Source organism: Gastrolobium bilobum, unplaced genomic scaffold (assembly GCF_033153095.1).
Source record: "Gastrolobium bilobum isolate Gb01-03AN ecotype WA unplaced genomic scaffold, APGP_CSIRO_Gbil_v1 utg10387, whole genome shotgun sequence".
NCBI lineage: Eukaryota > Viridiplantae > Streptophyta > Magnoliopsida > Fabales > Fabaceae > Gastrolobium > Gastrolobium bilobum.
This window is the reverse complement of record NW_026895296.1, coordinates 18,515-90,603: the sequence shown is the minus strand read 5'-3', so window position 1 is coordinate 90,603 and position 72,089 is coordinate 18,515. Positions and strand designations below refer to the sequence as shown.

At 37.8% G+C, this 72,089-nt stretch overlaps 1 protein-coding gene and 1 long non-coding RNA gene across 3 annotated transcripts; both read left to right on the top strand.

Moving 5' to 3' along the window:
- The first annotated feature begins 18,091 nt into the window (after positions 1-18,091).
- LOC133304933 (myb family transcription factor IPN2-like) lies at positions 18,092-20,266 on the top strand. 2 transcript variants are annotated; one of them, XM_061505024.1, is made up of 6 exons: positions 18,092-18,431; positions 18,554-18,630; positions 18,772-18,832; positions 18,962-19,016; positions 19,235-19,277; positions 19,377-20,266. In XM_061505024.1, exons 1-6 carry the CDS (start codon positions 18,254-18,256, stop codon positions 20,031-20,033), a joined length of 1,071 nt encoding a protein of 356 aa, XP_061361008.1. In that variant the 5' UTR covers positions 18,092-18,253; the 3' UTR covers positions 20,034-20,266. The 2 variants fall into 2 exon arrangements, with proteins under 2 accessions (XP_061361008.1, XP_061361002.1); XM_061505018.1 differs by having other exon boundaries at positions 18,772-18,841.
- A 37,864-nt stretch (positions 20,267-58,130) lies between these two features.
- LOC133304982 (uncharacterized) lies at positions 58,131-61,729 on the top strand. The gene is made up of 3 exons (XR_009750701.1): positions 58,131-58,410; positions 59,153-59,296; positions 61,412-61,729. It is a non-coding gene; the product is annotated as an uncharacterized LOC133304982 (long non-coding RNA).
- The last annotated feature ends 10,360 nt before the right edge of the window (positions 61,730-72,089 follow it).

Genomic DNA, 72,089 nt, shown 5'->3' with positions numbered 1-72,089 from the left:
TTATGAAACTACATAATTTTCTAAGATTTATCATATTTTTCTTATATTTTTCTGAGCACCTTTCCGGTACGCGCTTTTCAAAGCCAGTACCGGTTTCTAGCACCAGTTCTCATTATTTGGACTTGAAACTCGTTTTACAAGTCCTACATATTATTCTAGTAATTATCATGCACTTACTTTAATTTTCCGGGATACGTTTTCGGCACGCATTTATACCGACTAGCAGAACTGGTATCTGCACTTTTCTTCCGAAAAGCGACTTTCAGCATTCTCAATCACTTATTATGATTATTAAGCCTCATAAATAATTATTAGGTTCAATTATGGAATCATTTCCTATTTTCACATAATTAATTAATTAAATACCTTAATTAACGGTGCGGGTTCTTACAACAATCAAGAACAAGTATCCCCTTCCTCGGATTGATGATCTGTTGGATCAGCTCAAGGGTGCTTGCGTGTATTCCAAGATTGATCTCAGGTCCGGATACCATCAGATTCGGGTGAAGCCGGAGGATGTCCCTAAGACCGTTTTTCATTTGAGGTACGGTCATTTTGAGTATTTGGTGATTCCGTTTGGACTCACCAATGCACCTGCTGTGTTCATAGATTACATGAACCGGATTTCCCAGCCGTACCTGTATCAGTTTGTGATCGTCTTCATTGACGACATTTTGATTTACTCCAAGACGGAGGAGGAGCATGTGGAGCATTTGAGAATTATTCTGCAAGTGCTGAAGGAGAAGAAGCTGTATGCGAAGCCTTCCAAATGTGAGTTTTGGCTCAAGTCTGTGAAGTTCCTTGGGCATGTTATTTCTGCTGAAGGAGTTGCAGTGGATTCGAAGAAGATCGAGGCCGTACTGGATTGGGAGAGACCCAAGACAGTTACGGAAGTGAGGAGCTTTGTGGGTTTGGCAGGTTACTATCGGAGGTTCATCAAGGGTTTCTCCACGATGGTTCTCCCTTTGACTCGCCTTACTCTGAAGGAGACTCCATTTGTCTGGACTCACGAGTGTGAGGAATGCTTTCAGGAATTGAAGGAGAGACCGACTACTGCTCCTGTTTTGGTCCTTCCTGATCCTGCGCTCGAGATTGAGCTTTACACCAACGCCTCCGGGAAGGGGCTAGGTTGTGTGCTGATGTAGTTGGGCAAAGTGATTGCCTATGCTTCGAGGCAGTTGAAACCTCATGAGGAGAACTACCCTACTCATGACTTAGAGTTGGCTGCTATTGTGTTTGCTTTCAAGATTTGGAGGCATTATCTTTTTGGTTTGAGGTTTGTGGTGTTCAGTGACCACAAGAGATTGAAGTACCTGTTCGACCAGAAGGAGTTGAACATGAGGCAGAGGAGATGGATGGAGTTCATAAAGGACTACGACTTCGAGCTGAGGTATCATCCTGGCAAGGCCAATGTGGTAGCTGATGCTTTAAGTCGGAAATCCAGTAGCTCATCCAGTTTGTTACTTGGTAACTTTGATGTGGTTGAGAAGTTTCGAAACATGGCAGTGACCGCTCCGCGTAAGGGTGTACTTCTCGAGATGGAAGCAGCAGATGTCGTGAATGAGCTGTTAGAAAAGATCAAAGAGGCACAAGTTCAGAGAGAGTGTCTGGATTATGTGAAGAACCAAGACGGTGTGTCTTGGAATGACGATGGATTGCTTTTGTTTCAACAGAGAATTGTGGTTCCTTGAGGTCCGTTGACTGAAGAGGTTATGGCAGAGGGCCATAAGGGTCAATTTTCTATCCACCCTGGTGCTACTAAGATGTATCAAGACCTGAAGAAGAACTTCTGGTGGCCGGGCATGAAGAAAGATGTTGATGTCTTTGTGTCCAAGTGTTTGGTTTGCCAGAAGGTGAAGATTGAACATCAGAGACCGTTTGGTGAACTTCAACCTCTTGAAGTACCACAGTGGAAGTGGGAAGGTATTTCCATGGACTTCGCGGTGGGATTGCCGAAGACTCAGGCGGGTTGAGACTCTATTTGGGTCATTGTGGACAGACTGACGAGTCTGCCCATTTTCTTCCAGTGAAGGTGAGCTTCACTACAGAGCAGTTGGCCAAGCTTTATGTTCGCGAGATCGTGAGGCTTCACGGGGTTCCCGAGAGTATCATCAGTGATAGGGACCCTAAGTTCACAATCGGTTCTGGGAGGCGCTGCAGGAGGCTTTTGGTACGCAGTTGAGATTGAGTACCGCCTATCACCCTCAGACTGATGGACAGACTGAGAGGACCATCCAGACCTTGGAGGACATGTTGCGAGCTTGCACGTTGGAGCAGGGCTCGGGATGGGATATGTACCTTCCGTTGGTAGAGTTTTCGTACAACAACAACTTTCATGCTAGCCTGGGCATGGCGCCCTACGAAGCAATGTATGGTAGGAGGTGTCGGACTCCTACTTGTTGGTCTGAGGTTGGGGATAAGGAACTTTTTGGCTTGGACTTTGTCCAAGATACCACCCAGCAGATCCAGCTGATTCGTGAAAAGTTGAAGCAGGCGCAAAATCGCCAGAAGAGCTACTATGATGTCAAGCATCGTCCATTGGAGTTCAGTGAGGGTGAGCACGTGTTTGTGAGACTTTCACCTGTCACCGGTGTTGGTCGGGCACTCGGAGTGAGGAAGCTGAGCCCGTGATATATTGGGCCATACCAGATTCTTGGTAGAGTAGGACCTGTTGCCTACAGGCTTGCCTTGCCTCCGAACTTGGCTAACATCCACGACGTGTTTCACGTGTCTCATCTTCGAAAGTACATAGCAGATCGGTCGCACGTGGTGCAACCTGATGATGTGGAGGTTCGGGAGAACCTGAAAACTCCCGTCGGACCACTAAAGATTCTCGATCGTGGCGAGAAGCAGCTGAGGAGCAAGATCATTCCGATGGTCAAAGTGCAATGGACTGGAAGAACATCTGATGAGTGTACTTGGGAGCGTGAGGACGAGCTTCTCCGGAAGTACCCCGAGTTTCGAGCAGGTATGTTTTCTGATTTTGAGGACAAAATCCTAAAAAGTTAGGGTGAATGTAAGAACCTGCACCGTTAATTAAGGAAATTAAGTAATTAATTATGTTAAATTAAGAAATGATTCTATAATTGACCCTAATAATTATTAAGAGGCTTTAATAATTATGATAAGTGATTCAAAATGCTGAAAGTCGCTTTTCGGAAGAAAAGTGCAGATACCGGTTCTGCTAGTCGGTATAAATGCGTACCGAAAAAGTATCCCAGAAAATTATAATAAGTGCATGATAATTACTAGAATAATATATAGGACTTGTAAAATGTGTTTCAAGTCCAAATAATGAGAACTGGTGCCAGAAACTGATACTGGCTATGAAAAGCGCGTACCGGAAAGGTGCTCCGAAAAATATAATAAAAATATGATAATTCTTGTAAAATTGAGTAGGTTAAGAATTCCAATTTTGGGATTAAAATTCTAAGCATAGCAATTAAAGTTAATATTGCGTGTTCAATTGTTAAGTGGCTATATATACACTTACTAAAGGCACAATGCCCTAGAAAACTGCCTCTTCTTCGTGGGTTTTGGTGGCTGGTCTGATTGTGTCACTGTTTCATCCCTTTCTTCTCCATTTCTTGAGCTTTGAGGCTTTCTCTTCCTTGAAAGCTTCTCTTAAACACTTGTGTGAGGGAGAGTCACCTTTGGGAAGGGGTTTGTGGTGCTGTTTCTGAGTAAGGAGGTCAGCTTGAGGGAGTGTTGGGGGCTGACTTTGGGTTGGTGGAGTGAGTGAACCTTGTGCTTCATTTTTGAGATCCAAGGAGCCACCTTTGGTGAGGAAGAGCCTTGCTTGTCTTCCATTTTCGCACACCCTGACATGTTGGATGCTGGATATGCTTGCTGTTTTTATGCTTTTGCTTCATGTTATGATTTTGGATTATCTTGTTGAGACGCTATTGATTTGGTGAGCATGGGGATTGTCCATGCCACGTAGACTTGTTATATCTTGCTTTTATTAGAGTTGTATTAATGTATCAGGATATTGTCCGGATTACGTGATGTAATGCCGTGACTTAGATACTCACTTTATATGTTATATTAAGGTATTTCAGTAGATGTCTTATTGTAATTTACATTCAGGCGATATTTTATGAAATTGATTAAGTAATCAAGTTGGTAATTGATAATGACGTCATAATTGAAAAGAAAAAGAATATTCCGCATTTGTAATTAAGCGTAGCTTAATACGATGTAATGATAACACTACCGGATATATACGGGGTGTTACAATATGCGGGTCTGTCACCATCGTCATCTCCTTCTGAAGCACTAGCAAGTAGCATCCTTGGCCAGAAGACGTTCTTCTATTGCGATATTTTCATTATCGTCGTAGTCGTCATGCATAACCCAAGTAGGATCATTTTCATCTCCCTCATAAATGTTAGCAACTGGAGAAGCATGGGCAGCAGATGTTCATGATTCATTGAATATTCTCTTTAGTGACGAATTTTTTTTGAGATGAGGTATGGTTTAATTTTGCGGACAAAATTCTAAAAGGTGGGGTGAATATAACACCTCGCATTTCTAAGTTTAAATATTAAAATATTAAATGAAATTAAAGAGAAGGATTAGTGAAAATCCTGAAAGTAAGGTCAAAATACAAAGAAAGGGCAAAACGGTAATTAGCCAACACGCAACCCTAGGAAGATAAAAATTGAGTAGAAGGTCTCAGGTGGTAAAAATAACCCTGGAAATGGATTCAGAACAAAAAATTGAGTGGAAAGGCAAGTTTCTGAAAAATCAGTGAATAGTTTTTTTATCGGGTAAAAGTACCGCGATACGATTGCACGGTAAAACGTGTCGATTGAGTTTTGAGCTTTAGTTATTAAATATGAGTTATGAATGGTCTATAGAAATAGGAAATATGATTTATGATCAAATTTGATGGAAATAAGTTAGTTTGGGGAAGCGTGCCAACGACGCGCGCAACAGTTTAAAACAATGTTTTCTCCGAATAACCGAAAAACTCTGGATTCATCTGATCAAGTATAATTAAAAGACAATGGTTAAGGTTAAAAATTAGAGTTTCTAAATAGGTTGTGAATTTACAGACGTTTAGTGAAAGTTCGGATTAGTTTTAAATCGCGTGAGGTGGCAGTGGGACCCACCCCACTCAAATCCACTTAAGCCATATCATCTCCCCTCACTATTCATCATCATCTCTCTCTTCCCTCTCCCTTGAAGCCGCGCCAGCCCCCTTCCCTATTGTTCTTCACGCAAGTTTTGGTTCAAAACTTGTCTCCCTCCTAACTTCATCATTTCTCCACCAAAACAAGCAAAATTTGTGTTGAAATTTGTTGGAAACGGCCTCCCAAACACATTGTTACTAGTTTCAAGCCTTGAATCCAGCTGTATTTTGCAAAAATTCCTCCCCAAGGCCGCGGCTCACTTGCTCATATTTGTGATCTTGAAGCTTCTAAGTGCTCCAATGGTGGAGTATATTTAGGAAGAGCCTTGTGCCTTGCATTTGGGTGAGTTTTCTTGTATTTAAACAGTTGAATCATGTGAATTGATTTATGAACCCTAAAGAGGGCTTAGTTGATTGATGTGTTTAGAGAGCTCAATTGGAAGATGTTTGTACATGAATGTGTCTTAGAATAATGTGTATTAGCTATAAATGCAATAAAAATTATTGAGGAAAAATGTGGATTTTTAACTTAGAGAAATTTTAGGTTGTCATGACTTTGGATTTTGGAAATGTGTTAGGATTGGATTGGTGATGTTGGGTTTACTCTTTTACTAAAGCCCAAATGGGTTATTAGTATGAGAAGAGCCCAAGGAACCTAGAGCCCAATGAGTTAGGGTTTCTTGGAACCCATATAAATAGTACCTCTTAAGTCATCAGCCTCCTAAATCTAAGATTTTCTACAATTGGCATCAGAGCCTTGGCTGTACATTGGTATGTGAATCTAGTTTCACTATTCATGTAATTAGTTTTGCTTCTTGAAATGTGGCACCTAGGGTTCTAGGATTATGGTATGAATCTAGCATGTGTATTTTATAATTCATTTTCATAAAAGTTTAAATTTTAATCGGTAAAAATGCTTTAATCCATGGTTAGGGTCTCTCGTGTATTTCTCGATTTGTAACAAGGAGGCTAATCCCATATGATTAGGTTTCCTCCTTGCTGTTTTTGTTTATTTTTGGAATTTCTGTGTATTTTTTCAATATTTTGTAAAAGTTCAAGATCGAGAAATCGCGAGGAAGATGCGCAGTCAGCACTGTCGGAGACTTTTCGAGGACTTACCGATCTCGGAATGGGGCGATCTATATATGGTTGGAAAGAGGACGGAAAGACGAACGCAAAGGTGGGTGGATCGCCGCCATCGGAGCCTCCACGCTCCTCCACGCTCCTCCACGCGCCTCCACAAGCGGCGGCGAGTGGCCGCCACTCTCCGGCAAAGAATGGGAGAGTGAGGGAGCGTCCGACCACCTTTTTGGGTGGTTCCGGCGGCGGTGCACTCGTCTCTATCTGGCGGTCCTTTCCCTGGAGTTTCGGCCTGAGTTGAGTTCGGGTGACGGCGCGGCAGACCTGACGGCTAGGGTTCCTCTTTCGCGTCCTAGGGTTTCTCGCCAAAGGATTGGGTCTTTGGGCTTTTGGGCCCATGGAAACCCTAAAGGGGCTTGAGACAGATACTATGGGCTAGGCGAAAGTCGAATTCCAAAGTTGTATTATTTAATTTAATTTAATTTAATTTTCTTTAAAATAGGAAGGCCATGGATTAAAGTAATTATGATTTATTATTTAATGCTTTTATTGATTGGTATAAATTATATGATTGATAACATGCTTTATTGCGATAACATGCCATATAGAATAGGTGGTGCCATATTGTTGCATAACTTGTATGATTGCATGAGCATAATAGCTATTATGTCTTCAGCGACTAGTATGATAGTTATTATGGGATTATTTTGATTTTAAATCATCCTAAGAAATTAATTAATAATTATTATGATTTTTATTAAAAATCTAGATTAATAATTGAATTAATTAATTTTGGATAATTAACATCAAGACAAATAATCGTTATGGAAATTATTTTGATTTCAAATTATCCTCATAAATGATAATTATTATGATTGTTGCAATCTAGATTAATAATTAAGTCAGCTATTTGGATGATTTAAATCTAGAAAAATAATTAGAGAAAATTTCCTAAGAGAATTCTTTTATTTTGCGAGTAATTTGTGGGTTTTTCTGAAATGGTCATGGAATAACACACGCTGCATACAACATTCATGTATCATGATTGTTTGGAGCACACGCTGACGTAAAGTGACCGGATTTCAGGACCTTAATGCTTTCAAAATTATGTTAAGCTTAGTGCACGTTTATCGGCGCTCTTACTTATATAGTTTTTGAAATCGAACAAAGGATACTCTCAATTAAATAATTCTTGGAAATTAGAAAATGTTGCTTATGTTGAATGGAAGGAGATTTAAATTAAGAGATTAATTTAACCTTCAAGCGCATTATAGGACCATTAATAAAATAATCATGTGAAGTCCCATCGAATAAGCATGATTGGATTTTATTAGATTGGACTTAAATATCTATGGGAGGAGATTTAAATTAAGAAATTAATTTAACCTCCAGGCGCATTGTGGGCCTATCAATAAAATAATCATGTGAGGCCCCAACGGATAAGCATGATTGGATTTTATTGGGCCTTAATAATTTCAAAATTTTAATAAAGTATTGTACGGCCCATCGTCGATAATACTAAGTTATTAAAGATAATTTTGAAATTAAACAATGAATTCGACTGGGCTTATGAAAATTCTCAAACAAAAATGTTGAATGGGTGAAGGTTTTAAAAATTAATTAATTTTAAAACCTGCGGGCTCCATTTGTGGGTTTATTAGTGAAATGGTTATCGCTGAAGCCCCATCGGATAAGGATAATCAGATTTCACTAGATTAAATCTTAATAATTTCAAAATTTTAGTAAAGTATTGTACGGCCCATCGTCGGCAATGCTTAGACACTAAGGATAATTTTGAAATTAAACAATGGTTAATTACATTCAACTTTGGTAAAATTGTTAACCCTCCCATCGAGGCTCTGGCAATGGCACTGAAGGCCCAAATAACAATTTTGGTTTTTACAAGTGACTTGCCCATCGTAAGCCTTGTAAAGATAAACTGAAGGATTGTTAACAATAAACAAGAGTAGTTATGAGAATCTACTTGCACTTCGTTTGTTTATTGCATTATTTGTTTGTAATTGTGTGCTTTATATGTTTTTCAGAAAATATCTTAGAAATGATTTTGAGTCGAAAACCTCTAGATGGTACCAACTATGAATAAGTGAAAAGCAAATTTTTTGATATTGTTCTAAAACATGGAAGCTAAAATTTGTCCTGACAATGCGAGGGCCATAGCAACCTGCAGAGGATGCGTCTAAGGAAACTAAGATGCATTTCTCAGATTAGGAAATGGCAAATATGGTAGTTCGCTGCTATATTATTGTCAGTCTTTCCAAATACTTGCAGAAGCAAGTGTACATGATTAAGAGTGGAGTAGAAATGCTTCAGACTCTTAATGACATGTTTGCTGCGTCTAGCAGCTCTGCTAGACAGAATGCAGTCGGTGCAGGTTTTGCTAAGAGTCTTGTTAAATCCAAAGGGAAACCCAAGGGTCGTAACAAGAACAAAATGACTTGGCTATCAGTTGTCAAACCAGTTGCTATGAAGAAGCCGCAAGGCAAGTTCTTCAAGTGCAGACTAAAGGGACACTGAAAGAAAAATTGCCCAGAGGTGATGAAAAGAACCAGACATGGGCATATCAAGGCCTGATCAATGAATGAATTATTGATTCAGGAATCACTGATTATGTTTGTTACTCTTTGTAGTAGTTCAAACATGGCATACCTGTCAGCAATGGACATAGATATTTTAAGCTTGAAAATGGAAACTTGTGTCTGCATTTGCAGTAAGACAAGTTATTTATACGACTATGGTTTTGAGTGACTGTTTATTTGTTCCGGATTTCAAGAGGAATTCAATTTTTGTTAGTTGTTTTGGTTAAAACATGGTTTGACAATGCAATTGATTCCTCAGTTACATTTCGAAGTTCATCTTCGTCTTGTTTTGTTCTGGTACATTGTTTAAATAGTCTTTATTACCTATGTCCTATACCCTTTTTAAATTTGTTATGTTGAATGGAAAGGATGATGAACAAGAACGTTCACCAAAGAAATAAAAGTTTCAAATGAAACATAACTTTGGCCTTTGTGATTGAGTCACATTATCTCAAGTAGAGAATATGTTTTAGTTAAAAGAGAGACTGAAAGTTCAAGAATCTTTTAACTAACAGCTACATGTTAGTCTTATTTGGAAGGTAAAGTGGCCAAGCAATCCTACAAGGGCCAAAAAGGTTTGCGCAACTATTCAACTGGAACTGGTACATACTAATGTATGTGGACCAATTAGCGTTCAGACCAGAAGAGGTGATGAGTACTTCATTATATGAATGTTTACTCTGGATTTGGACAGATGAACCAAGTGCGCCATAAGTCTAAAGCTTTTGGAAATTCCAAGAGGTTTATTCTGAGGCAGAAAAGCATGTAGGTGTTCAAATCAAAAACACTTTGGTCTGACTAAAGTGTTGGCTACCTGTCTGGTAAGTTCAGGTCTTACCTGATTTAAGAGGGGATAGTTTTTGTAACTGTCAACTCTAAGAACGCGTTAGTTGAATGAAGTTGCAGTATGCAAAAATTAAACATTTCTAGACTTGGTGCAGATCATGTTCAGCTATTCATCTTTGTCAATGTTGTTCAAGGGAGATGCCTAAGAGAAGGAAATGTACCTTCTTAACTTGATTCTGTCAAAGTTTGTTGTAAAGACACCTAGAGAATTATGGAAAGGGTGCAAGCCTAGATCAAACCATATTCGGATTTAGGGTGCTACGGCACACGTCCTACAACAGCAGTCACATGAGATGGAATCTTGTATGGAAGAGTGCATATCTTTTGGCTACCCTAAGAGAACTAGGGATGATTTCTTATTTAGTCTTAAGGACAAGATAATCTAAGTGAACACTCACATGATTTTCTTAAAGGAGGACTAGATAAGAAATTATAAGCTCTTAAGTTAGGTTATTCTTGATGAGATTTATCTCAGATCAAGAATTTCCAGAATCTCTAGAAGCTTCATCCACTGTTCCCTTGATTGTTCAAGAGGGGATAGATATATCTCTAAGTGAACAAACAAGAGAACCATGATTGGAAATTCAACATGATAATATATAAGTGAAACTAGTAGAAATATTAGTATCACATGTAAAGGAACAATATCAAGGATAAGCGGATCCTCAAGAAATTGAAGATCCATCATTTGACCCACTCTTTGTTTTACTTATAAATACACAAGGTCTAGTGCAGTACATTCGTAGTGGGAGAGAACCTTGTTAACTCTCAAGTTGTTTCTTGTTGAGTGACATTGATCCTACTAGTTACGATAATGCACTAGAAGATGTTGTTGATCAAGTGTTGCTCAGGCTATGAACAATAAGATGAAATACTTGTATTTCAACTCCGTTCGGTCCTAGTAAAGACACCAAGAGGGGTAAAACCCACAAGGTGCATGTGGACATAAAAGGCAAAGAGAGGGTGGACAGAAAGGTGAAAACCTTCAAAGCTAGCTTGGAGGCATTTTTTGCCAGACGCCATGCTTGAGTCTATCCAGATTCTCTTAGTTGCTATAAGTCTCAATTATGAGATTTCATTTTGGGAGTTGGATGTCAGGATATCTACATACAACAACCAAAAGGGTTTATAGCAAATGAGTAGGAACACACGGTATGCAAGTTGTGAAAGTCTATTTCATAGACTTAAGCAAGCATCCAGGTCTTGAAACATCAGTTTTGATCAGGTTATCAAAATTTTGATTTTGAGAGAACCTTGATGAATGATGTGTATTTGTATGTAAAGGATACAACAGAAGACAGTAGCTTTTCTGGTACTTTATGTAGATGATATGCTCCTTATTAGAAACAATGTGGAGGTAATATCAAGCATAAAGAGTTGGCTAAGTTAGTGTTTTGGTATGGAAGTACTAGGGAAGCCAATTATATTCTTGGTATAAAACTCTTATGAGACCGGAAGAATAAGTTGTTGGCATCACCTCAGGCTACTTACATTGACAAAACCCAAAATTCAACATGAGAATTCTAAGAAAAGAATTATAATTCTCAGATGTGGAATTCATCTTCCTAAGGAGTGACCAAAGACTTCTAAGAAGGATGAATGCATGAGCAAGATATCTTATGCTTTGGCAAAGGTAGACTCACGCATATCATGTTGGGCGTTAAACCAGACATCTGTCACGTAGTGGGAGTAGTGAGATAGTACCATTTTGAACCTAGAGGAATACTATATTATTCTTAAGCATGTACTCAAGTATCTTTGGAGAACGAGAGATATTATATTATATTCTAGTGGGAGTCTTGAAAAGCTGAGTTTTCAAATATTCAGTTATTTCAAGTCGATATTGACTCAAGAAAATCAACCTCGAGCTATGAGTTTTTCACTAAACTCAGATAGCATTAGAGGTGGATCTTGCAGACCCAGTTACTAAGAGTTTGCCTGAACTTGTGTTCGAGAGGCATATTACTTCTTTGGGTCTTAGGAGGATCCCAGACTTGCATTAAGCAAGTGGGAGTTATTGGTTTTATTGTGCTCTTGGAATAAGACGATGAAACAATAAAATCATTTTCTGAATTTCATAAATAAGGTTTTATTTATTTATTTTGCGCACTATTTACAAACATAAAGGTTCGGATCAAATTGTGAAGTATATGATCATATGGATACGTTCATGGAGGACATGATCATAGGTTCTCACAATTGATGAATGGAGTCACAGCCGTTAAATAAAGTTGGGAACTTTATTCAGGCTGCAATATTTTATGAAATGATTTTGTCCGAATCATTGTAAAATATTGGTGTGAATTAACATTCACATTGAAAGGATCAAGGAGAGATTTGATTAAGGTTGTTTTTCTGTCATAAGGTATCAAATCTCTAGTTAACTATAATTATGTGATTGCTCTTAATCCTGAGTTTATTATAAATAGGTAATCAAATAGTTTTCATTCTTTGATTTACCAACGGGTGAGGTTCGATCTATTGACGGCCAATAACTCGGTATTTTGGGAGTGAGATTATTTGATTATCGGTATTTATGAGATAAACAACATGGAATTTGTAGGATATGTCCCCTTGATATGTTTCGGTACTTGGATATTAAAGACACTGGCCAGTGCATGTAATCCATTAAAGAAACTATTATAGTCAAGGGAATAAATAATTGATTGAGTTACAGAAAACTTGTCAATCAATTATAGACATTCTACAAAGGGGCGATGCATATTCATGTTATAAGTGTTGTTAATCTTGGAGTTCAAGTTCGGGCTTTTAGTGGAGTAGCACCGAATTAGATAATTATTCGTTGATTATCAGGAGCCTTGATTAATAACAGATGGTAGATCCCCAAGCTAGCTTGAGACAAGGGATGGGGTATTTTTCAGATAGATGATGACTTATGGGTTACATGATCTTGGGTTTTACGACTCAAGTTTGTATCCAAAAGAGCAAGTGGGGGATTGTTGGGTTTACTCTTTTACTAAAGCCCAAATGGGTTATTAGTATGAGAAGAGCCCAAGGAACCTAGAGCCCAATGAGTTAGGGTTTCTTGGAACCCATATAAGTAGTACCTCTTAAGTCATCAGCCTCCAAGGTCCTTTTTGTGAGAAAGAGGCAAGCTCAGAATCTAATCAGTGCCCACACACTTCCCCTTCCTCCTCGAGAGATAGTTTGGAAGATCTACCACAGTCCAGCTTCAAGGAGGTTGTTCGTGCTGCGGCGCTGAGGTGAGCTGTTCGTGAAGAGGAATCCTACAAGGGAAGATTCTACACGAGACCTGCGCACCGAGAGGTAATTGTGAAACAAGGATGATTCGGTAAGCATACCAATGTACTAGGTCCTAAACCGCTTCCGCATAAATCTAAGATTTTCTACAGGTGAGTTGTTGCGTGTTTGAATGTTGATATAATGAGATTGTATGAGGTGTAGAGTGATTAAAATTGAGTGAAAATCCTTTGGAATTACCTAGTTGACAATTCGGCCATGTAGGGAATTTTAGGGATTTGATGTTGTTGGCATGGATTGGTTGATGGATCATGTGTTAAATGGTATTTAGATGGGTTGTGTGGTGGTTTGAAGGTTGAAGGATCGATGAAAAATAATCGAGGGTGTTAAATATCATAAAGGATCCTAGAGTAAAATATTAGGCAAAACGTTGTTTAAAAGACGTAAAGTAAAAAACGACACTTGGTATGGCCTTTTGGCAACCTAAGGAGGTATAATAAAATGAGAAAGAAAATTTAGAAAAATAAAATGTGAAATAAGCCTAAGAAGGCCGAACCTACAAGGTGTAGGGGTGATTTTTGGTGTTTTTCGTATTTTGATCGAATTGCCGTGTACTGATGATTTGTATATGGTGTTGTAGGTTGCCGTACGTCGATTTGAACCCCGAACCATGAGTCGGTGGATTGCCCTTGGTCCTGGACCAAGTGGGATTAAGGTAAGTGATTGAATTATGCTTGTATAATTGTTAACTGACATGTATTCGTATGAGTTTTGAGTAATTGGAAATGCCCTCTGTGTAGGCATTCTGTTGAGTGACGAGCTCGGAGAGTATACTGCTGTGGAGCTAAGTGGAGGAACTTATTAAGGTAACCTCTTGGTACTGGGGCTTGTTCCCTTTGTGTGTTCCACCATACCCGTTGAGGGTGATGGTAGGAAGTGTATACGAGTAGTGTAGAATAACATGATCATGCATGTAATATGTATGTTGGTACGTAGGTACCGAGTCTCTGGCCAATAGACAGTTTTTGCCTTCGGGCGTTTCGGACTTCCACTGGATAGGTCTCCGAGAGGGAGTTCCAGTTGACCTAGGGTCGTGGTGTGTGATCCGGATAGGAGTAAACTAGGAAGTCTCGGGTGTATGCGGATGTGAAGGGTACCTTGGTTAGCTGTTCTTAGAACACGCCTTGGATGAGACCCGTAGGCTTATATGCCAAGCCATTAGGCAGGGCGTTGCGTGGTATTCGTAGCTACCATTCCAACTTCGTCGTATTTTGTATTCATATATTCCCCAATTTCTCTAAATCCCTTGCTTTATTCCGTTTTTAAAAGAGGTTATTGTTTATTATTTATATGTATCGAAGTGAACCATTGGGTGGAGTTTTCTCCAGAACCTCTGGGTTACTGAGATATATTCCTATATCTCACCCCGTCTTGGGGGCTTTATTTCAGGAGGTAGCAGTGGCACAGGAGCGGCGGGCAAGAGGCCCGTAGGATGAGTGTTGGAGAGCATTTCTACATTTTGCATTTTGATGGCCATTGGGCCTAGGATAGACTTAGGGCATGAACATCCCATATGTATGTAGGATGAGTTTCATGTCATATTTGTTCATGCTAGTTTGCCTAAGTCTAGGTACATGTTGTACGTGTTATTTTAAGCTTTATGTTTCAAGTTGTAATTTAAAGTTATGAATTTGTAAGATGTAATATGATGGAAGGGCTTTAGGCCTATTCTAGGATTATAATTATGTGTATGCTTAGAAGATGCATGTAAATGGACATTGGTGATTGAAATAAGTTAAGGATAAAATGAAGTGAGCAACATGATATGAATTGTGTAATAACTATAAACTGAGTTGGGTTGTAAGTGCCCCAAGGCATTGTTGGTCCTTGTGTGTGCCACCCATTGGTTATTAGGTACATTTGAGGTATTACTAATACCGTATTAGAAAGCATTTGCAAACTTTGGGATTTTGTAAAAACAAAGGAAACTCTGGCGAATTTTCTGTAGAATTGGCAGAATTTAGGCGAACTTCGAGAGAGCATATCTCCCTTCACAGAGGTCCGATAGGGACGTATCATATGCTATTTTGAAGGTTGTGATGTCCTCTAACTTGTGGTAAAATCTGAGAGAATTCTGGGTTGGGCACCGGCCTGGAGAAGGCAAAGAGTTCAGACTGCCCAATTGCTCACTGCACTTGTGGCAGATCTGGACCAGTTTTGGGAAATTAATTTATGCTTCGTTTCTTAGTCAAACTAAGTGTGTGATATATCAAATTGAAGCTTAAGGTGTCTAGTTTGTTGTATAAAAATTTGAGAGAAATTGGTAGAGTGGATTTTCTGCAGTAATTCGTGGAGTGAAGGATGTTTGGAGCTGTTTTTGGATTGGTTGGCAGTTTTGCTTGTCCAACTTCAAACGGCGATATCCGGAGCAAACGAGATCGAAATGACTCGTGTGATGGCTCATTGGAAAGGTATTTAAGTAAGAAAAAAAGATAGTTAAAGATGAAGGACTGGTTTTGTGCAGTGTGTCCGCACAAAAATAATAACCGAACCATGTTCGGAAGGGTAGAAAACGTAAAAGTGAGAATTATGCTAAGTGGGTTTATGGGAATCCCTTAGTGACTTGTAATAAGTAAAATAAGTTACAAAATTAGTTTAATTAAGTATTCCGCAAAGTGTTTACAGTTACGGTCACAACTTTTAATTATTACGTTTTTTATTGTTTTAAATGCTCGCGTAATAACGGAAAAAGTTTACTCGCATTTTTATAAAAGAATTGCTGTGATTGTAACTGCGCTTAATATCATAATTAATGTTAACAATCCCGGTGTACAACGGGCTGTTACAATTTCCTTATACGGTATGTTGCAAGACAGTGTTTCCTTGCATAATGCATACTTGTTGTATTCTCTGGCCAGTAAGATTTATTATTGCACACATTCATTGATATACATATTTTGACGCATATATGCTTTTATACTGCGATATTATGCCTGAAGTGAACCTGGGAGTGGAGGAGCCCTCCAAGGACCCCTAGTTGTTGAGATTATCATCGCATCCCGCGTTATGGGAATTACTATTTCAGGTACAGTAGCTGATGATGCTGAGGTATCACGCGGCAAGAGGCCAGAGGAGAGATATTATCTGACTTGATAGTCAGGATTATGACTGCTATTTCATTTTGTACATGACATCATGATGTTGTTATTCTTTTGAGATGTATATGTCATGTATTCTTTTAGAGAGCATAAGAAATGTCTATGCCATGTTGATAGTTTATCTATTTTGTTAGTTATGTTTGCATATATCTAGGTTACTTATTTAATTACATCTCTTTTGGTTAGTTGATGTAATCATGTAAGTAGCTCTATGGACATTGTTTTGAGACCTGTTATGTCTATGCCATGGATGGCTGGGTAATATAGTTTATGCCTAGATTATATTAAACTGTCAATCACGTTGAGATTATCATGGTGGGAATTATTTCAGTGGTCCAAAATATAGACAAAATGCTGCCTGTTTTATTTTGACCAAAAAAGCAATAAAAATTGTAATACATAAGGAAAAGGAAAAAGTTAATCAGTTAGCTTATGCATTTATTAAGTTTAAAATTTGGTGCGCTAAATATCATATTAATGCTAAATAATTGGCTGGAGATGAGGCGTTACACATAAATATCAATAATGTTATTTCTACACCTAAAAAATATATACTTACCACTTACATCTATTATATTCTGTTGACTCTTTCTTTTTTTCTTTTTCCTTAAAAAATCATAGGTGTAAGGAAGAGCGTAACATTTTAGGTATAGATGAAAATTCCCCTAATAGATATATAGTTGCTGCCTACTTGTTATTCAAATTTTCTTTGACATATTATTATTATTATTATTATTTTGGTATACTCTTTGACATATTATTATTTTACATTAAGGAGCAATTGGTAGCAGGAAAATGATGTGAATAGCAAATTCATATTTATGTATAGTGTAATCGAGTTAATATAATAGACAGGAGATTGTTTACCCAATACAAATATAGTATCAATCAAAAAATAGCAAATATCTGTTACCAAAAACAAAACCAAAAAAATTAAATATCAAGTTAATTCTATAGACAAAGAGATGCTACTAACTTAACGAGCCATGTGCATCTTAATGGTCTTTCAATCAAATCTTGTAATATGCCAATGTGCTCGTTGCCTTGGGCGCACTCATAAAATAAACAGAATTTTTCTATCAATTATATGATTCAAAACTTTTCCTTTGTAAGGACATCAAGCCAATGTTTTCTGTTATTGCCATTGTAGCTGATAGGCCGTTGGTGTGTTCTTACTAATAATTATGCTAAAAAGGGAGTCGTACCACGAAATGATCATGTATTGCAAGTACGATACATGTTTGTGGGGTATAATTCATACTTCGCATTTAGATGATGACTCATGTTTGTGGGGTCAGTAGAAAGCCAATTTGGGCCCATGAATAGGTACTGTTAAAGTTTTCTAAATCCTATTTATATTATCTTGTAAACCGAGTGACTTGTAACAAATAACAATGAGGTAAATATAATATAGATAAGCTGGACGTAACATACATTGAATGAATCAGGATAAATTATTGTATTGATTTTGTCTTCTATTTCTCTTTTTGTTTTTGATTTGTGTGTGTTGTGTGATTGTTCATTTCCAACAAACAGTTCAATATGTAAAAGATCATTCTAGGGTATCAAAAAGTGTAGTCCATATATATATTGTCCATCATGAACGTTACATGAGGGGTTTCACTGCATGATGCCCCAAAAATCTAAATACACCATACAAAATTCTATAAAGGATATCTCTACCTGGAATGTAATTAGTTAATTATTCAACATCAATTTAGTAAAAATTATGCTTAATTCTGCATGGTATGAATTACTTTTCATAAACATTAGTACGAATAGGTTGTTATTCACTTTTCTTTTTCTTTTTCTTCTTTGTGACATTTAAAAGTTTAACCATCGATCTATGTATGATTATCAAATTAGAACTAATTGGTTAGAACCAATGATTTAGTAATCAAGGTTGAAATGAGAGAGAGAGAGAGAGAGAGAGAGAGAGAGAGAGAGAGGGATGCCTTTGGGAAAAGGAAGGCTTGCATGTTAGAATAAGAATGCTTTATTTATTAAATCTCAATAATATTTTATACATTCTTTTTAAGTAAGGTTATAGCTCTTCTCCTTATTCTTTATGCCTGGTAGCTAAAGCCTTTCACAACCTCCATTTCCTCTTCAAAAACGCACCCTATTCTTCCTTCTTTGCATCGCATTTGTTCTTGAATCTCTTGGTATTCTTCTCAGCCTCTCATCAGAGAGAGAAAGAAGGGAAGAGAGAGATGGAAAGAATGTTCCCTACTAAGAAGCCTTCAACTATGAATTCTCATGACAGAACCATGTGTGTCCAAGGTGACTCAGGGCTTGTCCTCACCACAGACCCAAAACCACGCCTTCGTTGGACTGTTGAACTCCATGAACGCTTTGTTGATGCTGTTACTCAGCTTGGAGGGCCTGATAGTACTAATCTTCACCTTTTTGTTCTTTTCTTTGATTTGGTTTAAACTATGATATAATATTTATTTGCATCATCATCTTTTAGTTACTATTGTTCTCTCTCTTGTGTGTTCTATAATTTGCAGAGGCTACTCCTAAAACAATCATGAGGGTTATGGGTGTGAAGGGTCTTACCCTTTACCACCTCAAGAGCCACCTTCAGGTTTGAATACAAAACGATATTTCATACTTCTTTTGCTTTTCATTTAGCACCCTTTTGTTACACTATCTATTTCTCATGTTCTTTTCTTTTTCCCCTTTTTTCCTTTATGTTCTTTGATTTTTTCTTTGCAATATTTCATAGAAATTTAGGCTTGGAAAGCAGCCCCACAAGGAATTCAGTGAGCACAGTTCGATTAAGGATGGTATGAGAGGTGACTCTTCTTCCTAGGGTTCCTTAATTATTTTTCATTTTCTTTGAGCTTTTAGCTTTACACTTAATGTGGTTCTTCTGTATTGACTACATCTTTTTACCCTGGAATCTTTGGCTTCAGAACTGCAAAGAAATACTAGCTCCTCGTCTTCAATGATTGGCCGCAACATGAACGAGTATGCATCACTTGTGTCTTTTTTTTTTAGATGAAATTGAAGAGAATTTCGCACCCTCTAATATTCCTTTACTTTTTTTCTTTTGGTATAGAGAAGACAAATCCAAGTTTTTCTTTTGATTCTTTCTGGGGTGTTGGGGGATTCGGGTGTTCATTGTGGTGTATATGTGTGACACTGTATGTATACAACATTAACTCAAAAGTGGTTGGTGCAATTAGGATGCAAATGGAGGTGCAAAGAAGATTACATGAACAACTAGAGGTAATTAAAAACCACCAGAAATTAAAGTCCCTATAATTGCATCTATTAAGTCTTACACGGGCATGTTCAGCAAGGTTTTGAAGTGTATACATTTGGCAGGTTCAAAAACACCTTCAGCTGAGGATTGAGGCTCACGGAAAATACATGCAGAGTATATTGGAGAAGGCTTATCACACAATTGCAGGTGAAAACATGGCATCTTCTGCTTCCAACTCAAAGGTTATTGGAGCTCAAGGCATTCCTGAAATGGGGGTCATGAAAGAATTTGGTTCCCCTCTTAATTTCCCTTCTTTTCAAGATCTTAACATTTATGGTAGTGGTGACCAACTTGATCTTCAGCAGAACATGGAGAGGCCAACCCTTGATGGGTTTGTGCCATCTAATGAAAATCTTTTTCTTGGGAAGAAGAGGCCAAGCCTTTATAGTGGGAGTGGAAAGAGCCCTTTGATTTGGAATGATGATTTCAGGCTTCAAGATTTGGCAATGGCTAATTCGTCATGCATTAGTCCTCAAGATGATGATCCTTACAAAGGTGACCAGATTCAGATTGCACCATCAGCAATGGATAGAGGTGCTGAGAGTGATTCTATGTCTGAGATCTATGACACAAAGAAAGCACTCCAGGGAGAAACTCTTGGTGAGAAGAAATTTGATGTATCTATGAAGCTTGAAAGGCCATCACCAAGAAGAACGCCTCTTCAATCAGAAAGGATGTGTCCTATGATCAATACTGGTAGAAGCTCACAATTTGGTTGAAACTCATGCATGATTTGATTATGTAATCGACTTCATGTGAGACTCTTATTAGTAGTACAAGGTTTAGGATTTTGAATTTGGTCATAGAAATCAACAGTTCATACGAGGGTTATTTCCTCCCAAGTACCATTTGTTTATGGTATATAATGCCTTTGCATGGCAAATCAAAAGTTTAATTCTAATTTTATATATTAAAGCATGCGTGTTAATTGTACTTGAACGTGACCATTAATTCTCAGATTTTCTTACATCTAACATTATTGTACACCTTTCTTGGTTGATTTTATTTTGAATTTTGTTAACAGTTTCTGCTTATAAACGGTTGTTTGCATGTTATTAATATGATGGATGATCAAAATTGGAAGTAGGCAAACTTTTCTTCTTTATATCACATTGATAATTTTCTCTTTATATCTTTTTCTTGGGTCCACTTCTAAGTCCTTAGCTTGACATCGTGTATAGGGAAAATTCTCTGCGTCACTATTAAGCAGTTTCTAGCTCGAATCCAGTTCTGGCAGCAACTCAGTGAGTGGCCAATCATGCGCAACCTGTTACACTAAGCAATGAAATTTATGTTGGAAATTTAAGTTTTAGTGATAAAGTCTATCATACGGTAAAATTATTAAGCAAGAATATAAAAGAAGATTAACGACTCTGATTTGTAAGCATATGATACCATTGATCTTTTTGGATCTAACGGCTCTTAGATGAGGTGTTAAATTTTAAATTTGACACCGGTGTCAAAAGATTCTATCCTGTACAAACATATATATATATATATAAAAGCTCAATATCTAGAAATTTTGGGTTGAGATATTATTTTAAACTCATTTATGGTGGTGGATTATCCCTTTAAAGGAATGAGGTAGAAGGAAATAAAATAAAAATAAATATGTTATAGAGAAAACATGAGTAGTATTATAATTAAGTTCGTGATTACTATATTTTAAAAGGGTAACGCGGGTCTCAAGCTCCCGAAAGATTGAGCTCTTATAAGTTGAATTGACTTTTCAATTATGTATATTTATATAGTTGAGAGCTTGAGCTCTACTCAACCTAATTTGTTGGTGATGATGATATAACTTGTTTATTTTGACCCAAATAACAGCGATATCAATGGTTTAAGTTAAAGGGTACTAGTTAGTTATCTAGAGTTTGAAGACAAATCTCCCTGGAAAAATATTATAAAATCCATCATGTCTTTCTATTTTCTTTTCTATAAAAGAAACTAAGACAAAATTGTTCTCCAACCACGTATAAACGTAAAAGGTCAAAGAATATCAATTTTGAAGTGCTCAATCATTTTCAAGCCAAGTGGTACACTGCGATGATTCTTTCTCTTGAAGTTCCTAGGGAATGAGTTGAACCCGACAAGAAGTATCAATCTTTCACTCTTCCTTTTCTCTACTTTGCTGCTCTACATTTCTTTGGAATAAGATGATCAATAGACAAGAAAGCCGCATCTTATCACACAAGTATGAATATTGACACAACCTTGGTAAAATCACCCTTTAATTAGGAAATAAGGATACCTCCAATATGAACTTAACATATAACTTAATTAGTAGTTTTAACAATAAATCAAAATTCAGACACAAAAGCAGTTAGGACAGCTCAACTTCTCAGGTGATGAGACAAAGAAGAAATTATAGTAAAGATATGTTAACAAAAGAAGGAAAAAACAAGGGACAATCCTTTTACTGCTGTATTAAATAATTTGGAATAATCTTTTGGTACATTTTTTTTTTCGCGATGCATGAGAACCCTATAAGTAGGTTTGCCTTCAATGTGTGTGTATCTATAGATATTTATAAAAAACTCACACACAAACACAAGAGCACAAGCTTTCCTTCTGTGTCCATTTCTCTCCGCGTGTCTTTTGTTTGCTAATATTTGTACGAGAGATTAGATCCATGAAGCTTCTCTTTAAATTGCCAAGTATAAAAAAAAGGGTGGTGTCACAACCTTTATTGGTTACAGAGAAATTTTAAGCACGGCAAGTTGGCGAGAGAGAGAGAGAGAGAGAGAAAGGAAAAGCTAATAAAGCCTAAAAAAGCAAGTGAAGAATACATCAACGCACTTCCATGCTTGCGCGTATCAAGGAAGCTGCTATCTTTTTGCCCACAAAGTTAAGAGTCTTCAATTTAAAGCTGAGGATGATGCGTAAGCAAATGTACCTACGTGGGTTTTTATTATCACTATTTCATGCTGCTGATCTTCTCCTTATCCCCCCCTCCAACTCTTGGATTTTAATGGCGATTGATTTTTTATTTTACATTATATTTTTAACATGCCCCAATTATTAGAAGAAATGGAGTGACAAGAATTAAACTTTGGACAATTTGGACATAGAGGCTTTAATTGTTTAATAAATAAATTTGATTTAGTTTTTTGGTCTATTGAGCTTAGTATACATTTAGCCCAAGATCTAGAAATATCCAAGAGTTATCTAGCCCAAATTCTAGAATAATCAACTCAAGATGTCTCCATCAAAATATCTAGAAAATAGTTATATATCTAGAAACCACCATCATAAATATCTAGGCTAGGAGATTATAGAAAATTCTAGAGAATAATTCGTAGCCCTTAGATGAGAATTGTGTTGGCACAATCCTAGCCATTGGTTAAGGAGGTGCCACTAGTATAAATAGGTGTGTCCTCCATCATTTTGTAACAAGCCAAAAGAAGAAAAGAGTTGTGTAGTAATAAAAGTGTTCTCTTCCTCCATATCTTTCTATAACCTTTACTTTTCTCAAAAGTCCTCCTCCCAACAAAGTGGTATCAAGAGCCTTAAGATCCTTTCTAGAGAAATGGCAAGTAGCAACACGGTTCCTTTCCAAGTCCCTATGCTCACCAAGAGCAACTATGATAATTGGAGCATCAAGATGAAGGCCCTCCTTGGATCACAAGATGTGTGGGAAGTAGTGGAGAAAGGCTACGATGAGCCACAAGAAGGAGACACTATATGAGCTTGAAGGATTCAAGAAAGAGAGACAAGAAAGATCTCTATCTCATCTATCAAGGATTGGATGAAGATGTTTTTGAGAAGATTTCGGAGGCATCCACCGCAAAGGAAGCATGGGAGAAGCTACAAACCTCTTACAAGGGTGCTGAGCCAGTCAAGAAGGTACGTCTTCAAACTCTAAGAAGTGAGTTTGAAACTTTACACATGAAAGATGCCGAAAGTATCTCCGATTATTTTTCTATAGTCTTGACAGTGACTAATCAATTAAAAAGAAATGGTGAAAAGATAGATGATGTAAAAATTTTGGAGAAAATTTTGCGATCTTTAGATTCGAAATTCCATCATATTGTCACTGTCATAGAAGAAACAAAAGATTTGGAAGCTATGACAATAGAGCAACTCTTGGGCTCTTTACAAGTATATGAGGAGAAGCAAAAGAAGAAGCAAGGGGTTGGTGAATAATTACTCAAGACACAGCTCAACTTCAAAGAAAAGGAAGAAGACTTTGGCAACACAAGAGGACGAAGAGGATATCGTGGTCGAGGAAGAGGTTGTGGACGTGGAAGAGTAGGCTTCAACAACAACTATGCCAATGAAGATCGAAGAGAGAGCTCAACAAGAGGTCATGGAAGAGGTGGCTCGCAACCAAGACGTGACAAGTCTCAAATCAAGTGCTATATCTGTCAAAGGTTCGGCCATTATGCTTATGAATGTAGAACTCCTACAAGAAATATTGAGGATAAGGCAAACTATGTGGAGGAAAGGAGTCACGAAGATGGCCCTTTGTTGATGGTACGCAATGACAATGTAGGAGAACAAGATAATACATGGTATCTAGACTCGGGGGCAAGCAATCACATGTGTGGAAAAAGAAACATGTTCGTGGAACTTGACGAATCGGTGAATGGAAATGTCTCCTTTGGAGATGAATCAAAGACACCAGTGAAAGGCAAAGGTAAGATTCTTATCCGATTAAAAGACGGGAGGCATGAATTCATTTCTAATGTGTACTATGTGCCCAACATGAAGAATAATATTTTGAGTCTGGGGCAACTCTTAGAGAAAGGGTATGATGTTCACTTAAAAAATAATACTCTTTCTTTAAGAGATAATCAAAATAACTTGATTGCTAAGGTGCCTATGTCAAGAAATAGAATGTTTCTGTTGAACATTCAACATGACATTGCAAAGTGTCTCAAAGCGTGCTACAAGGATGCATCTTGGCTGTGGCATCTACGATTCGGACACCTCAACTTTGGTGGTCTTAAGTTGCTATACAAGAAGAAGATGGTGAGAGGATAGCCTTCCATCAGTCAACCTGATCAGCTATGTGAATGATGTTTACTTGGGAAGCAATGTCGAAAGAGCTTTCCAAAGGAGTCCTTGTCAAGATCCAACAAGCCGCTCAAGCTCATACATACAGATATTTATGGACCATTGAAGCCAAGCTCACTCGGTAAGAGTAATTACTTTGTTCTCTTTATAGACGTTTCTCAAGAAAGACATGGGTGTATTTCCTAAAGCAAAAATCAGAGGTGTTTGGAGTCTTCAAGAAGTTCAAGGCTAGTGTGGAGAAAGAAAGTGGATGTGAAATCAAATCCATGAGATCCGATAGAGGTGGAGAGTTCACTTCCAAAGAATTCCAAGAATTTTGTGATAATAATGGAATCCGACGACCTTTAACCGTTTCTAAAAGCCCACAACAAAATGGAATAGCTGAAAGGAAGAATAAAACCATTCTCAACATGGCAAGGAGTATGCTCAAGAGCAAGAAGATGCCAAAAGAATTTTGGGCTGAAGTCGTGGCAACTTCCGTCTATCTTTAAATCGTTCGTCAACAAGAAGTGTGTGGGGAAAGATGCCACAAGAAGCTTGGAGTGGAAGAAAGCCTGGGATCTCCCACCTGAGAGTGTTTGGAAGCATAGCCTATGCACATATTCATGATGAGAAGAGGTCCAAGCTTGATGACAAAAGTGAGAAGCTCATCTTCATCGGGTATGATTCTAACTCTAAAGGCTATAAACTTTACAATCCGAACAATGGAAAGACTATCATTAGTCGAGATGTGGAGTTCAACGAAGAAGAAGAATGGAATTGGAGTCTATGTCATGAAGAATACAACTTCTTTCCCTACTTTATGGAGGAAGAAGAGAATGTGCAACCAAGGATGGAATCAGAGGAAACTACTCCACCAACTTCACCAGCTGCAAGTCCTCAAGAACAACCATCATCATCTAGAAGTTCAAGTGAACGAGTACCACGCTTGAAGAGCCTGCAAGAAATTTATGAGGTAACGGAGAATCAAGATAATCTCACTCTATTTTGCCTCTTTGCTGATTGTGAGCAGTGAGTTTTCAAGAAGTTGTTCAAAGCAAGAAATGGAGAAATGCTATGGATGAAGAAATCAATGCGATTGAGAAGAACAAAACATGGGAGCTAGCCTCACTTCCAAAAGGGTACAAGGCGATTGGTGTGAAGTGGGTCTACAATGCTAAAAGGAATGCCAAGGGAGAAGTTGAAAGATACAAGGCGCGATTGGTGGCAAAAGGCTATAGTCAACGAGCAGGAATTGATTATGATGAGGTATTTGCTCCTGTTGAACGCTTAGAAACTATTAGACTAATTATTTCTTTGGCAGCTCAAAACAAGTGGAGCATACACCAAATGGATGTAAAGTCAGCATTTTTGAATGGAGTACTCTAAGAAGAAGTGTACATCGAGAAACCAGCAGGGTACGAAGTCAAAGGACATGAAGATAAGGTATTGAAGCTGAAGAAGACACTTTATGGGCTAAAACAAGCACCAAGAGCTTGGAATAGTCGAATAGACATGTACTTCCAAGAGAATGGTTTCATCAAATGCCCTTACGAGCATGCACTTTATGCCAAGCTCAAAGATGGAGATATTTTGATCGTGTGCTTGTACGTGGATGATCTAGTCTTCACCGGAAACAATCCAAGGATGTTTGAAGAGATTAAGAAAGTGATGAAGAAGGAGTTTGAGATGACTGACATTGGACAAATGGCATACTATCTCGGCATTGAAATCAAGCAGAAAGAAGAAGGTTTTTTCATCACTAAAGAAGGTTACGCAAGGGAGATACTGAAGAAAGTCAAGATGAGAAAATTGCTTGGAGTTACAAAATCAAGTTTAAGGGGGGTGTTGAATAAATAAACTTGATATAGTTTTTTGGTCCATTGGGCTTAGTATACATTTAGCCTAACATCTAGAAATATCCAAGAGTTATCTAGCCCAAATTCTAGAATAATCAACTCTAGATGTCTCCATCAAAATATCTAGAGAATAGTTGTATATAGAAACCACCATCATAAATATCTAGGCTAGGAGATTATAGAAAATTCTAGAGAATAATTTGTAGCCCTTAGATGAGAATTATGTTGGCACAATCCTAGCCATTGGTTAAGGAGGTGTCACTAGTATAAATAGGTGTGTCCTCCATCATTTTGTAACAAGCCAAAAAGAAAAAGAGTTGTGTAGTAATAAAAGTGTTCTCTTCCTCCATATCTTTCTATAACCTTTACTTTTCTCAAAAATCCTCCTCCCAACATTAATCTCATGTCAAGTAATCAACTCTCTCAAAAAATAAAGCTGTTAGGTGATGGCAGAGGAATGTTTTTGTATATATATATTGGAGATTTTTCTACTGATTTATCCATTAATTGATTAATTTGATCTAGCCAAATTGAATTACAAGGATGTTAAAACTCTTTCTAACCAGTTTTTAACCCAATTAGATATCCAGGATTCAAATTCGAAATCACTAATTATACTAGAATAATTTGTGCCACTTGATCCACTAACTTGGTGACAATTTTATGTTATATTTATAAGGCAAGCATCTAACGGTGGATATGCTACTCCAGGAACAACATACAAGAATCTCTCAAGTCTCAACTTTCTGACCATATTGATTCAGAAACATTTTATATGACTGACAGTGTTCTCTTTGTGAATCAACGTAAGGAACTAAGGAAGTTAAGTTGTCAAGCATGCACGTTCTTTCATACACATGCAAATGATTAGCAGTTCAAATAAAGCACTTCGTGTTCTGTTTACTATCATCTCACCGCTTCGGGTCCCACACGTAAAGAAATCCGTAGCTCTAACAAAGTAAAAGTACAGAAGCTTCTTTTGTCCCCACCCTCTCTTTTCCTTCCCCTTCGTATACAACAATGCTCTCCAAGAAAAAGAAATTAAAAAAATCAGCAATTCATTCTTTTATGCTTTATATTTTTGGGTTGAAAATTAACCAAAACAAAGATAAGGGAAAACATGCTACGCTCTGTGGTCTAAAATGAGTGTTGATGTTCTTTGGCAGTTGTCACTGAAAACATTGCTTACTTGTTGGCAAATTAGAAGACTCGATCCATTTATTAAATTAAAGGAGAAGTTTTAATTAATTATTATAAGTGCAACAAAAAATTGATAGAGGGCAAGGAAACCACTTTTGGTTAAGAAGGACTATAGATGTTTTGCATAGATTCTCTTTATAATTCAACTTAGGATTTGTTTCCCATTTTCTCCCCTCTGTTCTTTTGGTTAACTTGGCTTTTAAGTTGTCTCCAACTCCTAGTATGTAACACTCGGTCTGCAACTGATTTGTTAACATGTAATATGGTAATAAAAGAGCAGCATACTTATAATTTAAGCGAAAAACTTTACTTAAAATATCACCATTACCCTAGGTAACTTTATGACTTAACTTTTTCCTTTTATTTTTCTTTATATATTGCCATGCATATCGTATCTTTTACATTATAATATATTGTACAGGATTCCAAGTTATTATCCTGTGATCATAACTAATAGTCAATGACTATCCGAGTATGATAACAGCTGAAAACTGGACACCCCAGGGATAAAGCGTACCTGAACCTCAGAAAAGTCCAGTCCAACATAATATCCGATGATCAAACCAATGCACATAATATAGCAGAGTTTTTGGAATAATCTCCACCCATGAGTTCATTGAGCAAGAAATGTCAGATAACAGAGTATATCAGACATCATATAGCTTAGCACATACATACGACTTCCAAGGGTATAGCTCTCAAGGATAGTTTAGAATCTAATAAGATACCTTAAAAGAAAACCATATAGGCTCCTTAACTTTTCGAAGGCAAATCTAAGAGAAGATCAATTGGCTCCTTAACTCTTAGACATATCGGAGAGAAGACCATAAAGGCTCCTTAACCCTCAGACAACAAATACAAACTACTGGCCAGAGCTTCACAAATCATATATACATACATTTCATCTTATCAAATCACATCATCACATACATATCCTACATGAATGTAACTATACTAAGTATCTACATTCATCACAACACATACAACCAAAACTATCATCCAAATGGACCATGGTGGAAAAAACAAAGAGGAGAAAACTCCTAAACCGAAAGCCCACATCTTGAAGATTTCAAATCAATGCTTACTTAGAATCCATGGAAGCTAACCTCACACTTCCAAAGCTTGATCTCTTATCAAAACGTCTTGTTTCAAACCTGGTTTATCAACCAACAAAACCAATACCATATATAACACCTCGTATTTCTAAATGTATAATTATATGAGATAATGATGATTAAAAGGTAGGATTAGTGAAAATCCTGAAATTAGGGCTAAAATACGTAAAAACGGCAAAATGGTAATTTACCAAACATGTAACCTAGGCATGAAAAATTGAGTAGAAGGTCTCAAATGAAAAAATAATGCCGGAAATGGATTCAGAATGAAAAATCGAGTGGATAGGCAAGTTTCGGAAAATTTGATGAATAGTGATTTTACCGGTGTAAAATATCGCGGTACAATTGTACTGATAAGCGTGAAAATATGATCTGTATTTCTAGGAAGTCAAAATATGACGTTAACGGGAAAAATACGTAGGTTATGAGTTTGTGGGTTATATTGGGTGATTTAAGAAAGTTAATTAACGTGTGGGACCCACTTAAGTGATTTAAGTGAGTGGAAAGCCCAAAAGTGCCAAAATCTGATTTCTTCTCTCTCCTCCTTTCCTCACACAGCCCATGGCCTCCATCGTTGGAGGGGAAGTTTTGGTTCAAAACTTCAATCACTCAAAACTCAATCATATCTCACTCAAATCCAAAAGTGTAAAACATCAAAGTTGTTCCAAATCACCTTGTGAACATCTTTCCTTCCTTGAGTGAGCCACGAAATTGAGTGTACAAAGAGATCATTTCCCTACTTGTGGTGGCGATTTTGGAGATTTCGGTGGTGGTTGGTGGCGGTTTTGGACTCTTCAAGTGTTGAAACTTGTTCTTGGGTGGCCTAGGAGTCGATTGGTGGTAAGCTTTCTTTTCCAATCTTTGATTTTGAATTGGATTGAATTTTATGACCTAAAGCATGTGTATATGGATTGATGTAGTTAGAGGGCTCAAATTGAAAATGTGTATTAGATAAAAGTGGCTTAGAATGATGTGTTAGAGTGATTAAACTCATAAAAATTATTGGTGAAATTGTTGGATAATTTAGAAAATTTTGGGATGGGATTTCAATACTTTGTGAAATTGGTATGTTGTGTAATTGGGTAATTGAGTTGTGGAGTAATGGTATGAGTTAATAATAGAATTTTATGATATGTGTAAGTGTTGAATTGGATTGAAAACCTTGGAGCATGAGTCCATGGGTAATTCTACCTATTGTGGTCATGGATGGTTTGATGATGTAAAAATGGTATAATTGATGTTGTATGGTAGTAAATGGTGTTTAAATTTGATGGTAGTATATTGTGATATAATAGAATTGGAAGGGAAAATGTTGGATGTATGGGTAGGTAGTAATTTGACCTATAAGGGAATTTAAGGAAAATTGATGGGAAAAATGTGGTACAATTAATGGTGGATGTTTTGATGCATAGAATAGTGGATGGTGAGTTAGTTTGTTGACTAAAATGATTGAGGTAGTGAATTAAATGGAAGTGGGCCATTAGGCCTAGGTGATTATGTTTAAGTATTATTGTTGTGAATTGTATTGTTGATCGTTATTGGTTCCCTCTCACGGATTCAATAGAGGAGGAATAAGCTTGGAACTTACGTTGAGGAGCATTGTCTTCAGAGTTGAGGTAAACTCTTGGTACTTGGGTTTTATCCCTCGTGTGCCATATAACACCTCACAATTTTAAATCAATTAATTAAAATATTAAATGAGCAATCAAGTGATGAATTAGTGAAAATCCTATAGATTAGGCCAAAATACAAAGAAAGGGCAAAACGGTAATTAGCCAACACGCAACCCTAGGAAGATAAAAATTGAGTAGAAGGTCTCAGATGGTAAAAATAACCCTGGAAATGGGTTCAGAACGAAAAATTGAGTGGATGGGCAAGTTTCAGAAAAATCAGTGAATAGTGTTTTTCGCGGGTAAAAATATCGCGTTACGATTGCACCGTAAAACGTGCCAGTTGAATTTTGAGCTCTAGGTTTCAAATATGAGTTAAAAATGGTCTAATGAGTTAGGAAATATGATTTCTTATAATATTCGATGAAATTAAGACAGTTTGGGGAAGCGTGCCAATGGCGCGCATAATAGCTTAAAACAGTGTTTTCTCCGAACGAATGGAGGACTCTTAATTCATCTGATCAAGCCTAATTAAAGGGGAATAGTTAATGTTAAAAATTTGAGTTTCTAAATAGGTTGTGAATTTACGGACGTTTAGTGGAATCAGAGGAAAATTCGGATTAGTTTTAAATCGCGTGAAGTGGCGGTGGGACCCACCCCACTTAAGTGACTTAAGCCACATGTGCTTGGCACTATTCATGCATCACTTTCCTCCCTCTTCTTGCTCAAACCCGCAGCCACCATAGCCCTTCCCCTCCAAGATTTCATTTCACCATAACTTAGCCATTTCTTCACCAAATCCATTGATTCTTGTCTTGAAATTTGATGAAAATGGCCTTCTAAATCCATTGGTGGTACTCCCAAGCCTTGAAAGCCACTAGATTTTGAGAAAAACCCTCCCCAAAGCTGCGGCCCTTTCCTTTAGATTTGTGAAAATGGTGTTGATTGATGCTCCAATGGTGGAGTATGTTTAGGAGGAGCCTTGTGCCAAGCTTTTGGGTGAGTTTCCTTGTGTTCCAATGGTTTAATTTTGTGCTTGAATTTATGAACCCTAAAGAGGGCTTGTTGGATTGATGTGTTTAGAGAGCTCAATTGGAAAATGTTTGTACATGAATGTGTCTTAGAATGATGTGTAGTAGCCATAAATGCAATAAAAATTATTGATGAAAAATGTAAATTTTTAACTTAGAAAATTTTGAGGTTGTCATGACTTTGAGTTTTGAAAATGTGTTAGGATTGGATTGATGAGTTGTTGTATGATTGTATGTTGATATAATAGGATTGTATGAGGTGTGGAATGATTAAAGTTGTATGGAAATTCCTTGAATGCCATAGGGTAAAATTCGATTCTTTGAGGAAAGATTGAGGAATTGATGTTGAAAAATGATTTGGATGATGATTTGTGTAGTTATATGGTGCTTAGATGGGTTGTGTTGTGCTTGGAGAGTGTTTGAATCAATGGAAAAAAATGAATTGTGTTAGAGACCTAAATGAGCCCAGAATGAAATATTTCGCAAAACGATGCGTAAATGTCGAAAAACGGAAAAACGATGATTGAACTAGCCTCTAAACAACCTAAGGGAGTGTTATAAAATGAGAAAGAAAATTTAGAAAAATAAATCTCACATTTACACTACAATGGCCGAACCATCAAGGGAGGATTTTTGTGTTTTTGCGTTTTGATACTATTTGACGAGTACTGATGGATGTACGTTATTGTATAGGTTGCCGTACGTCGACCTGAATCCCGAATCTTGAATCAGTGAGTTGCCCTTGGTCCGGGACCAAGTGGATTGAGGTAAGAAATTGGTTCATTGCATGTGTAATTATAAATTAACATGTATGGGTTGAACTGAGAGTGATTGGGAATGTCCTCTGTGTAGGCATTCCGCTGTGTACCGAGTTTAGGGATAAGCTGCTGCGGAGCTTGTGGAAACACGAATTAAGGTAACCTCTTGGTACTGGGGCTTGTTCCCCTTTTCTGTTCCACCTTGCCAGTTGATGGCAACGGTAGGAAGTGTGTATGAATAGTATAGAACACATGAGCATGCATGCATTATTGCTATGGGTACTTAGGTACCGAGTCTCTGGCCAGTAGACAGTTTTATTAGCCTTCGGGCATTTTCGGACTTCCGCTGGATAGGTCTCCAGGAGGGAGTTCCAGTTGACTGCGGTCATGGTGTGTGATCCGGGTAGGAGCACACTAGGAATGTCTTTGGCGTTTTGGTTGGTTTGGGCATCATGGTTGTGGTTTCTGTGAACACACCTTGGATGATACCCATAGGCTTATATATGCCGAGGGCGTACGTGGAATTGGGGTTACCATCCCGTATCGTCGTATTTTGTTTTCTTTATATTCCCCATTCTCTAAATCCCTTGCTATATCCCGTTTTCAAAGTGGTTGTTGTATTCTATTGATATGCATCGAAGTGAACCATTGGGTGGAGTTTTCTCCAGAACCTCTTGGTTACTGAGATATATTCGTATATCTCACCCCGTCTCGGGGCATTTATTTCAGGAGGTAGCAGTGGAGCAGGAGCCTCGGGCAAGAGGCCCGCAGAGTGAGCGATGGAGCGTTTCTTATTTTGCATTTTGTTGGCCGTGTGGCCTAGGCTAGACTTAGGGCATGAACATGTCATTTGTATTTATTAGTAGCTTCATTAGCATCTTGTTCATGCCATTTTGCCTAAGTCTAGTAGTGATGTATTTGGTTATGTTGTCTTTTAAATTAAGTTGAAATTTTAGAAGAATGTAATTTGAAGTTTTAGTTTCAAGTTGTAATTTGTAAAGCCATATTGTAATAGTATTGATGCATGTCTAATTATGATGGAAGGGCCTTAGGCCTATTTTAGGTTATGATAATATGTATGATGGAAATATGCATGAAAAAGGTGTTAGTGATTGCAACTACTTAAGAATGATTAATATGGACTCTATGTTTAATAACTATAAACTGGATTGGGTTGTAAGTGCCCCAAGGCGTTGTTGGTCCTTGTGTGTGCCACCCATTGGATTATTACTGTATTATCATGTGTTTATTAGGTACATTTGAGGTTTAAATGATCTTTTACAAATTTGGGATTATTGGAAAAACAAAGGAAACTCTGGCGAATTTTCTGTAGAATTGGCAGATTTTAGGCAAACTTCGGGAGAGTATATCTCCCTCCATAGAGGTCCCCTAGGGACGTGCCATACGCAATTTTGAAGGTTGAGATGTCCTGTACCTTGTGTCAAAATGTGAGAAAATTCTGGGTTGATATTCGGCCTGAAAAAAATAGAGAAACGCGGACTGCTCATGTGCCCCTGCACCTGAGGCAGATTCTGGACCGGATTTGGGAAATTAATTCCCGCTTCGTTTCTCCGCCAAATTAAGCGTGTGATATATCAAAATGAAGTTTTAGATGTCTAGTTTGTAGGATAAAAATTTGAGAGCAAATGGTTGAGTAGATTGAGTGCAGTAATTCGAGCAATGTGAGTGGTTTGGAGCTGTTTTTGGGGTTGTTTGGGCTAATTGCTTATCCAACTTCAAACGGCGATAACCGGAGCAAATGAGCTCCGAATTGAGCGTATGATAGCTTTTTAAAAAATGGAATTAAGTAATACAAAAATATAATCTGAGAAGAAGGGTTAGTTGCGATCGGTTTGGTCGCAGAAAAATTTAGAGTGAAACATGTTCGAATTGGTAAAAATGTAAAGTTGGAAATTGGCTAAGTGAGTTTATGGGAACTCCTTAGTAACTTATAATAAATAACGTAAGTGATAAAAACAGTTTAAATAAGTCTTCCGCAAGAGTTTACGGTTACGGTCACAGCTTTTAATTATTACGCCTTTTTATGATTTAAATGCTCGCGTAATAGTCGGAAAAAATTTATTCTCGTTTTTTTTAAATGAACTGCTGTGATTGTAACTGCGCTTAATATCATAATTAATGTTAACAATACCGGTACGTAACGGGCTGTTACATGCCACCACATCTAGTGGAAGGTAGTGGTTGGATTGTGTGCTCTTTGACTTGTATGAAATATATGTTCATGCATTATTGCTTGATTTGTGTGACATGCTTGGAGCATGTTGTGTGACATGTCTGTGATCTCTGGCCAGTAGATGTGTGTGATTTGGACTTCCGCTGGAGATATCCCTTTGGGGGATTCCGGTCGAGTTTTGCCATGGGGCTGATTCTGGGAGCGGCACCAGGATGATCCAAACGTGAGACTTCCGCTGGATAGGGCTCATAAGGAGTTCCAGTTGGATTTTGCCATGGGGCCGTCTCATCCATGGGAGAGGCATCAGGAAGCTTCCCGGGAGTTATATGATGGGGTCTATGGGAGATGGTCTTGGTGTGCTGACAGCGTGAACCAGTAAATGATGGCATTTCTCGTGACATATTGAAGGATTGATAGACAGAGTGGTAATATTTTAAAAGTAATGGATATTCTACAACCACCAAGAGGAGAAATGAGCAAGGAAATTGGTGGGTTGCTCTACGGTTGAGCATAGGTTATGTAAGCCATAATAGGCAATGAAGTAGAATTGAAACATGATATAGGAACTATTAAGAGTTGTGAAATATGTACAAAATTCTGAGGAGAATATGAATTCATGTAATAGTGATTATGTTATAAACCATGCCAGAAGACTAATCAAAATGAAAGAGTAAACTATCTATTGGAAGAATAACCGAGGAAGTTATAATGAATTATACTTATATGTAATATGTTTATATCATACCACCACTACTATTACTATTGGGGGTAGCCCCATGTGAGTTTACAAAACACATTTTGCCGTTATATACAGATATGATACAGACACCAAATGGACTGGGTCCATGTGTGATCTGGAGTGTACTGGGTACACATTTTGTCGTTATATACGGATATATTATAAATATGAATTCCCTTATGTACTGGGTGCACGTTATACAACTTGATATTATTATCTCTGCGCGGCTTATGTGCCCGGAGAGTATGGTTATCTCTGTGCAGATTATGTTTCCGGAGACACTTCTTATCTCTGTGCAGATTATGTTCCCGGAGACTATTGTTATCCTCTATGAGGACTTGGAGACAAGGAACTATCCTGTATTGAGGTGACGGCTGGTATAGGTGAGATATCTTATGTTACTGCACAACTAAGATTGTGCCATGTGAAGAACGCAAAATGGGATGTCAAGTACTTTTAAGTGAACCATATATATCAAATTTGATATAAGATGTGAGGCATCATGAAGTTCACCAAGTATGGTGATAGGGATTTTGGTTTCACGTGATATTGTTGTTAGTATATGGGTGTCCTAGAGACAATCTTTTGATTAGATTAGGACATATACGTACCTTTTATATTGTTGCAAATAAATCATAAGCACTCTTTATCCTGTTTCATATTTTGTCTCGATATCATTGTTTATATATTATATGAGTAACTCGATAAACCCCTTGGAATAGAATAGGTATCTCTTGAGTATCTGTGATGAGATCACGATCATGAGGATTCAAGGATACCAGATGTTTATTCCAAATTTTATGTTCCTAGTCTAGAGACACTGAGAATGGGGATCAGTAATCTCGGGTAAAACTAGCACGGCTTATCTAGTTGTATTCAGATACAAGGTAAAGACATCATGAGCTACAGATATGGAGATGTCTTAGCTAAAGTCGTGGGTGGACCTATAAGGGTATAGTTCGCACTGAGCAGACCCACAAAGAGGCTCTATGAGGAAATCTCACAAATAGTATCATTAGAGCAGCTTCTTATTATTTGGGTATGTCTTTCCTTAGACCAGAAGTTTTCACCTAGACTGTGTTCTAGATGGCATGTTTTGATTGTATACCTCATCTGCCTGAAACATGGAGATTCATAGGTATACCTTTGGGCATGTCCTGAAAGAACACAAGCCTAGGGCGATAAGCTGAAGGAATTCGTCAAATCTCTGTGAGGGATTAGGTTATCTGTAAACCGGAGAAATCGGGATGACATTTACGAGACTCGGGAATCTATGCATAGTAAAAGAGATCATGAGATGATCTGCCTTTAGAGTCAGTAAATTGAAGATTCCCTATTTCAATTAAAGCTTACCCTAAACCGCAAGGGTTGATACATCTTCTCACCCTAGGTTTAATGGGAAGGTAACCGAGATGAAAGGAAATACATACGGTAACCAAATACATTTAATAGGATGATCATGTCACTAACCTAACTAGCTCTGGGGAAACAAAACATTGCTAGTGCTCTGTGTTGTCATTAAATGAGTTGTGGTCTTATTGAGCTCAAGCTCATTTATGTCAGTGGCTAAGTTGGGCCTAATGGGTCAGACACTAACACCTTATTGTCTTGACATTATAGCATTAGAGGTTTTGGACCTAATAATGGTTGTTAGCCCAAGAAGAAGTTTGGATGCCCACCTAAGAGGGAAAGGGGCGCATGGGCTTGGATGGTCCAAGATATTATTAATTAATTTAATTAGTTAAATTAATTATCTAATGTTTAAATTTAAAATTTAAATTTTGAATTTGAATTTTGAATTTAAATATTTGAATATTTAAATTAGAATGTTCAAATTTGAATTGGCTATGAAATGATGTTTCATAACAAAAGGATAAGATGAGACCTTGATAGTATCTTGTCAGGATCAAATCCCAAGTATCAAGAGGAGATCTTTGGACATCATCAAGGATGATTGGGGCGCTGATTTGGTGGTTTAATGATGGTCATTTAGTCAACAAATTAAGCTCCATTCAGATTTGGTTGGTTGTGGAAATATTTGATTTAGTTGATTCAATTTGAATTGCAAGTAATCAATATTTATGGAAGCTGAATGGGGCGCACCATATGGCTAACCATATAATGATTATTAGGTCAGATTTTTGACTAGGTGTAGACTTAGTTTTATGAGGATAGGATAGGAGTTTGTTGATTAGATTTAAATTGCAACAACTCCACTCTTTCCTCCACAAAAGGGGCACTCCGTGATCAGACTTTTGGTGAAAAATATGATTCAAAATTATTGCTCTTTCATCTCCTTAAATGCTTCCTTTTGGTCAAGTTCTCTTTAGTTTTTTTTTTTTGAAAAATAAAAGCCACTCTCTCCTACAATTCATGCGCCACTTTTTGTGAGTTTTCTTGCTGAAAATTCACTCATCTAAACACCTTGAAACCTAGCCTTCTTCCTTTCTATAAGGGACGCCTAGCTTTCCTCCTTTAGTGTTCGTTGGTGGCTTTGAAGAATAGTTCTTCCGTCTTGGCATAGGGTGGTGTGGATCAACATTAGAGGGCTTGTGTCTTCAAGCCTAACATTGATTGTCTTCGAGTTTTGAATTACAAACAAGGTAAAATTCTGTCCTAAAGAATGTATCTTGAATTGGTATGTGTAATTCCGCTTTGAAAAATTTTTGTTTTCATCCTCACATGCCGTCGGCCTTCAAGGCTCTTTCTTTCAAGTGGTATCAGATCCCGGTTGCTTTACCATCGACGGGTGATGGTACTTTGTTTGTAAAAATTTATTCTTCACGGTCAAAAGTTCTTTAAAGATGTCAAAGATTGATTCTTTGCATGTGGATATAAGATACAATGCTTTTAAAACGTTAAAGAATTGTCCTTTCATGAACTTGATTAATATGATTATGGTGTTCATATATCTACGTGTACTCATGGTTTTGTTTCTTTAAGATTCTTTGTGAAAGTTTTTAAAAGAAACATTTTTTTTGAAAAGGAATATGATTCGGCCAAAATGTGAATATTCAAATGCCTTGTTTTCTCCATGATTTAATATTTCAAAATGCATGAAAAGTTCATGGCATATCTTGACCACATGTATAAAATTAGGGTTCTTGATTTTGTTTGAATTGTTCATGAGCATAGCATAAAATTTTTGTGATAAAATTTCTAATACATAGGCATGTATGGTTCGGCCATATTAAAATTATGGTTGTATGTATGGTTTAATTTTTGTGTTCTTTGAGAAAGAATTGACAAAGATTTGAATTATGTATGAAGATGCATGATTCAACCATTTGGAGAAAATTAGGAGATTTTAAATTTTGATTCTTGTTTTGATATTTTAATTGTTAAATTATCAAAATATATGTGAGAATATATTTAATATAAAATTGTGTGCTTGCAAGTTGTTTAACTTTTCAGGTGCAAATTGGAAGGGGATGGTCATGGTGCCCGATTTTAAATTTCAAATTTTTTTCTTAATTTTAAATTAGAGGTGTAATTTTGCTCTATTTAAATTAGAGGTGTAAATTTGAATTTTAAATTTTTTTGTATTTTTCATTTGTCCCTCTAAAGATGTTTTGGAGTTTCTTTAATTATTTTGTAATTAGAGAATTAGGCTAGTGTCGTTTAGACGAGGAGCCGTGGCCTAAGGAGCAAAGGAGCAAGATGGAAGAATGCGCAAGAACCATGACCGTACCAAATAAAAATGTTTTATATGCTTGTATGTTTTAAAACGACTAGTATGCATGAGATAGTGTATCACAGATGTATGCTTTTATTACTTAAAACGACTAGTATGCATGAATTGGACAAATCACGTTTGTATGCTTTATTGTGCACGTCCAATTACGACTAGTGTAATCCGATAGATGTTTGACATAGGTTACGACTAGCATGATAATAATACATATGCGTTTGATGAGACTTAGTAAACCCTAAATAAAAGAAACCCTTAAAGGAATTTATTATTAAGCGCATGATTACCTCCCACCACCAATATTACTCAAACCTCCTCTAAATAGTGGTGCTCCACAACTCAATTGGGACCCACTGTTTCGTTAAGTAAGAGAAGTATTAGAAGTGTAAGACACTTAGGGTGCTGGTTAGTGCTTAACTGAGTGCATGAGTTGCAGGCTCAACCAGGCTTATGTGCTTAGGGTAATAGTGCTAGGTTGGTTGCATGAGATGCACCACTAAGTGACAAGGAGTTGTCAACCTAATATTAAGAGAATGTATGAGATACTGTTGATAAGGATCAACCCATCGTTTAATTTAATCTTGCGGTCTCAGACGAGGGTTAAAATAAATAATCGTACTCTTAAAATCCCACTAAGGTAAAATCTAAAAGTAGAATAACCCTAAGTCAGATTTTAAGGGTCATTGACTTGGATAAAATAGTGGGAGGGGCATATTATTTAAAGTCATTAATAATTTGTTCTTATTACATGACAATATATTAATTAATTTATCTTTACATCTTTTTCAGTTATTAGTATGACTAATCCACTGTCACTGTGCTCTATACTCGACACGAACAAACTGACCGGTTCAAACTTTATGGACTGGTATCGGAACTTGAGAATTGTTCTTAGGGCCGAAAAGATAGCTTATGTTCTAGATGTTGATTTACCTGTAGCTCCTAAGGAAGGGGAAGTTGGTTATGAAGGTTTCGATTTCGGATCTCATAAACAACACATGGATGACAATGTGATGGCAGTTTGCATTATGTTGGCATCCATGTCACCTGAACTGCAAAAGCAACATGAGTATATGGATGCTCCCTCTATTATCTTGCATCTCAAGGAGTTGTATGATATTAAAGGCAGGCATGAGAGGTATGAGGCCTCTAGAGAATTGTTCTCATGCAGGATGTCTGAGAGCATGTCTGTGAGAAGTCATGTTCTTAAGATGATCGGACTCATTGAGAGGCTAGGAAATCTAGGCTTCGTGATGGATGCCGAGCTAAGTAATGACTTAGTCCTCACCTCACTTTTACCTTCCTTCATTCAATTCATTATGAATTACAACATGCACGGGATGCTTGTGAGCTTGCTTGAATTGTTAAGTATGTTAACAACTACTGAAGTGTCTATCAAGAAGGATAAGACACAAGCTCTTCTGATTGGTGGGCCTAGTAAGGCCAAGGGTAAGGGCAAGGAGCCTGCAAAAGGCAACTCCCTCAAGCCTAAAGGAAAAGCCAAGAAGAAGAAAGGCAAAAGGAAGGGTAAGAATGCACCCAAGGACAAAAGCGATGCTGAGTGTTTCCATTGTGGCAAGAAAGGCCATTGGAAGAGGAATTGTCCAGACTACCCGAAGAGTGTGAAGGACAAGAAGCATGGTGATGCTTCTACCTCAGGTATTTACATGATTGAGATAAATTATTCTTGTGCTAATCCGACTTCATGGGTATTGAATACCGGTTGTGGTTCTCATATTTGCAATTCATTGCAGGTGCTTAGTGTAACAGCCCGTTGTACACCGGTATTGTTAACATTAAATATGATATTAAGCGCAGTTACAATCACAACAATTCATTTATAAAAATGCGAGTAAACTTTTTCAATTTATTACGCGAGCATTTAAAATAATAAAGAGCGTAATAATTAAAAGCTGTGACCGTAACTGTATACTCTTTACAGAATAATTATTTAGACTACTTTTATAACTTATTTTAGTTACTACAAGTCACTAAGGAGTTCCCATAAACTCACTTAGCTAATTTCTCAATTTTACGTTTTCTACATACCCGAACAAGGTTCGGTCTTTTTTTTTCAGCAGAAAAAATGCATTCTACAAGCCTCCCATCTTTTGACATGTTATTCTACACTCAATTACCTTTCTAGGAAGCTATCGCACGAGTTATTTCAATCTCGTTTGCTCCGGATATCGCCGTTTGAAGTTGGACAAGTGCAGGAACAAATGGCAAGTCTTCACTCTCTGCCTTCTCCAGCCCGAAGTTGGACATGTTATTTCAATCTCTTTTGACATGACTAAGAAACGAAGCAGGAATAAATTTTCCAAAACCGGTCCAGAACTGCCACAAGTGCAGTGAGCAAATGGCAAGTCTTCACTCTCTGCCTTCTCCAGCCCGACGTTCAACCCAGAATTCTATCAAATTTTACCATAAGATATAGGACATCTCAAGCTTCAAAATAGCGTATGGAACGTCCCTATCGGACCTCTGTGGAGGGAGATATGCTCTCCCGAAGTTCGCCTAAATTCTGCCAATTCTACAAAAAATTCGCCAGAGATTCCTTTGTTTTTACAAAAATCCCAAAGTTTGCAATTGCTTTCTAGTACCTCAAATGTACCTAATAACCAATGGGTGGCACGCACAAGGACCAACAATGCCTTGGGGAACTTACAACCCAACTCAGTTTATAGTTATTACACAATTCATACCATATTACTCACTTTATTAATCCTTGACTTATTTCAATCACCAATGTCCATTTACATGCATTTTCTAAACATACACAAAATCATAATCCTAAAATAGGCCTAAAGCCCTTCCATCATATTACATCAAGTATTCATTGTGCAAGTACAACATCTCAATTACATATTACAACTTACAAATTCTTAACTTTAAATTACAACTTGAAACATAAAGCTTAAAATGACATATACAACATGTACCTAGACTTAGGCAAAAATAGCACGAACAAATATGACATGAAACTCATCCTACATACATATGGGATGTTCATGCCCTAAGTCTATCCTAGGCCCCGTGGCCATCAAAATGTAAAAAGTAGAAATGCTCTCCAACACTCATCCTACGGGTCTCTTGCTCGCCGCTCCTGTGCCACTGCTACCTCCTAAAATAAAGCCCCCAAGACGGGGTGAGATATACGAATATATCTCAGTAACCCAGAGGTTCTGGAGAAAAATCCGTCCAATGGCTCACTTCGATGCATATAAATAATTTACAATAACATCTTGAAAACGGGATATAGCAAGGGATTTAGAGAAATTGAGGAATATAGGGATACAAAATACGACGAAGCTGGAATGGTAGCTACCAATACCACGCAATGCCCTGCCTAATGGCTCGGCATATAAGCCTACGGGTCTCATCCAAGGCGTGTTCCAAGAACATCCAACCAAGGTACCCCTCCCATCCACATACACCCGAGACTTCCTAGTGTGCTTCTATCCGGATCACACACCACGACCCTAGGTCAACTGGAACTCCCTCTCGGAGACCTATCCAGTGGAAGTCCGAAACGCCCGAAGGCAAAACTGTCTACTGGCCAGAGACTCGGTACATCTAGTGGACCTACTAACATACATAATAAATGCATGATCATGTTATTCTACATTGTTTACATACACTTCCTACCATCACCCTCAACGGGCATGGTGGAACACACAAGGGGATCAAGCCCCAGTACCAAGAGGTTACCTTAATAAGCCTCTTCACTTAACAACACAGCAGTATACTCTTCGACCTCGTTACTCAATAGAATGCCTACACAGAGGACATTCCCAATTACTCAAAACTCATACAAACACATGCCAATTAACAATTATACAAGCATGATTCAATCACTTACCTCAATACCACTTGGTCTAGGACCAAGGGCAACCACCGACTCACGGTTCGGGGTTCAATCTGTATTGTAGTTTCTTGCACAAAATCCGGCCCAAATCTCTCTTTATCACCTACCTCAGTCCAACAAGTAGGAGTACGATATCTCCGTCCATACAGTGCCTCATACGGTGCCATGCCCAGACAGGAGTGAAAACTGTTATTATAAGAAAATTCCACCAGTGATAAATACATGTCCCAAGTAGTGCCCTACTCCAATGTGCAAGCTCTCAGCATATCCTCAAGTGTATGTATGGTCCTCTCAGTCTGACCATCAGTCTGCGGGTGATACGCAGTGCTCAGCCGAAGCTGAGTGCCAAAAGCCTGCTGCAAGGCTCCCAAAAAACGAGAAGTAAATTTCGGGTCCTGATCACTAGCAATGCTAACCGGTATCCCATGGAGCCTTACAATCTCCTTTACATATAACTTTGCTAATTTCTCCGTAGAGAAGTCCACTCGCACTGGCAAAAAATGTGCAGACTTTGTAAGCCTATCCACTATAACCCCAATCGAATCATGACCAGCCTGAGTCCGAGGCAAACCAACAACGAAGTCTATAGGGATGCTCTCCCATTTCCACTCTGGTATATCCAACGGCTGAAGTAAACCAGCAGGTTTCTGATGTTCTATCTTGACTTTCTGACAAATTAAGCACCTTGACACATACTCAGCAACATCCTTCTTCATCCCAGGCCACCAGAACTTAGTCTTCAGATCTTGATACATTTTTGTGGCACCTGGTTGTACAACATACTGACTCTTATGGGCCTCATTCATTACCTCATCTGCTAACTCCTTGGGCACAACAATCCTGCCCTGATACACTATTAACCCATGTTCATTCAAAGATATTCCACTCTGCCCTTTCAAATACTTAACACTATCATTCTGTACCTGCGTTTCTTTAATTTTCTCAAGTAATTCATTCTCAACCCGTAAACATTCAAATTCATCCATCCTGCTACAAAGACATCTGTCAACTTCAAATCACGGAATTTTTCAATCATTTCATTATCCCACAACATCAGCTGAGACACACTAACAGACTTCCTACTCAAGGCATCTGCCACCACATTAGCTTTACTCGGATGGTATTTCAGCTCGAAATCATAATCCTTTTGAAATTCAACCCATCTCCACTGTCTCATGTTCAGCTCTTTCTGATCAAACAAGTATTTCAAGCTCTTGTGATCACTGAACACAACAAATTTCATCCCATACAGAAAATGCCTCCAAATTGTTAAGGCAAATACAATAGCAGCAAGCTTCAAATCGTGCGTCGGATAATTCTCTTCATGAGGCTTCAATTGTCTAGAAGCATAAGCAACTACTCTCCTCTCTTGGATCAACACACACCCCAAACCTTTCTTGGAAGCATCACAGTATAATTCAAATTCACCTTCCGGATCGGGGAGGGTCAACACAGGAGTAGTAGTCAATTTCTCTTTAAGATCTAGAAAACACCTCTCGCATTCCTGGGTCCACACACCATTGTGGAAAACCCCTCAATAAATCTTCGATAATATCCAGCAAGACCTAGAAAGCTCTGGACCTCAGTAACAGTCTTCGGTCGTTCCCAGTCAATTACCGCATCAATTTTATTCGGATCCACAGCAACACCCCTAGCAGAGATAACATGACCCAGAAATTGCACCTCCGATAACCAGAATTCACATTTAGACGGTTTCACATACAACTTTTTATCCTTTAAAATCTGCAACACAGTGCTCAAATATTCTGTATGCTCCTCCTCACTCTTAGAATAGATCAAAATGTTATCAATGAATACAATTACAAACTGGTCCAAATACGGTTTAAAGATGCAATTCATATAATCCATGAACATTGCCGGGGCATTAGTAAGCCCGAAAGGAATCACCTGATACTCGTAGTGTCCGTATCTAGAACGAAATGTCGTTTTAGGCCATCCTCCGGTTTAATCTGAATCTGATGGTATCCGGACCGGAGATCAATCTTAGAAAACACACAGGCACTCCTCAGCTGATCCAACAAGTCATCAATACGCGGCAATGGGTACCTGTTCTTAACTATAACCTTATTCAATTGTCGATAATCAGTACACAACCTCATGCTTCCATCCTTCTTTTTCACGAATATTACTGGTGCTCCCCACGGGGACACACTTGGTCTGATAAAATCCTTTATAGACAGCTCCTCAATATGTTTCTTCAACTCAGCCAACTCCAGCGGAGACATTCGGTATAGAGCCAAAGAAATAGGCCCCACACCAGGCAACAATTCAATCGAGAACTCAATCTCTCTCTCAGGTGGAAATTTCGGTATCTCATCAGGGAATACATCCAGAAACTCATTAACCACCGGAATAGTAGAAATCTTAATCTCTTTACCACCCACCAATCCATCCAAGAAAATATAACCCTGATCCCCAGACTTCAAGGCTTTAACAGCTTGACACACAGACAGAAAGGGAGACGGAGTAACCAAGGGCTTCTCGTGAGATAAAATCAACCTCTTACCGCAGTAATCAATCATCGCGCAGTTTTGAGATAACCAATCCATGCCCAATATCAAATTAACAGAGGCCAGAGGCAAGATAATCAAATCAATAGTGTAACCCCTGCCTTCGTAAATAAATCAAACCTCTTTACAAATAAAGGAGGAATCACTAACCTCTCCTGTAGCCATAGTAATACGCATAAGGGGAATCATCCGTGATACTTTTAACCCCAACCCCTTAGCAACATATTCTGCCACGAACGAATGCGTAGCTCCCGAATCAAACAACATAGACAAATCAATATTTGAGATAAAAATTATACCTTTAACCAGATTAGGTGCCTTCTCTGTTTGCTGCACATTTGTAGTATAAACACGCCCAACTGTAGGAGCAAATGGCAAGGCCTGCAGATTCGCAGCCTGCCCAGTATTACTGTAACAATTGTTGGCATAATGCCCAACCTTACCATATTTAAAACAAGCATTTGGAGCCACAGTACAAGGGCCTTGATGAAACCTCTTACACTTATCACATCGAGGATTAGAATTATTATTCTGATGGTAGCCACCTTTGTTATTATTACCTGGAGGACCAGATGTCCTCGAAGAACTAGACTTCGGATACCTGTTATAAACACTTTCAACCCGTTTGCACTGGGTCACTAACTCAGCAAAATTCCTCACGACAGTATTGGACATCCTCTTAGCAATTTTCTCATTCAAACCTCTCTGAAACTTAGCAGATAGAAACTCAGGAGTTGGCAGCACACCCCCATAATTTGCAAACTTCACTAACTCATTGAACTTCGCTACATAGGCATCAACAGTCATGGTACCCTGTACCAATTTCTCAAACTCACCCTGCTTCGCTTCCCGAACATCCTGGGGAAAATACTCCTCATGAAACAATAGCTCAAACAAAGCCCATGTCAGTTCTTCCCTCTGAATAGTAAAAAGGCAAGATGCATCGTACCACCACTCGTGGGCATCCCCCTCAAGAATGTAGACAGAATACAATAATCTCTGGGGATCCTGACACCCCATAACCTGGAATATTTTCTCCATGCCCATCAACCAGGTAGTCACAACCTTCGGGTCCCTTGACCCCTAAAATGCGGGTGGTTTATGCTTTCTGAAAGAAATGAGCCTCTGCTCATCAGTACCAACAAATACTTGCCCAGCAACCCCAGACGACTGAGCCACAGCAGAAGGATCCACAGAAGGCTCTGGGATATAAGTAGGATCAGTAGTATGGTGACTAGCCTCACCAGACTGACGACTAGCACCACTCCCCTCCTGATGAGGTGTAACAGATGGCGTACAGGTATGAGTCTTCGTAGCCGTATGTGGAGGAAAATCATCCCTCCTGTGCCGAGCCCTGTCTTCCTTCATCTCATTCATGAAGGCATGCATTATATCCTGATTATTTTTCATCAGGGTCTCGGTCATATTTCTATTTGCAGCAGTCTCTTCCTGCAGAGCGTTCAGAACTGCAGTAATACGATTTGGTGCTGCTAGACGCCCTGTACCTCGAGTTCCACGGTGACCTCGTGCCCTACTCATGATATCTATACATGTAACACAAAGGAATGAGCTGATCAGACCCACACTGAGGAATCACATATACATTAATCATAAATAGTTCACAGATAGCTATGCAACACAAAATACAGTAATACATTATCAGAGTTCCCTTACAAAACTGCTCTGATACCATAAAATGTAACAGCCTGTTGTACACCGGTATTGTTAACATTAAATATGATATTAAGCGCAGTTACAATCACAACAATTCATTTATAAAAATGCGAGTAAACTTTTTCCATTTCTTACGCGAGCATTTAAAACAATAAAGAGCGTAATAATTAAAAGTTGTGACCGTAAATGTAAACTCTTTGCAGAATACTTATTTAGACTACTTTTATAACTTATTTTAGTTACTACAAGTCACTAAGGAGTTCCCATAAACTCACTTAGCTAATTTCTCAATTTTACGTTTTCTACCTATCCGAACAGGGTTTGGTCTTTATTTTTCTGCGGACAAACCGCATTCTAAAAGCCTCCCATCTTTTCATATGTTATTCTACACTCAATTAACTTTCTAGGAAGCTATCACACGAGTTATTTCGATCTTGTTTGCTCCGGATATCGCCGTTTGAAGTTGGACAAGCAAAGCTGCCAGCCAACCCCAAAACAGATCTAAACATCCCTCACTCCACGCTTTACTGCAGAAAATACACTAAACCAATTGCTCTCAAATTTTTATACAACAAACTAGACACTTCAACCCAACTCAGTTTATAGTTATTACATAATTCATACCATATTACTCACTTTATTAATCCTTGACTTATTTCAATCACCAATGTCCATTTACATGCATTTTCTAAACATACACAAAATCATAATCCTAAAATAGGCTTAAAGCCCTTCCATCATATTACATCAAGTATTCATTGTGCAATTACAACATCTCAATTACATATTACAACTTACAAATTCTTAACTTTAAATTACAACTTGAAACATAAAGCTTAAAATGACATATACAACATGTACCTAGACTTAGGCAAAAATAGCAGGAACAAATATGACATGAAACTCATCCTACATACATGTGGGATGTTCATGCCCTAAGTCTATCCTAGGCCCCGTGGCCATCAAAATGCAAAAAGTAGAAATGCTCTCCAACACTCATCCTACGGGTCTCTTGCCCGCCGCTCCTGTGCCGCTGCTACCTCCTGAAATAAAGCCCCCAAGACGGGGTGAGATATACGAATATATCTCAGTAACCCAGAGGTTCTGGAGAAAACTCCGTCCAATGGCTCACTTCGATGCATATAAATAATATACAATAACATCTTGAAAACGGGATATAGCAAGGGATTTAGAGAAACTGGGGAATATAGGGATACAAAATACGACGAAGCTGGAATGGTAGCTACCAATACCACGCAACGCCTTGCCCAATGGCTCGGCATATAAGCCTACGGGTCTCATCCAAGGTGTGTTCCAAGAACATCCAACCAAGGTACCCCTTCCATCCACATACACTTGAGACTTCCTAGTGTGCTCCTATCCGGATCACACACCACGACCCTAGGTCAACTGGAACTCCCTCTCTGAGACCTATCCAGTGGAAGTCCGAAACGCCCGAAGGCAAAACTGTCTACTGGCCAGAGACTCGGTACATCTAGTGTACCTACTAACATACATAATAAATGCATGATCATGTTATTTTACTTACTTACATACACTTCCTACCATCACCTTCAACGGGCATGGTGGAACACACAAGGGGATCAAAACCCAGTACCAAGAGGTTACCTTAATAAGCCTCTTCACTTAGCTCTACAGCAGTATACTCTCCGAGCTCGTTACTCAATAGAATGCCTACACATAGGACATTCCCAATTACTCAAAACTCATACAAACACATGCTAGTTAACAATTATACAAGCATGATTCAATCACTTACCTCATTCCCACTTGGTCCAGGACCAAGGGCAATCCACCGACTCACGGTTCGGGGTTCAAATCGACGTACGGCAACCTACAACAACCATGTACGACTCGTCAGTACACGACAATTCTATCAAAACGCGAAAAACGTCAAAAACCTCCCCTACACCCTTGTAGGTTCGGCCAAAGTAGTGTAATTTTGAGATTTATTTTTCTAAATTTTCTTTCTCATTTTCCTAAACATCTTTAGGTTGCCAAAAGGCCATATCAAGTGTCGTTTTTCATTTTACGTCTTTTCAACATCGTTTTGCTTAATATTTCACTCTAGGACCCGTTATGACTCTCAACACCATTTATTATTTTTCATTGATTCTCCAACCTTCACACCACCACACAACCCATCTAAATACCATTTAACACATGATTCATCATACAAGCTATGCCAACAACATCAAATCTCTACAATTCCCTAAATGGCTGAATTGTAGAATAAGCAATACCAAAGGATCTTTACTCAATTTTAACCACTCTACACATCATACAATCCCATTATATCAACATACAATCTTACAACAACTCACCAATCCAATCCTAACACATTTCCAAAACTCAAAGTCATGACAACCTAAAATTTTTCTAAGTTAAAAATCCACATTTTTCACCAATAATTTTTATTGCATTTATGGCTAATACACATCATTCTAAGACACATTCATGTACAAATATTTTCCATTTGAGCTCTCTAAACACATCAATCAACTAAGCCCTCTTTAGGGTTCATAACTCCAATCACATGATTCAACCGTTTAAATGCAAGGAAACTTACTCAAAAGCTTGGCGCAAGGCTCCTCCTAAACATAATCCACCATTGGAACACCTAGAAGCTCCATGAACACAAATCTTCCTATGTGAGCCACGGCCCTTGGGGAGAAATACCTCAAAAGCTAGTCACTTTCATGGTCCAAGGGTACCACCAATGGCTTTAGAAGACAATTTCCAACAAGATTCAAGTTAAACTTTGTTGGATTTGGTTAGGATTTGAGTGATTAAGCAAGGAAGAAGAAAGCTTGGTGTATTTCCATTGGGGGGGGGGTTGGCCGCGGGTTTCAATGGGAGGGAGGAGAGAGATGATGATGACAAATTGGTTATGCACATGTGGCATGCCCTACTTAAGTGGGGTGGATCCCCCGCCACCTCACGCGATTTAAAACTAATCCGAATTTCCACTAAACGTCCGTAAATTCACGACCTATTTAGAAACTCTAATTTTTAACATTAACAATTGTCCTTTAATTATACTTGATCAGATGAATCCTGAGTTTTCCGGTTATTCGGAAATAATGCAGTTTTAAGCTGTTGCGCGCGCCGTTGGCATGCTTCCCCAAACTAACTTACTTCCATCAAATTTTATCAGAAATCATATTTCCTAGTTCTATAGACCATTTGTAACTCATATTTAAAACCTAGAGCTCAAAACTCAATCGTTTACGGTGCAACTGTACCGCGGTACTTTTACCCTGTAAAAACACTATTCACTGAATTTTCTGAAACTTGCCTAGCCACTCAATTTTTCCCTCTGAATCCATTTCCAGGGTTATTTTTATCATCTGAGACCTTCTACTAAAATTTTATCTTCCTAGGGTTGCGTGTTGGCTAATTGTCGTTCTGCCATTTCTTTGTATTTTGGCCTTACTTTCAGGATTTTCACTAATCCTTCTCTTTAATTTTCATTTAATATTTTAATATTTAAACTTAGAAATGAGAGGTGTTATACTTAGGAGCCCTAGAATATTTGAGAAGAATGAGGTGGACCTCTGCGTTGGTAATGGAGCAAGAGTTGCTGCTCATGCTGTTGCAGATACCCACCTCATTTTGCCTACGAGCCTTTTATTGCATTTGAATAATTGTCTTTATGTTCCTAGCATTTCTAGAAACATTATTTCTATTTCTTGTTTAGAACAAGATGGTTTTGCTTTCACTATTAGGGATGGTACATTTTCTATCATTTTGAATGATATTGTTTTTGGTACTACATCTTTAATAAATGGCTTATATGTTTTGGAAATGGGAATTGAAGTGCTCAATGTAAATGTGAAATGACCTATGACAGATAATCAATCTTATCTTTGGCACTGTAGACTAGGGCACATAAATGAAACAAGATTGTCTAGGATGCATGCGAATCTTGTCTAGCTGGGAAAATGACTCGTAAGAAGCCCAAAGGGCTTGAAAGTTGTAGGGCTAGTGAGTTATTAGAACTCATTCACTCTGATGTTTGTGGCCCAATGTCTATAGAGGCTAGAGGAGGATACTCCTATTTCATTACCTTTACTGATGATAAGTCAAGATTTGGGTATGTATACCTGATAAGATATAAATCCGAAGCTTTTGAAAAATTCAAAGAGTATAGGAATGAAGTAGAGAAACAAAGTGGCAAGATGATTAAGACATTGCGATCAGATCGTGGTGGTGAATATCTGAGCCATGAGTTTCAGGATTATCTGAGAGAAAATGGAATTCTCTCGCAGCTTACTGCACCTTACACACCACACCAAAATGGTGTCTCTGAAAGGAGAAACAGGACCTTGTTAGACATGGTCAGATCTATGATGAGTGAGACTCAACTTCCAAAATCGTTTTGGGGATATACCTTAGACACGATAGCATACCTTCTAAATAGGGTACCGTCTAAATCTGTTCAGACCACACCATATGAGATATGGAATGGTATGAGACCCAACCTGAGTTATCTCAAGGTATAGGGATCGCCAACATATGTCAAAACGTTGGCATCAGACAAACTTAGTGCTAAGAGTACTAAATGTCTATTTGTGGGGTATCCCAAAGGTATTAAGGGATACTACTTTTACTCCTTGGAAGAACACAAGGTGTTTGTGTCCAAGAATGCTGAGTTCCTTGAGAAAGATTTGGTCTCTCAAGGAGCCAGTGGGAGCAAAATTGATCTTGAAGAAGTTCAAGGACCACATGAACAGATTGAGGAACCCGAGCCTGCTCTGCAGGCGACATTCTCCAATGGAGAAGTAAACACACAACTCCGTAGATCTACTAGGGTCATCCATCCACCTGAGAGGTATGGATTTGTGATTGAGAATCAACAAACCGTCGAGGATGATGAACCAAGTAACTATGAGGAGGTAGTCAAGGATGTTGACTCTTCTAAATGCCTTGAAGCCATTGAATCTGAAATAGATTCGATGTATCAAAACAAGGTATGGACCTTGGTTCCAAAACCGCAAGGAATAGTTCTTATCGGTAATAAATGGGTCTTTAAGAGAAAGACTGATGCAAATGGCAACGTTCAAACCTACAAAGCTAGGTTGGTTAAGAAAGGATATCGTCAAAGACAAGGAGTTGACTACGATGAGACTTTCTCACCAGTTTCCATAATCAAATCTATTAGGATCATGCTTGCCATAGCAGCAAATCATGACTATGAAATTTGGCAAATGGATGTCAAGACCGCCTTCTTGAAGGAGGAAGTATACATGACACAACCTGAAGGTTTTGAAACCAAAAACCAAAAGCATATGGTATACAAACTTCAAAGGTCAATATATGGGCCAAAGCAAGCATCACGGAGATGGAATATTCGTTTTGATGAAGTCGTCAGAAGTAACGGTTTCATCAAGAACGATGATGAACCTTGTGTTTACAAGAAGGTTAGTGGGAGTAATGTCGTTTTCCTGGTACTTTATGTAGATGACATATTACTAATAGGAAATAACATCCCCCACATTACAAACAACTAAAGACTGGCTTTCAGAAAGCTTCACCATGAAGGATTTGGGAGAAGCGGCCTTTATACTTGGTATAAAGATCTACAGAGATAGGATGAGTTTTCAGTGAAAGGATTCACTGATGCCAGCTTTCAGAGCGACAAAGATGACTGCAAGTCACAGTCAGGGTTCGTATTCACCTTAAATGGTGGGGCAGTGTTTTGGAAGAGTTCCAAGCAAGAGACTACAGCAGATTCAACGACAGAAGCTGAATATATAGCTGCTTCAAAAGCGGCTAAGGAGGCCAAGTGGATCAAGAAGTTCATATCTGAACTAGGGGTGGTTCGAAGCGTGGATGAACTCATACAGTTGCTTTGCAATAACACAGGAGCCATTGCGCAGTCAAAGGAACCTAGGTCTCATCAAACATCTAAGCATGTGCTCCGCAGATATCATTTGATTAGAGAAAACATTGATAGGATGGATGTAAAGATGGATTATGTTCCCACTTATGATAACCTAGCCGATTCTCTGACGAAGGCTGTTTCTTAGAGAAAGCATGATAGTCATTATGAGGCTTTGGGTATACGTCTTAGGTCTGATTAGCTCTAGGCCAAGTGGGAGCTTGTTAGTATATGGATGTCCTAGAGACAATCTTTTGAATAGATTAGGACATACACATACCTTTTATATTGTCGCAAATAAATCATAAGCACTCTTTATCCTGTTTCATATTTTGTCTCGATATCATTGTTTATATATTATATGAGTAACTTGATAAACCCCTTGGAATAGAATAGGTATCTCTTGAGTATCTGTGATGAGATCACGATCATGAGGATTCAAGGATACCAGATGTTTATTCCTAATTTTATGTTCCTAGTCTAGAGACACTGAGAATGGGGATCAGTAATCTCGGGTAAAACTAGCACGACTTATCTAGTTGTATTCAGATACAAGGTAAAGACCTCATGAGCTACAGATATGGAGATGTCTTAGCTAAAGTCGTGGGTGGACCTATAAGGGTATAGTTCGCACTGAACAGACCCACAAAGAGGCTCTATGAGGAAATCTCACAAATAGTTTCATTAGAGCAGCTTCTTATTATTTGGGTATGTCTTTCCTTAGACCAAAAGTTTTCACCTAGACTGTGTTGATGGCATTTTTTGATTGTATACCTCATCTGCCTGAAACATGGAGATTCGTAGGTATACCTTTGGGCATGTCCTGAAAGAACACAAGCCTAGGGTCATAAGCTGAAAGAATTCGTCAAATCTCTGTGAGGGATTATGTTATCTGTAAACCGGAGAAATCGGGATGACATTTACGAGACTCGGGAATCTATGCATAGTAAAAGAGATCATGAGATGATCTGCCTTTAGAGTCAGTAAATCGAAGATTCCCTATTTCGAATCAAAGCTTACCCTAAACCGCAATACATCTCCTCACCCTAAGTTTAATGGGAAGGTAACCGAGACGAAAGGAAATACATACGGTAACCAAATACATTTAATAGGATGATCATGTCACTAACCTAACTAGCTCTGGGGCAACAAAGCATTGCTAGTGCTCTGTGTTGTCATTAAATGAGTTGTGGTCTTATTGGGCCCAAGCCCATTTATGTCAGTGGCTAAGTTGGGCCTAATGGCTCACACACTAACACCTTATTGTCTTCACATTATAGCATTAAAGGTTTTGGGCCTAATAATGATTGTTAGCCCAAGAAGAAGTTTGGATGCCCACCTAAGAGGGAAAGGTTCGCATGGATTGTTGTAATGGGCTTGGATGGTCCAAGACATTATTAATTAATTTAATTAGTTGAATTAATTATCTAATGTTTAAATTAAAATTTAAATTTTGAATTTGAATTTTGAATTTAAATATTTGAATATTTAAATTAGAATGTTCAAATTTGAATTGGCTATGAAAGGATATTTCATAACAAAAGGATAAGATGAGATATTGATAGTATCTTGTCAGGATCAAATCCCAAGTATCAAGAGGAGATCTTGACATCATCAGGGATGATTGGGACGCTGATTTGGTGGTTTAATGATGGTCATTTAGTCAACAAATTAAGCTCCATTCAGATTTGGTTGGTTGTGGAAATATTTGATTTAGTTGATTCAATTTGAATTGCAACTAATCAATATTTATGGAATGATTTTGGGCTGAATGGGGTGCACCATATGGCTGACCATATAATGGTTATTAGGTCAGATTTTTGACTAGGTTTAGACTTAGTTTTATGAGGATAGGATAGGAGTTTGTTGATTAGATTTAGATTGCAACAACTCCACTCTATCCTCCACAAAAGAGGCGCTCCATGATCAGATTTTTGGTGAAAAATCTGATTCAAAATTATTGCTCTTTCATCTCCTTAAATGCTTCCTTTTGGTCAAGTTCTCTTTAGGTTTTTTTTTTGAAAAATAAAAGCCACTCTCTCCTACAATTCATGCGCCACTTTTTGTGAGTTTTCTTGCTGAAAATTCACTCATCTAAACACCTTGAAACCTAGCCTCTTTCCTCTCTATAAGGGATGCCTAGCATGCCTCCTTTAGTGTTCGTTGGTGGCTTTGAAGAATAGTTCTTCCGTCTTGGCATAGGGTGGTGTGGATCAACATTAGGGCTTGTGTCTTCAAGCCTAACATTGATTGTCTTCGAGTTTTGAATTACAAACAAGGTAACATTCTGTCCTAAAGCATGTATCTTGAATTGGTATGTGTAATTCCGCTTTGAAAAAATTTTGTTTTCATCCTCACATACCTTCGGCCTTCAAGGCTCTTTCTTTCAATTGTGAAGTTTATTGGGGATTCTTACCCTATGGGAAAGGAATAACAACTTGTTAGTACTAGTGGGTTGAGTAAATGTTATTGTAAGAAGGCTAGTGATGATGAGATTTTGAGTTAAGTCGGAGGCCGGATGGCCTTTAAATAGAAGTTAGTGGTGACAGAGTCAAGTAACAATGACTGGTAACTTACATTGTGTTTGGTTGAAGAAAAGGTTGATAGCTCGTTAGAGTGACTTAGAGTATTGGAGGTTTATACGTGCTTGGTTGGAGGAATATATCCTTTGGAGATACAATATATGGATAAAATTTTAAATTTACTTTAAGGAAGAATTTAGTTCCAAGTGATGAAACAATATGTATGTGCATCGGGTTAATTCGATAAGAAGTGATGAAACCAAGTGATTATGAATTATTTTCATGATTTCTGACAGTTTTGGTTAGTATTTTTTAGAAGTAGTTTGATGTAGAGGAACCTATAAGGTCTTTTCTTTTAGAATATTTTGTAAGTAGAATGTAGAAATGGGTTAGGAAATCTCTAATCTAATGAATTCTTGGTTAATTGTGACAAAATGTTTAAGAAATAGTACTTAGGCATGAAGAAATCAATTCTTCAACCTAGTAGTGAGTGGTCATTAGTGATGTTTATGATTTTGTGGGCAAAATCTTTTAAAAGGTATGGAGACTATGTAACGCCCGGCCACTTGCAAGCATCAACGACTATCCCCACACACTAATAATACGAGACTTTTCAGCGTGCTTTGCCCTCACTCGCACACTTTCCGGGAAAACTTCTCAGGAGGTAACCCCTCCCTGAATTGCTCCAAGTCAAGCACGCTTAACTGTGGAGTTCTTCCGATCTGGGCTACTGAAAAGTAGATGCATCTTGTTAGTATAGGTAGTACCGATTAATTCTTATAAGCTATCCTCAGCTGTGTTGTCCTATACCAGCACAATCTCTGGAATCCCTCTCTTTCCGGTGTTATTTGATTCATTCATGTCTCGTCCCGCTGATAGTACGTTAGCTCTTCCACTAACCATACATTCAATTGTACATTAGCTCTTCCACTAACCATACAATCGTCAGCACTCGGGATGTTACATGCCCACCAGCTTCTGCTTGGTTCGTCCTCGAACCACACCGTACTAGATGAGAGACCCTGCTCTGATACCACTTGTAACGTCTGGCCACTTGCAAGCATCAACGACTATCCCCACACACTAACACGAGACATTTCAGCGTGCTTTGTCCTCACTCGCACACTTTCCAGGTGATGAGGACATAGGAGGTGGCATGACCAAGACAACAAACTTGGAGGACATACAAGGTCTTGGAGGCCCAATGACAAGAGCAAAAGCTAAAAAGGCTAAAGAGGCTCTAAATCTCTTGGTGACCACTTTACTTGAGACAAGCCCAAGTCTAAAGGAAGAAGAGCCCAAAATGATACACTTAATTAAAATTGAAGACCTTGAAGAATAAGCCTCAATGGATATGCATGAAGGCTTTATTTTACTTGGCCCAAATTCTGCACTTAATTTTTTATTTTCTTATATTTAGTTAAACTTTTTGTAATAAGGCTTATTGGGCTGGATTATTGGGTTGTCTATCTTCTTTTATGTGTAAGTACTTTTAGGTTAAACTCAATATGGTTGTTGCCCACTATATAAGGGAACACCATGGCTTTTGAAGACAGATTTGGAATATCAAGTTAACCTATTTTGGTGAGACTAGTTCTCTTGGGTTCTTTTGAGAATCTCTGAACTTATCAAGGGCATCAATCCTTGTGGGGTTCTTGGGCTTATCAATTCTTTCGAATTGTGGCGCCTACCTATAATCCTTAAACTCCAATTTCGTTCTATATTATCTTGGATTCATATCTCTCGAATTCCTTATCCTTTTCCGGTGATTCTTGTGCCAAAATCGTGATTCAGGAAGCCATCTTTCACCTCGTTTTGGAATCACCCAAATCCGAGGTCTATAGCGTGAGATACGCTCTGTTCTTAACAGGTCGTGTTGGTGGATGAATTTGGGGTTAGAATTTCCATTCCTAGTAGATCCATTCCTCCATTCCTATTGGGGATCATATCACCAGGAAAACTTCTCAAGAGGTCACTCATCCTTGAATTGCTCGAAGTCAAGCACGCTTAACTGTGGAGTTCTTCCGATTTGGGCTACCGAAAAGTATATGCATCTTGTTAGTATAGGTAGTATCGATTAATTCTTATGAGCTATCCTCAGCTATGGTGTCCTATACCAGCACAATCTCTGGAATCCCTCTCTTTCTGGTGTTATTCGATTCATTCATGTACCCCTCCCGCTGATAGTACGCTAGCTCTTCCACTAACCATACATTCAATTGTACATTAGCTCTTCCACTAACCATACAATCGTCAGCACTCGGGATGTTATAATATAACAACCCATACCTTTAAGATTTTAAAATGCCATATGAATATTAAATTAAATAAGCTCTTTAAAAAGAAAATTTTGTAAGTATGGATTAGATAAGTCTTTTATATGATATTAATAAGTAAATCATGTTGGAAACATGATGTTATAAATAAGAATGTCTCTCATGCTAAGCAAGTCAATTAGGACTCAAATGGGAATTTTAATAAAGTTTAGGGGTCAATATACAAATATTCATAAGTTTAGGGACTATTTTGCAAATAAGCAAAATGAAGTCTAAATTTGAATTGGATGTTAGAATAATATAGTTTAGGAGAATTAGTGAATTTAAAGTGGTTTTAGATTAGTCTAATGATGGCTAGATTAATTATTAGTAATAGGTAAAAGCTTAATTGAAATTAAGCAATTAGAATTAACATAAGTCAATGAGTGTTAAAAAGTTAATTAAACTAGTTTTAAACTTGTATTTGATCGTATAATTAAATTGTTTGGGAAAAACTATAGACTAAAGGTATTCTTAGTTAATCCAAATTGTGATTAGAATAATTAATTAATTAGGTCAAGGTTGGTTTAATTATAGACCAATAGGATTTATTTTGAATTAAGGAAAGTCAAAGGTGATTAATTTAAGTAAAATAGATTATTTTTTTCTTCAAAGTCGGTTCTTCTAGTTTTTTTCTTTGTATTATACGATGCATGCTTCTTCTAAGGGAGTCAATAAGATGAATTTAAAAAGTTGGAAAAGGATTAGCCAATAAGATTCAAGTTAAAGACAAGAAAGTGAAAACTAGTGTCTTTAGTGATTTCCAATTGTATAAGGCGGTTGTTCTTCTTTTTAAGACACACGAACCTGCACTCTTTCCTTCTCCAAAAATCGTGTGCACCTTGTGAGCAAGAGAAGCTTGGCAACATGTTTTCTAATCATTTTCTTCCATAAATGTCTTCACAAAAATTCAAGCTAGTAACCTAAGGAACCTAACCTACCAACTTGTTCATGCTTAGGAGCTTTATATGATGAGTTCTTCCTCCATATGTCCAGCAACCAGCAGCTGCCCTCTTGGTTAAATAATGTGTTTTCATGTCCTTTTGATGAGATGTTGATGAATTAGTCTCCTAGAAGCATTAAAAAGTGATTAAACTATCTTTCCTTGATTAATTCCACGGATTTTATGTTAGATTTTATGAATTTGGGACTGTTTATGATGATAATTTTAATGTTGGTTTGATGATGAATTTAAGTGGTTTTATTGATGTTTAAGTTGGTTAATGAGTTGTTGTGATGGATTGGTTTTCTCTACTACAAAAAAGAAATTGAAATCACAAAAGGTAAGAGTTTAATGAACTCTATATGGTTCAGATTTTGTGTGTAAAAATATGCACACCAAGTGTTTGTAATATTTCCTAAGTGAAATACATGAAATTGAGATGACAAATTGATGGCTTAAGTGATTAAAAAGGTTCTTTGTTTTAAGATTTCCATGAAACTTGATTAGGGGAGGTTCAGCCTATGATGGTATAAGGTTTAGGAAAGTGATTTTATAAGCCTAAGAAGATGTTTTGGTAAGTTAATGAAGTATTAGAATTGATTAATTCAATTTTTATTGTGGGAAGTTGAATAAATTCATGTGTTGCTCTCTTTATGATATTTTAGCCATAGGGCTTTAAATAGGAGTTGAGATTACTCTAATGAGTCTATGATATATCTTATCAAAATAAGGTTTATGATATATCGTTTAAAAGCTTGTGACACATAGATTATGATGGTTAAGTATAAGAATATTAGGAAAATTTTGGTTGGATGAGCATGAATTGGTGTTGTGTTTTAACTTGGTTTACTGGTGGATTGATGATCCTATGTGTGATCGTTGTAGGTTGCCTCCCACGGACGTGATCCTTGAGGATTGATCTTGATGGATTGCCTTTGGTCCTTGACCAAAAGGATTTGGGCATTTTTGAGTGGACGAAGTTACGATAAAACTTGCATTGGAGCTACCTAGCTTGGGAGCTTCAATAAGGTAATCCCTTGGTACTAGGGTTTAATCCCCGTGTGTGCTCCACCATGCCCATTGTGGGTAGTGGTTGGAGGTGTATGTTGGTAATGTAGTATAACATGATCATTCATATTTGTATGTTTAGTTGTACATAGGATGTACCGTGTCTCAGGCCAGTAGACTATTGCCTTCGGGCGTTACGGACTTCCTCTGGATAGGTCTCCGTGAGGGAGTTCCAGTTGACCTGGGGTCGTGGTGTGTCATCCGTAGAGGAGCACACTAGGAAGTCTCGGGTGTATATGGATGGAGGGTGCCTTAGTCGATGTTCTGGGAACACTTCCTTGGATGAGAACCCGTAGGCTATATGCCGAGGCCAATAGGCCGGACGTTGCGTGGTTTTGGCATTGACCATTCCAGCTTTGTCGTAATTTGTTCCCTATGCTTCCCTACTTCACTAAATTCCTTGTTTTATCTCGTTTTAATGTTGTATTATATTATTGATATGCATTGAAATGAGTCATGGGGCGGAGTAATCTCCCGAACCTCTGGGTTACTGAGATATATTCGTATATTTCACCCCATTTTGGGGGCTTTATATCAGATAGTGTCAGTGGTGTTGGAACGGCGGGCAAGAGGCTCGTAGGATGAGCTTGGACATAGGCTTGTTTTACATTTTGTGGCTGTTGGGCCTAGGCTAGACTTAGGTCATGAACAATGCATGTGATTCAGGATTACTGTTGTCATCTTTGTTCATGATGTATTTTGTCTAAGTTTAGTCTTTTATTGTCATGATTTATTTTGGAGAATTTATTATGTATATTTGAAGGATAATTGTAATAGTTGTAAAGAAGTTTGTAAATTGTAATTTGGAGACATTGTGCAACATTGAAGCATGTGTATGATGAAAGGGCAATAGGCCTATTCTAGGATTTGATTTATATTTTATGTCAAAGAAATGCATGCAAAGGAATTAATGTGATTGAAATGGTTTAAGAATTGACATTGAAATTGTTAAGTTGTAAAGTGAACTCATTGATATAAATTTTAAAGGGTTGTAAGAGCACCAAGGGATTGCTGGTCCTTGAGTGCCACCCATGTTTATTAGGTACAAATTGAGGTTAGATAACACACCTTCAAAGGTGGGATACGTTGGAAAAACAAAGGAGACTCTTGCGAAATTTCTAGAAATTGGCAGAATTTGGGTGAACTTTGAGAGAACATATCTCCCTCCGCAAAATTCCAATAGGGACGTGCCATATATCAATATAAATCTTGAGATGTCAAATACCTTGTGTCAAAATTTGGGAACCAAAGGAGCACCACGCTGTCCTGTAGAAGCCAGTGAGCACAGACTGCTCAAAACGTCCTTGCACATGGGGCTGTCTCTGGTAGTTTTTGGGAAATTTATTCCCGCTTCATTTCCTTGTAAAATTAGGTAGATGATATGTCAAATTGAATCTTGCGGTGTGTAGTTTACTGTATAAAAATTTGAGAGCAATTGGTTAAGTGGATTTTCCAGAATCGCTGAGAGAGTGTAGGCTGTTTAGAGCCCTGTTTGAGGTTGGCTGGCAGTTTGGCTTGTCCAACTTCAAATGGTGATACGGAGCAAACAAGAACTTTATGACTCGTATGATAGCTTGTTAGAAAGATAATTAAGTGTAGAATAACATACTAAAAGATGAGAAGCGCGCGACTTGCGAATTTTTTGCAGTAATTAAAATACCAAACCATGTTCGGATAGGTAGTAAACGTAAAAGTGAAATTTAGGCTAAGTGGGTTTATGGGAACCCCTTAGTGACTTGAGAGGAGTGTTGTATGATATCTTGGCGTGTTAAATTATTATTCCGCAAAGAGTTATCAGTTACGGTCACAACTTTTATTTATTACGCTTTATTATTGTTTTAAATGCTCGCGTAATAAAAAATAAAAAGTTCACTTCCATTTTTATAAATGAACTGCTGTGATTGTAACTACGCCTAATATCATAATCAATGTTAATAATACCGGTACGTAACGGGCTGTTACAATGATCATTCTATGCACATTGAGCGAACCATGGGGTGGAGTGATCCTCTAGTACCCTTAGTTTACTGAGATATATTTGTATATCTCACCCCGCGTTTGGGGACATCATTTCAGGTTATAGTGAGTATGGAGGACCTTCGGGCAAGAGGCCTGCTCAGTGGAGGAGTTGGATCATGATGTGCATATGGAGAGCATGGCATTTTGGAGGAGTTTATTTGATGCACATAGCATTACATTTAGCATTTTGGGCTTAGATCATGAACATATTGCATGTTGAGATTTCCATGCTTTTGTAGTGTTCATAACTAGATTCTAAGTCTATGTAGTTGATGTATATTGATGCCTCTTGTTTTCTTTGACATTTTGGCTAGCATGGGACTTGTCCATGGCCACACATTATGATTTGAGGCACTCAGAGATTAATGTTGTAAATCAGCCATATGATGTGTAAAATTCAAAACAAATGGTGAATGATGTAAATGATACATCGATATTATGAATATGCATGATGGAAGGGCCTAGGGCCTACATTAGTACTTGAGTAAGTGTATGTTGAGCATCAAAGTGTTAGGAGTAGAAAACATGGTCCATTTAGTGATTTAAAAGTTGTCAACTGTGATTTTTGCAAAAAGGGTAATCGATTACTTTTCATTGGTAATCGATTACTTGAAACAGGGGACGCAAGATTTGAGCCACTGAGATCAAAGTAATCGATTACCATTGCATAGGTAATCAATTACCTAGTTCAGTAATCGATTACCTATGTCAAGATAATCGATTACCCAAAACAGGGGAGCCCAAATTGAGCTACTGCCTCATTCTGGAACTTTTGGTAATCGATTACCTCAAGAAGGGTAATCGATTACCACTGTGTAATTTTTGAAAATAAGTGTTTTTATAACCTATAGTTAATTGTAATACTTGGAGGGGTTGTAATAAATGAGTTTTATGCTTCTGCGAGTTTTGCATTTACAATCACGATGCTGTTTTTAATTGATTACGGAATTGGTTAATGTTAACTATAAGGATTTAACAAAAAGAAAAAGTTTAACCATAATTTAATTAACTCAATGACTGTGATTGTAACTGCGCTTAATACCATATGCAATGATAACATTACCGGTACGTAACGGGCTGTTACACCATATAAGTTACATTTCAAGTGTTAAATGCAAAACTTCAACACTTTAATGTTTCATCAAAATTCCCAAAAATGGTATGTAAGTTGATTTCATCATATTACTTCCATGACACAACATATCTTTCGCCTAAATTGCCGATCAATCTGCATTCCCAACAGATCTTGTGAGACAAAACCCTTGGTGAAGCAATGCATCTTTCTAGCTTCAAAGAAAGAGAAAGACAACGAAGTAGGGTGATTTCTCTTAATTTATATGTCAATTCATGCCACAAAATAAGTCATTACTAGTTATTGCCAAATATCAAAGGATGGTCATATTATGTTATCTTTTATAAACCAAACTAAAACCTTAGTTTTCACACTTGTTGTCATTTAGAGTTATGTAAGAAATGACCTTCAAACACCACACAAGATTAAACATGCTTCCAACACACGTGAAATGGCCAAAAATCACATACCATGGAATCATCATAAAAAGCTACGCTTTCTCACCTTAACAATACTTGGAATAGCCTCAAAATTAACTTCCAAGCATCCATAAAAATTAAACTAACTTCCAACCTAGTTATTCACTAGATGGCCAAAACACACCTAGGTGGATTCATCGATTTTTTAAACTCTCCATGGTTATAGTTTAATCTAATCAATATGTTACAGACTTCAACTCAGATTTGGAAATAAAGCAAGAATAGATGTTTTTTGACATGAATAACTTCAGTCCTTTTTTGATATATTGAGTAAAAACAAATACAAACACTGAATCAAATGGATTACAGAGACACTTTGCAGAAATTAAAGCTGATACAATTAACAACAAAAGGGAAATGACAAGCTAAAATTACTAAGGATATTGTGAGACAATTTTAGAGGTCCCACTCTCTCCTAAGCCCAAAAAGGGCCCATTCCATACTCAGATTCCAGATACCCCTTGAGAATGCTCAACCCCTCATCTAAATAGAACCAATTCACCCAACGTGACCTCATGCCATCTAATGTGACTTACTCCTAACAACTTTTACTGACTCAGCATTATACAATATTCCCCTGCTTCTGTTTCTTCTATGCACCCTTCTAAACCGTTTGTTGACTATAATAGGCTCGTATCAATACTCCCCCCCTAACAATCACCTTGTCCTCAAGGTGATGTTCATTTTCCGGGATCCCATTGTTTGAAATGTAATGGCCAGCTAATGCATGAGGCTATGTAACCTCCACCGGGATCCCATTGCCCTTCTTCATTTCTCCCATATGATTTGGTGAATAAGCTGTCAAGGGTCTTTGCGCTAGTTCCATAACCTCTCTTTGCAAACTTTATTTCCACATGTGTCTTGACATCGACTACCAAAAATGGAACAATGATGCTTTTTCCATTCCCGTGAAAACTTTGGTTCTTTTTGTATAGCAGAAGTATATGTTTGCTGTATTTTTCCATCTTGCAACGCTGCTCACGATGATCACGTGTACTGACACCATTTCAGCCATAACCCAAAGAGTGAACTTCCCTTCCATGACCACATAGATGCTCCACCTCCTAGTGGCTACATTTTTATGCAAGATCATCGCTGAGACCTACCTACTTTGCTCGCAGAGCTATCATATTCTTCAATTTCAATTCAGCGAACAAGACAATATTCGTTTTGAGGGTGCTGCTATTCTGGTCAGATTGATATAGACTAGAGTTGTTTTGTGCACACTTGGGCTTAGAAGACCAATCCAAATATAAAAGAAAAACTGAAATATCACTATAATTTTTTTGTTCACTCTTGGGCTCAAAAGCCCAATTCTGATATAACAGAGAAACTAAAATATCCCAAAGGTTGGGTTGGGCTGATTTGAGAATGATTTGCATTTGACTCCTTACCTCAATAATAGGGTGGCCCAAATTCTGAAATTCCCTTCCCAAGCGAGGTTGCCACTGGATTGCAGAAACCCAAACTTGCTTCATCTTTCTTCGTCGCTCTTTCTTCCCGTCACCACACATTCGTAGCCACCTCCCCTCATGGTTGCATCTCTTACAAAGAGACAAATCTGGTAGTGGCTCCGGCAAAAGTGGAGGATCAACCACGATCACTGGAGGTTGTAGTGACTTCGGGTGACTTCGGTGCCTGGTCATTATTTCATTTCGGTTTCTCCTTTTTCTTTGACTTTCAACAGCCATTCCTTCGATTGCAAACTTCTTCTTAGCGGTCTTGATCTCCTCCTCGTCAAGAACAAAGGGATTTGATGGCATTTGGTCCATTAGTATCGCTGGTGGTTGTTTTTCCGGTACAACTTTTCCATTTTCTTCTTCTCCAACAATTTCCTTCTCTTGTTTCAATGTCTCTTTCGTCTCAGAATTTTGCTTCGGTTTGGATTCTGATTTTTGACATTCTGATTCTCTGTCTCTTCCTCGAGAACGGTTCCTTCTTCTATTTCTTTCCTCGCGTGGATCTGGTACGTCGTCCTCGAGGTTGTTCTCCCCATCTCTAGAACGACTTTGTCTCATCCTGACCATTTCATCCAATCGCCGGATGATTTCTGCTATTCCCCTTTCGTTAGCGTCTATCTTTAATATAACTTCTTCGTGTCGAGCATCATTAGCGTCAAGTCTTCGAATCACCTCATCCTGACAATCATTTTTCCTGCATAGCCCTTCTTCCACAACCTTCATTCTGGTTTCCATGCTTTTTGTCGCCACCATGCCCACAGAGCTCCTAGATCGAAGCTCTGATACCATTTGTTACAAACTTCAACTCAGATTTGGAAATAAAGCAAGAATAGATGTTTTTTGACATGAATAACTTCAATCCTTTTTTGATATATTGAGTAAAGACAAATACAAACACTGAATCAAACAGATTACAGAGACACTTTGCAAAAATTAAAGCTGATACAATTAACAACAAAAGGGAAATGACAAGCTAAAATTACTATGGATATTGTGAGACAATTTTAGAGGTCCCACACTACACCCATTATGGAACCACAACCAATACCAACATCAAATTAAACACACATCCAACTCACTTTTCCTCATGATGGCCGAATTGTTACCTAAAGGTGTTCATCAAATTTTCATGCTTCAAATGACTAATTAATTGACCTATTCCACACCAACATATCCAAGGAGTCATAAACACCATTAACACAACATTTAAACACAATCAAACATGATTTTCCCTAGGATGGCTGAATGGAAACGTAAACCATTTATCAAATTTTATGCTTCCAATGACCAATTCATTATTCCATTCACCACCTCAACCATTAAGGATCCATAAACAACCTCAAAATACATCATAAACATGATTATCCAAACATTAAAAATTCATCCAAATATTCAAGAAAACCTAAATTCAAACTTGAATTTCAACTGTTTAAATTATTAATTTCTTACCTCAAATGAGTTCCAAATCACTCAATAATCATTCTCCAAGATTCAAACATGAAAATAGCTCATCTTAGCCTCCATCAACAGTGCCAAAGTCAATGGAGAGATGTGACAAAATCAAACAAATAAAAGGCTTTCTAGGTGAAGTAAAACCAAAGTTATGTTCTTAAGGTTGCAAGGATAATTTCTTGTGAAAGGGTCAAGGTGTGTAGAAGACTAAATGATGAAGTTCAAAGCTTGAAGCTCTCTCTCCCATGGCTAGTCGAAGGGCTATTGTTGGCCAAATGAAGAAAAGAAGAAAATAAAAAAAATCCTAAGTCTTCTTACTTTATAAAGCAAAATTTGACTTTTGACCATAAATTTCAAGTATTTGCTGATTAGTCTCTATACTTTCTTTTGCTTATAACTTGATTTCTAATCATAATGAAACTTTAATGACGTCATTTTTATGCCACTAAGTTCCCCAAAGATTCATCTTATGATATCAAAATTAAGTTTAGGCCAACTTTTGCCTATTTGCAATTTGACCCCTAACTTTTCCCATAAAGACACTTTGTCCCTAATTTTTTCATAATTAACATTTAAGTCCCTAATTGATTTGATTGGCAAGAATTGTATCCTCATTCATAATTAACTCATTAATCCCATGAAATTCATATTTAATTCCATGATAAACTTGTCATAAATTCCATTTAAATGCTTGCTTAATTCCTCGTTTACAAAACTTACTAATGTGAGTTATTATATTCACCCTACCTTTTTAAAATTTTACCTCAGAATTGAGATCGTACTTGTGAACTAACTCAAGATATAGCCAAGAGAATCTCACTCTCCCGCTTCCAAGTAGCCTTTTTTTCTCATTTAACACCTTATTATAAAAGTCTAAACTCTTTACATACTCTCCAGTATTTGGATGGTCTTCTTAGTTTGACCATTTACTTATAGATTACCAATCATGTTAAGATTTAAATGTGTACCAACAGTCTCATTATTCGGTTAACACATCCACAGAATATTCACTTTCATTTTAGAAAATGCACTTACATGATTAGCCTATGAATAATGACCACCTAGAATTATATATTGTCTGTCTAGTTCCAAGGCAGTTCAATCCTAACTTTTCTTCGCACATACAATACTTAGAGACCAATTTAACAATATTTCTCTTCACTTTTGGTCATCAAAAGTTTTCTCTCAAAGTCAGACCTAAATCCTTACATGCATAACACTCTTTAAGAAATGCATGTATTAGTCTAAAACTATAGACACTTTATACTTAAAATCATCACAAAAACAGTTTTCTTTCAATTAAGTCCTAACAATAAGAACTTAAAGACTTGTCCTTTTATACACATCAAGGGTTTTATATACTCAATTGGTACTTAACCCCAAAATCTGTGATTGTATACTCATAATAGGGCTATTCCCATGAGATATCATCTTCTTCATTGTCCATAACAGTTCATCCATAGAACTATGTAAATTCAGATCTATGCTCTTAATGCAAAATAAACAAAGTTTCCCTCTCTTAGTTAACACAGAGAAAGAGAATACTTCTAAGCATACATACACCTGCTCCAACACTAGCATCATAATGAAAATAACCGTTTTAATACACGATATATAACTTGAACCTATCATGGTCTCACCTTTTATAATCTGAATTGTACCTTATAAACAAGTGTAGAATAAGTTCCAATTTAATTTCCTGATTTTAATCACACTTCCACACATAACTTTATAAGCACAAAACATACTTGTACATAACATTCATATAGATCATAACACACCTAAGACTTCCAAGAGCTTGGATCCTCAACAAAAGTCCATACATAATAATCCCATGTTTTGAGTCCCTAAGGATCATACACTTCTGAGGCTTATGTCCCTCACGGAAGATACACACATATTTGTGTTCATTGAGAATATCTCTCGGGTATCAAGCATACTTATATCCAGCATCTCTTTACTCTTGCCTTTTACTCTATTCATCAATCAAATCAAAAGCTTAATTTTTTTTCTTTGTGACTAGTACACACCACCACATACTCCAAGTTATCATCAATTAGCGGAATAACATAGTCATTGTAACTATAACACCTCACATTTCTAAGTTTAAATATTAATATATTAAATGAGAATTAAAAACGAAGGATTAGTGAAAATCCTGAAGATTAGGCCAAAATACAAAGAAAGGGCAAAACGGTAATTAGCCATGCACACAACCCTAGGAAGATAAAATTGAGTAGAAGGTCTCAGATGATAAAAAGAACCCTGCAAATGGATTCAGAACGAAAAATTACGTGGATAGGCAAGTTTCAGAAAAATCAGTGAATAACGTTTTTACCGGTGTAAAAATGCTGCGGTATAATCGTACCAATAAGCGTGAATTTTTTATCAGTATTTTTAGGAAACAAAAATATCACATTAACGAGAAAAATACGTAGGCCATGAATTTGTGGTTGAAATTAGTGATTGATTAAAGTTAAATCGCGTGTGGGATCCACCTATGGCTTAAGTGACATAAAAGTCACATTTACATGACATCTTCTCTCTCCCCTTCCCCCTTCAAGACCGTGACAGCCCCCTCCTCCTTGCCCATGGAGTTTTTTTTATTCTTTCTCCATAACTTGATCAAATCTTAACCGAATCGAGTGATTCTTGTCTTGAAATTCGATGGAAATCATCATCCGAACCCGTTCCACCGATTAGTTTCCCTTGAAACCCTCTCTATTGTGAGAAAAGAGGCATTTAAAGCCACAAAATTCTTAGGACTTTTATGATTTTTGGGTTGATTTCTTGAGCCATTGTTTGTGGAGTTCTAGGAGGAGTCTTGTGACGTAATTGTGGGTAAGTTTCAACATCCCTCATGGATTGATTTGAAGATTTATTTTCGAATTTGTTTATGAACCCTAAAGAGGGCTTGTTTGATCTGTGATGTTAGAGAGTTCAAATGGAAAATGTGCATTAGATGATAATGTCTTGGCTAGAAATTCCATGAAAATTATTGGTGAAAAATATGGTTTTGTAACTTAGAAAATTTTGAGGTTGTCATGACTTTGAATTTTGAAAATGTGTTAGGATTGTATTGGTGAGTTGTTGTATGATTATATGTTGATATAATGGGATTGTATGAGGTGTGGAATGGTTAAAATTGGGTGAAAATCCCTTGGAATGGCTTATGTGCAATTCGGCCTTTAAAGGGAAATTAAGGGATGGATGTTGTTGGAAATTATTTGAGTGATGTATGATGTGCTAAATGGTACTTAGATGGGTTGTGTGGTGGTTTAAAGGTTGGAGAATCAATAAAAAATGGTTGATGGTGTTGAAAGTCAAAAAGATCCTAGAGTGAAATATTAGGCAAAACGTTTGTTTAAAAGACGTAAAGTGAGAAACGGCACTTGGTATGGCCTTTTGGCAACCTAAGTATGTATAATAAAATGAGAAAGAAAATTTAGAAAAATAAATTTTGAAATAAGCCTTAAGAGGCCGAACCTACAAGGTGTAGGGGTGAATTTTGGCGTTTTTCGTATTTTGATAGAATTGTCGTGTACTGATGATTCGTACATGGTCGTTGTAGGTTTTCGTACGTTGAATTGAACCCGAACCGTGAGTTAGTGGATTGCCCTTGGTCCTGGACCAAGTGGGATTGAGGTAAGTGATTGGAACAATGCTTGTATAATTGTTAACTTGCATGTGTTTGTATGAGTTTTGAGTAATTGGGAATGTCCTCTATTCTGTTGAGTAAAGAGCTCGGAGAGCATACTTCTATGGAGCTAAGTGAAGAGGCTTAATTAGGTAACCTCTTGGTACTGGGGCTTGTTCCCCTTGTGTGTTCCACCATACCTGTTGAGGGTGATAGTAGGAAATGTATATGAGTAGTGTAGAATAACATGAGCATGCATATAGTATTTATGAGGGTACTTATATACCGAGTCTCTGGTCAGTAGACAGTTTTTGCCTTCGGGCGTTGCGGACTTCCACTGGATAGGTCTCCGAGAGGGAGTTCCAGTTGACCTAGGGTCGTGGTGTGTGATCCGGATAGGAGCACACTAGGAATGTCTCGGGTGTATATGGATGGAAGGGGTACCTTGGTTGGATGTTCTAGGAACACGCCTTGGATGAGACCCGTAGGCTTATATATGCCGAGGACGTTGCGCGGTATTGGTAGCTACCATCTCGCTTCGTCGTATTTTGTATCCCGATATTTCCCAGTTTCTCTAAATCCCTTGCTATATCCCGTTTTTACAGATGTTATTGTATATTATTTATATGCATCGAAGTGAGCCGTTGGGCGGAGTTTTCTCCAGAACCTTTGGGTTACTGAGATATATTCGTATATCTCACCCCGTCTTGGGGACTTTATTTCAGGAGGTAGCAGTGGCACTGGAGTGGCGGGGAAGAGGCCCGTAGGATGAGTCGTTGGAGGACTTATTAGTATTTTGCATTTTGGTGGCCATTGGGCCTAGGCTAGACTTAGGGTATGAACATTCCATATGTAAGTAGGATGAGATTCATAGTCATATTTGTTCATATCATTTTGCCTAAGTCTAGTTAGTTGTTTATGTCATTTGAAGTTCAAGTTGTAATTTAAAGTTTATGTTTCAAGTTGTAAATTAAAGTCATGAAATTGTAAATTGTAGTATGTTGTAATTGAACTTGGATATTTGTTGTAATATGATGGAAGGGCTTTAGGCCTATTTTAGGATTATGATGATATGTATGTTTAGAAAATGCATGTAAATGGACATTGGTGATAGAAATAAGTTAAGAATTTATAAAGTGAGCAATATGGCATGAATTGTGTAATAACTATAAACTGGATTGGGTTGTAAGTGCCCCAAGGCATTGTTGGTCCTTGTGCGTGCCACCCATTGGTTATTAGGCGAACTTTGGGAGAGCATATCTCCCTCCACATAGGTTCGATAGGGACGTGCCATACGCCATTTTAAAGTTTGAGATGTCCCCTACATTGTGTTCGGCATATAAGCCTATTGGCTCGGCATATAAGCCTACGGGTCTCAACCAAGGCGTGTTCTCAGAACATCTAACCAAGGCACCCTCCATCCATATCCACCCAAGACTTCCTAGTGTGCTCCTATCCGGATCACACACCACGACCCTAGGTCAACTAAAACTCCCTCTCGGAGACCTATCTAGTGGAAGCCCGAACTTCCCGAAGGCTACACTGTCTACTGGCCAGAGACTCGGTACATAAGTACCCTCATAAATACTACATGCATGCTCATGTTATTCTACACTACTCATATACATTACCTACCATCACCCTCAACGGGTATGGTGGAACACACAAGGGGAACAAGCCCCAGTACCAAGAGGTTATCTTAATATGTTCCTCCACTTAGCTCCAAAGCAATTTACGTTCCAAGCTTGTTACTCAACAGAATGCCTACATAAAGGACATTCCCAATTACTCAAAACTCATACGAACACATGCCAATTAACAATTATACAAGCATGATTCAACCACTTACCTCAATCCCACTTAGTCCAGGACCAAGGGAAATCAACCAACTCACGTTTCGGGGTTCAAATCGACGTACGACAACCTACAATAACCACGTACGAACCGTCAGTACACGACAATTCTATCAAAAGGCGAAAAACTTTAAAATCCTCCCTACAGCCTTGTAGGTTCGGCCATACATGTGTAATTTTGAGATTTATTTTTCTAAATTTTCTTTCTCATTTTATTATACTTCCTTAGGTTGCCAAAATGCCATACCAAGTGCCGTTTTTCACTTTACGTCCTTTAAACAACGTTTTGTCTAATTTTTTACTCTAGGATCCTTTATGGAATTTCACACCCTTAATTATTTTCCATTGATTCTTACACTTTCCAACCACCACACAACCCATCTAAATACCATTTAATTCATGATACATCATCCAAGCCATGCAAACAACATTAATTCCCTACGATTCTCTAATTGACCACTCTACACTTCATACAATCTCATTATATCAACATCCAATCATGCAACAACTCACCAATCCAATCCTAACACAATTTCAAAATCCAAAGTCATGACAACCTAAAATTTCTCCAAGTTAAAAATACACATTTTTCCTCAATAACTTTTATTGCATTTATAGCTAATACACATTATTCTAAGACACATTCATGTACAAACTTTTTCCAATTGAGCTCTCTAAACACATCAATCACAAAATCCCCCTTTAGGGTTCAAGAAATCAATCACATGATTCAACCGTTTAAAATACAAGGAAACTCACCCAAATGCAAGGCACAAGGCTCC

Bases quoted from the DNA above. Each gene is read 5' to 3' on its own strand.
- LOC133304933 (XM_061505018.1), top strand. From the start codon at position 18,254: ATGGAAAGAATGTTCCCTACTAAGAAGCCTTCAACTATGAATTCTCAT. The intron at 18,432-18,553 runs GTACTAATCTTC...TATAATTTGCAG, and splicing joins TCAGCTTGGAGGGCCTGATA to AGGCTACTCCTAAAACAATC. The intron at 18,842-18,961 runs GTGACTCTTCTT...CTTTGGCTTCAG, and splicing joins GATTAAGGATGGTATGAGAG to AACTGCAAAGAAATACTAGC.